The 72,089-nt window shown below is 42.1% G+C and overlaps 1 protein-coding gene across 2 annotated transcripts; it reads left to right on the forward strand.

The window, feature by feature from the left end:
- The first annotated feature begins 7,938 nt into the window (after window positions 1-7,938).
- On the forward strand, window positions 7,939-51,613 carry HECTD2 (HECT domain E3 ubiquitin protein ligase 2). 2 transcript variants are annotated; one of them, XM_048506049.1, is made up of 21 exons: window positions 7,947-8,871; window positions 19,701-19,824; window positions 21,221-21,359; window positions 24,260-24,362; window positions 25,327-25,416; window positions 29,575-29,639; window positions 31,282-31,327; window positions 33,560-33,669; window positions 34,931-35,079; window positions 38,117-38,240; window positions 41,824-41,920; window positions 43,175-43,282; window positions 44,120-44,252; window positions 44,733-44,821; window positions 45,228-45,386; window positions 45,540-45,614; window positions 47,335-47,422; window positions 47,599-47,705; window positions 48,669-48,784; window positions 48,889-49,032; window positions 50,411-51,613. In XM_048506049.1, the coding sequence occupies exons 1-21, from the start codon at window positions 8,641-8,643 to the stop codon at window positions 50,529-50,531; spliced, it is 2,418 nt and encodes an 805-aa protein (XP_048362006.1). In that variant the 5' UTR covers window positions 7,947-8,640; the 3' UTR covers window positions 50,532-51,613. The 2 variants fall into 2 exon arrangements, 1 of the variants encoding a protein (XP_048362006.1); XR_007245282.1 differs by lacking the exons at window positions 47,599-47,705; window positions 50,411-51,613 and having other exon boundaries at window positions 7,939-8,871; window positions 48,889-49,027.
- Window positions 51,614-72,089: the final 20,476 nt, after the last annotated feature.

Genomic DNA, 72,089 nt, shown 5'->3' on the forward strand with positions numbered 1-72,089 from the left:
CCCACTGGGACAGGAAAAACAGAGACTTTGAACAAAAGACGTATTTTGCTACTTTTTAAATTTTTTAATCAATATTTCAGTAGCCCTCTACTTCTGTGGTAAATGACACTCTGTCTTTCCACACAGCATGCTGTTTATTTCTCCTCACCCAACATGGGATATTTTTAGGTACATGCTAAAGGTCCTTAGATGGGAATCAAAACCACATATCTCATTCTCAGGTATCATTCTAACCACTGCTATTCAGATGACACTGAAGTCATGTACCCTTACTTGTATTTGTCAAAATAGTAAACTAGGAGACTTTGCCCTTGAAGGCCAGCTTGATATGCCATGCATCAATTCCACAGTCACAAGTTCCAAATGTACTTGCTTTTTTTTTGGCTGAGTTTCTTGTGGGTGCTAATAAGTAGGTAAAATGAAACCATTTGTTGGACTAACTGAGGTGACATTCAAAATTTTGCCAGTTCTAATACCAATTTGAGTTAGTCTTACACGAAAAACCATCTTGCTTTTTCTTTGTAAATTTCTTGCCCTAGAATCATAATGAAACAATTGTTTTTTGTAAATCATACAGTCTTCTGTTGCCAAGAGCTACCTTTCCAAATGTGTATGGATCACAGATTAAACACTGAAGTTAACCACGTGGCAATGGTATTCAAAGATTGCTTCCACCCGGAATCATTCATTCCAAGGGTTCTGATGTTCTAAAAATCTAAGGTATGCTCAGGTTGCATTCATAAAGACATTTTCCAAGAAGATAAGCCCCGCTGAATTCAGTGGCACTTATCTCAGAGTAACATGACTAGGGCGATTCTACGCATGGATTACGGGCTTTAAAAAACATCTGAGCTATCTCATTTCCTTCAGAGCATCTAATTATAAATGGTATATGTCAGGGCAGAGGTGGGATCCAACCAGTTCTCACCACTTCTCTAGAAGTGGTTACTAATTTTTTCTGAGTGCTGAGAAGGGGTTACTAAAGCAACCGCCCTGCCCAATAGCGACTGGAGGTGCGTGTGTGCAGCGGCGCCACTGTTTGAATCCCACCACCATCGGAACCTGTTATTAAAAATTTTTGATCCCTCCACTGTGTCAGGGTCATATCCACATGCCTTAAACATGTAAAAGTTGATGGGCAGAAATGGGAAGTCGGTGGTGCCTGTGAGGGGGTAACCTACAACATCTGAGAAAATGACTGGGTACCAAATGGGGCCCACAAGAAGAACATGAGTCGGTCTGTTCCTCAGATACAGGATAGTCAGTATCCCTTGCTTGGCTGGTTTCTTAAAAGGAATAAAACCAGTCACATCACACAATGTATTCTTAAGTACTAGTTAAAGCCCATCAAGTTTGACAGAGAGAGGAAATGATCCTTTTCACAATCCTATTCATTATTACGCGGCAAGTAATTCACTGTTCTCATTGCTAAGTGCCCTAATCCCAGCCAGTTCTAACCTGCTCTAATTGTACCCAATTTTCCAATCACTGTAATATCAGTGGCCTCATTGACAAACATGGCCACTCTCTTGACAACCGGGAAGCTGCCTGCAGAAGGGAGTGGGGGCGGGGGATACTGTTCTCCCCTAATGATTGGGCTCAATTCAGATTGGTACAATAGAGGAAGGGGGGGGAGTCTTAGACCTGCCCTTCTGCACCATTTGCCCATCCTGAAATGTCCCCACAAAGCTAACAGTTGTTCTGCTGGAAAAACTGACATTTCACAATCACAGTCACAATCACAATAACCTTTATTGGCATTAGGCATGAGACAGTGGTTATACACTATTCTTAAATTATTAAATTTAAAATCATATGTTACATCTATCGATTTTGCTTTCCAACTTGACAGTTCATTAGTAGAAATATAAAATGGATTAAAAGGGTTTAGCCATTCAATTCAAAAACAAATTTATAAAACAGGTACCATTTGACTACATTTAAGATCCAACACCAGGAAATATCTGGCACTTCCCGATTTAGTTCCACTTGCTAAAAGGACACATCCACTCCTCAGGCTCTAGAGAATTACCAATTAAAACAACAGGACAACCAACCTAATATTAAAATAAGTAAATAAATAACAATGAACCTACACATATGCATCTTAAAATCACCCAAGGTGCCATGGACGAGAAGCATTACCCATCTATATATGGTTTATGTTAGCATGATACTGATTTCATCCAACTTTGCGTTCAGCATCCTTGGCTGGAAATTATCATTTTAAATTTCAATGCAAAACGTTACACTCATACAGTTACACATCTCTTAGGTACATGACCTTCAACAAGTAGCTGGCTAATCTCCCAAGCATATCAGGATCACTACTACCTAGTAATTTTACCGTTGATATTTTCGACGGCTTTCCACCCCTCATCGATGGCAATAGGGCTTCTCTCTGTGCGCTGTATTTTGGACAATAGTGTAAAATGTGATCCAATGTTTCGACTATGGTGAGACAGAATGGACATACTCTATGTGTTAGGGGCCGCTTCTCAAACCGACCTTGCAAGAGAGCAGGTGAAAAAACATTACATCTGGCTCTGGTCAGTATCCGTCGTTGGTTGGGATCAGGGATTAGTAATAAGTAGCTGGCCATCTTACCAGGTTGAAACTGACATTTGGTCAGTATATGGTACCTTTTGATGGGGGCCAATAGGGACAGAGGAAAATGACTAAACCCCTCACCCCGTGTGCTTTCTTAATTTTGATTGGCATCCCATGTGCCTGGGAAGCATGGAGCACACGGGCATATCTTTGACTTGATGGGAAAAAATGTAATGTGTAATTAGGTCTTTGGAGGAATCACCTGCCTAAGCTGATCACATTAAGAAGAGTTTGAAATTATACTCAACCATAAGGAGTCAAAGTCCCTTACAAACTCCTTCCCTTCTCCTTTGCAAACAGACTCCTTGTGAGGTAGGTGGAGCTGAGAGAGTTCTGAGAGAGCCCAAGGCCACCCAGCAGGATTCATGTGGAGGAATGGGTCCAGAAAATAGTCTAGGACAGATTGATTTTTTTCCCAATGGAATCTAATAATAGTCTCCTGGTGTCTGTGAATCACTTCTGAGCGTTAGGTTATGTGATATTGGAAGAAGCAATAGACATTTATTGGGCTCGTGAGGACACCAAGAGGCATTCAGTACTTTGTATCAGATCCCTGGGTTGGGGAGGTGGGGGACAGCAGTGTGTGAGAGAGTTTGCGCATCTCCCCACTTCTTCCCCAGACAATTTATGATTTTATCTGTCTGTTTTCCTCTGTTTCAGTTCTGAATGCTAAACCTACTGCTTTTCTGCAGGTACTCACATACCTAATTCTGCAAGTTTTCATTCAAGGTTAGAGCTATTAGGAGATCATGTCCTAATAGTTTTAAACATTAGTCTCTGCAACACCTTAAAAGACTAAATTTTTACAATTGTAGAATAAGCTTCAGTAGACTGAAGCCCACTTCCTTAAATGCATTTATTGGGTTTTCACTAGGCAGACATTTATACATGAGGTTATGGCAAAAAAGATAAACAGGAGTAAAAGGCCATGAAATGCAGGAGGTTAAGAAGTTATTCTCCCTGACCAGGATAGACCAGAATAGCCTGATCTCGTCAGATCTCAGAAGCTAAGCAAGGTCGACCCTGGCTACTATTTGGATGAGAGACCTCCAAGGAATGCAAGGATCGTGATGCAGAGGCAAGCAATGGCAAACTACCTCCGAATGTCTCTTGCCTTGAAAACCCCATCAGTCAGATGCCACTTGACAGCAACAATAGCAAAGAATTATGTAAAATTCAAATATAATGAATAAAAGTGCAGGAGTCACTCAAAATAGCATTAACTGCAATAAGATAACTGCAATAAGATAACTTTCCTAAGCTAGCTTGCCCTCCTAAAAGGAGAGAGCAGTAGTGGTAAAATGGCTAAGAGCAGGGGCACTCTAATCTGGAGGAACTGGGTTTGATTCCCCACTATGCCGCTTGAACTGTGGAGGCTTATCTGGGGAATTCAGATTAGACTCTGTACTCCAATACATGCCAGCTGGGTGACCTTGGCCTAGTCACAATTCTTTGAAGCTCTCTCAGCCCCACCCACCTCACAGGGTGTTTGTTGTGGGGGGGGGGAGGGAAAGGAGATTGTCAGCCCCTTTGAGTCTCTTTACAGCAGAGAAAGGGGGGGATATAAATCCAACTCTTCCTCCTCCTCCTCCTCCTCCCTCCTCCTCCTGAGGAATCCTAAATCCCAGGTCCTCAGGATATGCTGTCAAACAAGTAGCTCCCACCAAGGAAACATCTACAACAGGTCAAAACATTCCTATTCTCTTTCAAGCATACAGGGAAACAGTAGAAGCAAAAGCTGAGCTCCCTTTCTCTGCCCCCTCCCCACCCTTGCAAATGTTTTGGATCCCCACTTAACTACTTAGTATAATTATATTCTGATGGAGTGCTATCTGGAATAGAGATGCGGAACTGTACTCTTCACCGCTATGATATCACTGGTGGGGTTTTTTTGCCATTGTTCTTGATTGATTGATTAAGGACAATACCTGCTAGGAGATGAAATAAGATGTTTTGATCTTAACTTGTGGTGCCTTTAAAAAACTGCACACATAAAAGATCTGCATAAGCAAATCTTTTGATGCTTGAGAAAAAAAAGATGACTTGTTCTGTTTTTAGAACAAACCCCAGTGACAGATTAAATTGAATGCTATGTCATTCAGTGTATGAATTTTGAATGACCAGGATTTTTTTTAAAAAAACCCTCCAACTTAGAACAACGTGATTGTAAATTGAATGTACAATATTCTAGAGCAATTGAGCTATAGTTTTATATGACACACACATGCACGTAGGTAAAATAATAAAGCTCTATAACAAAAATAAGCTTTGCCCTCCTAAAAGGTTATTTATAAGTAGATCTTTTGGAGTTTTTTGAATAGAAATGCGTAAGCGCTTGGCAACTGTGGTGACTTAGAAAGGATCTGAAAGAACTCTAATTGCCTATCACACATGGAGTTCATGTTATAATTTTAAAATATAACTTACTATCCAATCTAATGCATGTTTGCTCAGAAGTAAACCCCATTGTGTTCCATGGAAAACTATGCATAACTATGCATTTTCTATCATCAGGCATCAGAAACAGAGTCAGCTAGACTGTGACTGTCCCCTGATGGTAAGAGAAGGGAGAGGCACAGCATCAAGCAGCTAATTAATATAACTTTTGCCAAAACATACACATATTGTGTGCACATAATTCAGGAAGGTTTTGTGGAAATTTGCTGGTTCATTTACATTGTGCAGTTTTCATGGGGTTAAGACGTGTTTAATGCTGCTGTTTGCACCAGCTATGATGACTCTCGTATCTTTTCTGGATCAAATTGGTGACCCTTTCAATAGTAGGCCTTCTCAGGTAAGAGTAGCAATAACCCCTCTCTGTAATTCTTGATCTTAAAAGAACCAACTGTCACCCTCTGGGGCACACCTCAAACTGCTGTGGATCATACTACAACAATATTTCCTTTCCAGCACCCTCCAACTGCACCCGACATTTCCTTTCCAGATGATTTCATTTAGAGGATCCTCTACATGAAGTATGGGAAAGAAAAAGTCTGAAATCATAATTCTCACTATGCCGGTGTGCAGAGATCCTAATAGCAATATTGATGAGGTATAGTTCCCCCCCCCCCGCCCCAGAAAAAGCATTTAAATTGTGAAGTTTTCATGGGGTTAAGGTGTGTTTATTGCTGCTGTTTGCACCAGCTATGATGATTCTTATATCTTTTCTGGATCAAATTGGTGACCCTAGCCAGCCAGTGATCACACTATGAATGCGATCATGTCACAATGCTGTTTATAATCCATCACATTAAACACTGCACTTAGGACAAATGTGAAGGCAGCTTCTTCCTGCAGTACTTGGGTGGGTGACCTCTGTCAATCAAGTATCAAACTGTGATTGGGGTGATGTCATTAAGCCAGTAAATCTTGCCAGTAAATCTTAATTGCATTATGATATTACTGATGGTAAGTAAAGGCAAGCAGGAATAAGGATAATATTTTAAAAGATGTGACTTCCTCCCCAGAGTGATTAAAAATAATTGACAAAAGAGCAGTTTTTTGTCTTAAATGTTCATGAAAAACAGCAAATAGTTTTATCTGAGCTCTAATGCTTAGAAGCTCTACCTTACTTGAACTCGGAATCCTTTCAATAGTAGGCCTTCTCAGGTAAGAGTAGCAATAACCCCGCTCTGTAATTCTTGATCTTAAAAAGAACCAACTGTCACCCTCTGGGGCACACCTCAAACTGCTATGGATCATACTACTACAACATTTCCTTTCCAGCACCCTCCAACTGCACCCAATATTTCCTTTCCAGCACCCTCCAACTGTAGTTCCTTCTAATTACATTAAAGGGAGATGCAGGGGTGCCATGGCCAGAAATCTCCTGGGAAACACGCAACTGAAAAAGTGCATTGTATGATCTTGTCGCATTAATGTTTCTATACACCCTTCATGATTCATTGTTTGAAAACTGTAGCAACCATCATGTTATGTCACAGCTTCTCTTTGATATAATGAAAAAGGGAAAGGTATTGGAAACAATTTATACTGAAATTTGAGTCCCTCATGTTATGTTCTGTCAGTATGACATGTTGTTTGGATTGCAGGATTAAAAAAAAAAAAGAAATACCAAGGGGAAAATAATTGACATTGAAATTTTTTTCCAAACCATTTATTCTGCCATAGAAAGTTGCTTGAAGACCCTCTCTCAACATAATCTATTTCACAGGGTTATTGTGAAGATAAAATGGAAGAGGAAAAACGTTGTAAGCCACTTTGGATCCCCACTTGGGAGATGTGGCGTATAAATAGCTAATCTTTTATCCTAAGGTAATTTAGTTCCAATTATTTATAAAGGAATTACTTCAATCTCTTGTGTGTACACTCAGATTTAGTGCAGGAACAATGGGGCAGCAACTGCATTCTCATAATGTCCTCCAATCTCTTGTGGCAGCAGAAGGCAGATTATTGAAAACTTGCTAACAGACATACCTGTGCCACTAAGTGCCTTTACAGAAGGGAGCTAAGAAGACTAAAGTAGGGTTTAGAGAAAAGGTGGCCAGTAAATCTGAATTTAGGGTAGGGGGAGAGGAGCAGGGAGAACTATTGGTTTTTATAAACTCATCAACCTCTGAGCAAGGGGCTCTCCTTGTTCTACTTAAAAAGCTTTAAATACCCCAATGCATTTTCATTGCATCAAGATACCATTTGAAGATAGTCTGTTTAAATGGCCAATCACCCTTGGTTATGAAATGGTCTTATGACCATTTTGAAGCTTGTGTTCCTATAGCTCTTTGAGGTCATTCTTTTCCATTATGCCCACGTAGTGACTTATTGGCAGAGAACCTCCTTTGAATGAAGATAGTCCCAGGTTCAATCATTGGGCTCTCTAGTTAAAAGGCTCACGTAGTAAGCTCAAAATACTGGAAGCTGCTGCTAGTAAGAATAGAACCTATATCATAGCACCTTTATAAAATAGCATAATGATTAACTGTTTGGATATCACTGGTTTTATCTGATAAATAATTTGTATAAGCCGCCTCAGTAATTATCCTGGAGAGGTAGTGTGAAAATGGCTAGTACTAAATTACAAAAAAAAAAAAAAAAGCTTCCTCCTGAGGAGTTTATGATATAAACTTCTCCAATGGGGCCACCATGAAGGAAAGGCTGAAAACACAGCAAGAGGATAATCGTATCCCAAGAGCAACAAGAGACATCATCCAGCCGCCGCTGCGGACTTGAGGACAACCAGACGGCATCTTCAGGATAACGGCTACGTACACGGCGTAAAAGAAGCCGGCTGGCTGTCAACTCTCTTTGTGGAGACTCTCCGTGAATTGCAGCTGATGCGTAAAGAACGGCCGAGAAGCTCTCCTTCTCCGAACACCGCGTTGGCGGGAGACTGTGTTCAGCCGCTCTCTTCACCCTTACGGAGTTTCCGTAGCCGCGTGGCCTTTTTGCCTAATAACGAGCCACCGCTCCGCTCCGCAACGGGACGGCCTCGCCTCCTGGCCCCGGCGGCGTCGTGGCGGTGCGGAGAAGCCAGGTCCGCTGAGGCGGGCTGCGGCGACGGGGGCGGCGATGCAGGGAGGGGGAAGAGTCCGTCAGCTTGACAGCCCCGTCTGAGTTTCCTTCCTCGCCAGCCGGTGGGGAAATGAGCGGGGGCGGCAGCGAGGCGACCGCCACGACTCGCGTCTCGTCTTTTCCCCGCGGGGGCGTCTCGGGGAGCGGCTCCTTCAGCCGCCTCTGCTCGGTGCCAGAGGCGGCCTAGAGAGGTCGCGCCTGTGCTGAGGGGGAGGAAGCGCTGCAGGAAGGGCGAGGAGAGGGGGCTGCCTGCCTTTCGGCGGTCGGCTGTGAGGGGTGGTGGGGAGCAACCCCGTTGGGGCGGGGGGTCCGGTGCTGGTTCCTTTTCTGGTCTAGGGGAAGGGTGGCGAGCCGGCCATGGCTGCGCGTGTCTCTTGAGGGGTTGCCTGAGGTAACGGGGAGTGGAAACCGGTGCCGGCGGCGCGTGTGCGGAGGGTGGGAAGGGCTGCAGCCGGCGATGCCTCGTTGACTGACACAGAGAGCGGCGCCGCTCCAGCAGCCATGGCGCTGCAAACTCCGCAGCCTTCTGCGGCCGCTCCGGATCTCCTGCTGCCCGCAGTCGGCGACAAACGTCTCTTGCTGTCGTGCGGGATGAATGGGGAGAGTTTGGACCCCCCGTCGGCGGAGGCGGTGGGAGAGGAACAAGAACAGGAGGCGGCAGAGGCGGGAAAGACCGGAAAGGAAGGCGAGAAATTGCCTCCCCGAGTGGCCGAATCCAGCACCGCTTCTGGGGTAAGTGCAACGCCGGTTGTTTTGGAAAGCTTTCCTCCTGCAGATGCTTTGCTGAGCCCGCGAGATGCATCGGATCAACGTCTTGCATTTGGTTTAAAAAGCCGCTGAAGGACACGTAGTGATGAATGAAAGCAGAGGTGTCAACTTATGTGGATTTTTTTTTCTTATTGGCTATCTGGCGTATTAGCACATAATGCACATGTTGGTTGATTTCACTGAATAACTTTAAGAGTGCTAGTGGATTACTGGCTTGAAATAATGTGTGCATTTTTAGCCATAAGTTGTCAAGGGAGAAACTGTAGCTGCCTGTATAAAGTAACTGGGGAATTGGGACATGCTGAATACATGGCGTCTGGTACTGCTGTTTTTTGGAGCACTGAAAAAGAATGAGAACCCAAAAGATACACATTAAAAAAAAACTTTTGAATGACCACTGTGATAATTTATTCATATTTTTCACATGAATCTTCTTTCCATTACTTTATTTATGGACAAAATAAGCAGAGCATTGTGTTTAAACTAACAGACAGTATTAAGGTGTATACTAGTTGGTTCTAATTAGAAGTATTTATTCCTATTTGCATTAAAGTGCATTAATGTATACTAACTCACATTTAACATTTTCTGCTACTGTTTATTCCATCATTTAATATCTATGTTTTTAAGTCAACAAGTGAGCTAGGGATGAGTTATTAGAACTGTCTATTTGCAAGGTGCCCTAACCTGGATGGCTGAGGCTAGCCCAGTTTCATCAGATCTTGGAAGCTAAGTAGGGTCAACCCTAGTTAGTATTTGAAAACTACCCAGGAATACCAGAGTCACAATGCAGAGGAAGGCAATGGCAAACCACCTTGCCTTGAAAAGTCATAAGGGGTTGCCATAAGTTGACTGTGACTTGGCCGAACTTTACACAATCACACACTTGCACACAATCACACACTCAATGATCAACTGCTTAGTGACCCCGAAATGAAGTTTGCTAAAATGCGTCTGGAAGGCCTTCAGCATCTTCTAGTCAATTCTGTTGTTCTAAGTCAAAATCTTCTATTACTCACCATATATTAATGCAATTTTTCCTGATTATAAACCGAAAACAGAGACATCCTATACTTGAAGGGTAAATAGAATAATCTATTGAATTTTGAGTGCACAGCCTTCGAAACAAAATGAAGGAAACAATCTGTGAAACAGCAGGGACATTGTGATTCTGCTGTTGGGCACCCTGTTTTTGTGTTTAAAAGTTTATATAAATGCTCATGCATTTGAATAATATAGTGAAGAGATATTTCATTCTTTAAAAAACCTAAAATGAATTTTCTAAAAAGCACAAAATGGAATGTATGGGCTTGAGAGTGGGAAGTTTTATAATTCCTCACTAACAGTGTTGATAGATACTGAAGTTCATGCAACCCCATTGCATTCAACACTTATTATAGCTTTTCATATCACTGGTTTTATTACTAATAATACCAAACTTTCCTACAACAGATGCATTAGAAGGCGAGAAGATATTTGGATCTCTGCAACAGTGTGCACTAGCCAAACATAACGGAATGCAGTGGATAGTATCCAAGGAAAAAGTTTTTTCCCCGCAAAGGCTTTAATTAGACAGTTTAAAAGTTGTCTTCCACATGTTATATGATAATCTTTATGCTAGACAACTACTATAGGGAGCTCCATTCTACTTCTTTTCAGCTTTTCTCCTGCTACAGGAAAATGCAGGTTGCCATCTGGAGGAAGCAACAGCAGGAGATTAGCTCCATTAATCATCCCAACTAATACTGGTATCATTTATTTTCTTGGCAAATAATTGTACATCTTTTTAACATTTACAAATAGGCAAGGGGGAGAAATTATAATCACTCACTTTTGTCCTGATGACTCAGGTTATACATTAGTGAAAACCATTTTTTATAAATTCAGATGGAAGTTATTTATTTGATACATTTATATACTCTTTTTCTGCCACTGCAGTCACTGTGGTTTACAATTCAACATAACACCTACAGTATGAAACCTACAGAAGGAAAAGGGAATAGGAAAACAGAAAGACTCAAACACCAAATCTTTGATAAACCACAAAGCTTTTTCAGAATGATAAGATGGAGTTGTCCCTTTGGGGGACAGTTCAGGGGTGTTGTGGAGCCCAATGTCATTTGGTTCCTGATAGTTCAATGGAGTAAGGATTATTGACTCAACTTTCCCTCTTATATAGCCACATGGAATGGCTGCTGCTGATAGAAGCAGTCTGGGGGAAAGGGTCCAAGAGGCAGCCTGATGGCCTCTTTCCCCAGGGTTTCTGGCCTCTACATAGTGGCTGGAGATTTCCCAATATTGCATCAGATCTCAAGGTGACAGAGATCAGTTCACCCGAAGAAAATAGCCACTTTGGAAGGTGACATTATGCCCCACTGAAGTCCCTCCCCAAATCCCACCCTCTCAAGCTCCACCCTGCCAAATTTCTAGATATTTCCCAACCTGGATCAAGCAACTCTATCTTCTCCTAATGCAGCAGAGTGGAATAGCTACTAGTGGAAGCAGCTTGGGAGAGGCAGAGCCAAATGGCAGTTGGTTTCAGGAATGCTGCTGCAGGATATCTTGCTGTCTCGTCTCCCCTTCTGATGCAGTTAAGTGCCTGTCTGTTACCTAAATACTCAAATACACTGGTCCAAGGAGTTAGTCTCCTGGACAAAGTTTGGCGATTATTTCCATTTGTATACAGTAATAATGGTAAGCTGCTATATGAAAAAGGGGGAGGTGTGAATATGGTTGCTATCAAGTTGAGATGTATTGTAGTTTTTGAGGGAAGAAGTTAATCTTTTATATCGGGGAGGAATGTGCAGAGCAAGGGTTGTAAAGCTAAGCTACAAGTTTAAAATTAAATAATTGTTTAGCTTATATTGTTCAGATGGTGAGAAAATATATTTATGGACTAAAGGAAACCTGTAAATCTATTTTAGCAGGTGCACAACAAATATATGCATATGATAAATTGAATTATCTGAATGGCTTGGGTGGAGCTAACAGAGAGGAAGTCAGAACAATTAAAATGATTGCTCTGTTACAGAAATGCTTCAATATATCAATGGAAGAGGAACAGATGGAAGCACAGGAACACAGTGATATTTTTGTAACTAAATAAACGTCAAGGCTTATAAAACATTTTTAAGAAAAAAAGGGGGACGTTCTTACTGGACTGGACCTCAGATAACCCAAGTGAATTTCCAGCTTAGTTTTTTAAAAGATATGATATGAATATTCCAACAGCTCAAACAGCCAATTTCTGAAACTGTAGAAAGGGTTGTGTGGGTTCTGTGGACATATTGGGGGTTGGGGGGGGGGGATCAGAGTGTAAACATTAATTTTATTTATTTATTTATTGGATTTGTATCCCGCCCAATCCCAAAAGGGCTCTGAAATTTACTGAAATCTTAATGCACTTTTTTAAAAAATGCAGGCTCTAAAGCCTTATGGCTGTGAAGCTTGAAAGGTCATGATTGAGGGCTGCTGGAATTTCAGAAGCTAGAAAAGCATGAATAAGTTTTTTAGTGGTTGGGGGTGAACTTTCATGTCCTTGGCCCTTCCACTAAAATATATAATGTAAAATAGCAAAAAGTACATTTTAATCAATTTATATTCTTAATAGCTTATATAGGGTGGACAAGTCATCTTTTCTTGGCATAGAATTTGGATTAAGATTCAAAGTTTTAATTTTGTGTTCTACCTGTAAATGCAAAGTTTTAATTTTAGTTCTACCTGTAAATGTGTTTTAGGAGTACATGTAACTTGCCCTGTGCAAATTTTTGTCATGAAAGGAGAATATGAAAGACTTCTTATATCATCCTTATAACTTCTTCCTATGACAGAAGTCACATTTTGTCACATTTTTAAGCTTTTAAAATCAACCCCCCAAACACACAAAATGAAAACAATAAATAAGAGTGCAATAGATTAAAAATAATTAAAACATTGTTGAGGAAGGAGCAGTCACTGAGGGAATGCCAAGATGATGGTGGAAGATGGCAACAGAAGGGGACAGACAAATCTTCCTAAGGGGAGAGTTCAAAGTTTTGGGGCCATGACCAAGAAGACTGTCTCCTGGGTTGCAACCTGCCTAATATCAGAAGACGGGGGCACCCAAAGGAGACCTTCTGAAGATGACCATAATGGTTGGGTCAGTCCATGCATATTGTTAGCTCAGAAGTACTGAACTAAGAATACAGGGAACTGCCATTTGTGAACTCCCTCAACCCCTGAAGCAATGGTATTCCTTCTGTGTCTTCTGAACAGCCACATTCACAATTACCATTAATCAGAAAAGCCACATGTCTGCTCTATGCCCTATATGCTACTCTACTAAGCATAAGCATGCAATAATTTAAGATGTGTGAAATATATAACTATAACTTTTTCCGCTGTAAGATTATCCTGTTGCTGAACTTTGGCCAGCCCTTGTATATCTCAAGTAAAGACAAATGTTCCCTCATTGCCTTCGAGGTCTCTCCTCAGAAAAAGGCACAGCAGCTCAGGTGAGAGGGTGACGTTGTCAAAATGCCCAGAGGAGAGCCAGCTGTACTCTATTCCACCAAAAGATGTAAGTAGAAATGTGAATTCATCTGCCACCCCCTTCAACCCTCTCCCCACCCCAAACTCCAAGCCAGCCCCTGTGGCAAGCCATCCACTGTCCTGCCAGACCAGGCAGTAGCCCTCCCAAGCCCCCTCTAACCCTTCCCCCACCCCAAACAACAAATTGGCCCTCCCAGTCCCCCTCCAACTCTCCTCTGTTCCAAACACCAAGCCAGACCTGGACGGACAACAACAACTAAGCCGGACCTGGTATCAGCCCTCCCAAGCCCCCTCCAACCCTTCTCCCTCCCCAAAAACCAAGGGACTATTTTCTATTGTGGAAACACAGTATTCTTTCTCTCTTCTGCCTAAGCAGTATAGACCACTCTTTGATCTTTTGGTGGGGAAGGTTATAGTACTGGAGAAGGAGGAATAAAACCCCCAGCCCAACCATGGCCTGCTTTTCTTTTTCCAAGTGGGTGCCATGGTAGTGGTGGTTTTACACTCTTCTCTTTTGGGTCACTCCCATCCCAACAGCTGCCTGGGGGGGGGCGTAATATGAGAGTGAAGAGGCTGCAGAGAAGGGCAGGGATTGTTGGAGACTATGGGCCCTTCTGTCCCTAGCGTGAGACCTGCAACTCTCCATTTACTTGTCATCCAACCCCTGTGATGATACTTGTTTCATGGATGAAGCCACCTGCCAACCATAGGCTTTATGCAGTATTGGCATCACCCACAGGTGCCATACTGGGGAACAGAGCCCAGTAGAGCAATAGCCACCTGTGGCTCCTAAGCCATTGGGTATCATTGCTGTAAAGTCTGAGATTTTAACCTGAGGGTAATTGAGAGGGTGAAGGTAATATGAGCCCAACAGGTTAAGTTATTGGTAAGCTATTCGTTGTTTGTCTGTTAATCATAGGAGTAATATCAGTAACATGCTATCACTTCAGATTTTGTTTCCCACTGTGACTGCTGGGTAATCAGGCATTTTCTCACCAGGCTTCTTTGTGGCAGTGTTGCTAGGACTGTGCTGTTCTCTCTTATAGAGCTATTCATGGTTAGATCCAGTGGGATGCATTTAGTGGACAGCAAATTCCTCATTGCTGAGAGAAGTAACAGTGCCACGTGCATTTTTAATTGGTTGATTTTCTTTTCCTCGTTTCCTTGTTTGAGCTCTGTACAAATGTGGATCTATCCTGAATCTATCCCCTGGGAGTGGGAATGTAACTTACACTATGGGGAGGGATAGAATGGTAGAAGGGGATGAAGCTGTAATAACCACGAGCTCACGGATATAACCATCACAGTTTCAGAAAAGAAAATATACAAAGAAGCATTTTTACAATAGGGCTTCATAAGCATCGTCAATAAGATCATTGAAAAACATCAATACTTTATTTGAATTGAAGTCCTTAAGGCAGAAAGCATCAAACCAGGACCTGAAAACTACATTGAATGGTCACATTGTACTATGCCTAATAAAGGCGTGTGTATGTGTATATTTATAACTAAAAATATTGAATTGTTTAAAAGAGAATACATTCCGAAATGTTCCTGCTTGGATTCAAATAGACACTTTGCTCAGACAAATAAAATTGCTTGGAACCTATCACATTTTGTTCTGCATTGCTGAATGTAGAAAGTCCCATACAATTGTGAAGAACATTGTCAAGCTATGTCTGCTAGAAGCCACAAGGCTTGTCCTTGAGGAGCAACAAGTAGGAAAATCAGAATCCTAATCTTTGAAATAATCAAAGGAATTCTGTATCAAGCTTAAGTGAAAGCAAGCCTTTACTTTGTCCTTATTTATTTAGAGAAATTTTGTTCAAATCACTTGCTTGAGGCAGCTTGCAAAATAAAGTGTAATAGACACACAGCACATTAAAAGCTTCAACTAGGCAAATCAACAGATATTTCCTCTTATGCACAATTGATTGCATATGTTCAGTTTCTGCAAAGCATCTCAGTGAAAGAAGGTATTTGTTATCTGAATTGTTGAATACAACTCTCCATGGAGAAAATTCGTTCAGGACACTGGGAAGTTTTGCTGACAATGAGGAGTTGGAATTGTTGCAGTTAGTACCATATATACACATTTGGGCACTGCTGATTATAAGCATTTATTCTGAGTTTGGAGTGTTATGACAGTTGTCACCCCACAAATTACATTCATCCATTTATGGATATGTTTTGTTTGTAAATTTCTCTCTAGTAGAAGTGTGCATCAATTTTTTTTTTTGAATCCGGTATATTGCAGCCAAAAACTATTGGGATCCAGTATCCTCAAATTCCGGTGCCAATATGCTATTTGGATTTTATTCAAGAATCTAGATTTTTTTGGCTCCATTATTTCCTGTGGGGAAATTCACATATTACACAACATTTACTTGCATACAAAGTAAGTATAGAAACACAGGGTCCAGTGATAATGCAAGATCAGTCTTTAGATTCTCAAAGTCTTATGGCTGTCTGTAAGAACTTTACCAATGTGTACATTATAACAGAATTTTGGCTAGAGAGGAAAAACTACCTTATTCTCTTTAGAGAATCCCTTCCATTTAATTAAAATGTATTACAAAATTTGTACTGAATATCAGTATAGATGGGACAATATAAAAAAGTGTGATATAGCTTACTGAGATAGGATATGTACAGTGTATCAGTTCTGATATTGAAATATTCTGGTTTTTAAGTCAATGGTTGTTTTAAGTCAGTGATTGTTTTATACTGATGATCTTGTTTTGCATACTATGCTGGTTATCGACCTTTAAAATAAATTCATTCATTCATTCTTAACACAGCACACAGTACACAGGGGCTCCAAGTATCCTATGCAGGAAGAAGGATTGAACCCTTCCGATTGTATGGTTAAATGCTCAGATCCATATAGAACACCATATAAGAGTTGAGAATAGGACTTAGCATTAAAAACTCTGAGCGCTGCAGGGACATATTGCTTGCCCTTGAGATAAAAGAAATGGATAATAGTCAAAGCACTATTTTCCACTGCATTAACTATATATTTGCAGTGAGTGATTCAACCTGCTGTATAATGAAAATATAAATCCAGATACTTAAAATACTTGATCTTTTCTATGGTGTTCCCATTGATAGACCATTTAAAAGGCTTCCATGTTTTTGAGAAATCTGTCACTTAGATTTCCCATAGTTCAACAAAAGTCTAATGGTCTCACAATATTTTGAACATTGAATGCAGCAAACGTTTCATGCCAGCTTGAGAACAAGACACAGCATCTGCATACAAAAGTGGTGAGTCTAGCCATGGGCCAAGTTTAGGACTATGGTCATCTATGCCAGTCAATGATGGAGCAAGGTTGTTCAAAAAGAGGTTAAATAAGGGTACTAAAACTCAGCCTTGTTTCAAACCCTTGTTGGTCACAATTTTGGGTGTCAAATTCCTATGGGGAAATTGAGTTTTTAAAATTCCGTGTCTAAAATTCTGTGTTTTATGTGGTTGCAAACAGCATGCTGTGTTTTATGTGGTTGCAAACAGCATGCGCTTATTGTGCTTGGAAAGCTCCTCTCTCAGCAAATGAGTGGGTCACCCCACTGGCCCACTCAGTGATCCTGCTCTTGATGTGTGGATCACACATGGTTGCCAACATGTAGACCTTCTGCAGGGAAGAGGCTGAAGGGAGGATTCCATGCCCTCCTGCAGCCTTTGCACTAATGCATCCGCTGCTGGAAGCAAGTTTGCATGTTCTGCAACTGACTCCAAAAAGGTGACTTCTCTACCTGCCCAGCACACAAACTGTTTCTTGAAGGCAGCAGAGATATTGTTGACTTTTTGCACCTTGTTAAGGACCATGGTATGGAACAGAGCCTGGCATTAGCCAGCCTGGTAGCCCTCAGTCTGCCTAATACTATTATTTCCACCCCCACCCAGAATATCATTAGGTTGCCAGCAGTGCACTGTCAGCAAGAGGTATGCATGATGCACCTGAAGGCAGGTCCAGATGTTGAATGTTATGAGCATAGGACAACTGTCCCTCACATAGTACATGGGAGCCATATACAATGAGGGCAATACATTCCTGCTCAATGTGGTATGAGCAGGTACTGTGTTCCAGAGATAGGCAGCCTGTGGAAGCTGATGTCTCCAACTATAGAAAAGACGTTGCTGTCTGGAGCAATCATGTTACCAATGAGGCAAATGACCCTCTTCCCTGCCTATTGATTCCACCTCTTGGAACTCTAGGGCCAACCTCACCAAGCATCTTCGTCATCTCTGTTCGTTCTCTATAAGAGACCATTCAGACAGATCACTGGAGATGGTCAAAGAATTACTGACAACTTGGATGATCAGCAGTCTTATGGCCATGTAACTAGACTTGTCTCTCCCCTTTGAAGAAGTACCATCTGGTGGTGCTTGTCAGAAGGTTCTTGGGGCTAGTAGTTGAGAGATGACCCAGATCTCTCCCTCAACTGAGCCATGTTATACACAGCTTCCACTGTGTAAACCAGAGATCCTCCATCCTCTGGAAGTGCGTCCAGACTACAAAGGTGTCACAGCAGCCATGCTGATTAGCAGCTGCAGGCAACTCTGGAGCTGCCTCCTGTGAGGAGCTCATGGGAGACATGCTGTGTCTTGGAGGGATAGAAAGAGATGCCCAAGGGATATGAGGTTGCAGCAGCAGCATCTTGGGGTGAACCTCCGTCTCTTCCTATTGGGCCTGGCCTCCCCTCCTGTTTCTCCTCAAAAGGCTTTCCAGCGGCATAGCAAGGTCAGAAAGCCTCCCCATCACCAAGAAGCCCCAATGGGCCACACCACACTTACGCCAGCCAGAAGGCTGACTTACATGTGGACTGCAGCTTGCCAGAAGGGAGCCAACTAATGTCAGCTCCTCCCCTGTGCCTATCTTCTATCCTGGTGTCTGTGGGGTGCTGGTGCAGCAATCAGCACAGTGCTCCAACCTGGGGGTGGGGTGGGGTTTGGTAGCCACAAACTGCAGGATCACCTCTCCGCTAGGGTAAGTGCCCCAGGGAGGGCAAATCTGCCAGCGCAACCAGCACGCCACTCCCTGAAGAGGATTCACACACACACACCACTTTGGATGGGGCTTTAAGTCTTGTACAAGATACATGTGTAAACCAGAGAAAGTCGTATGCATGCTTGTCTTCTAGAGGTTGCATTTTTATGAATATGCATTGAAAACATATTCATAAAAATAAATTTAAACTTCAGAATCATTGTTCACTAGCCCAGACAAGTATTTAAAATATATGGCTTACCTTCCAGCTAGAATGCTGCTCCAAGTCTATGCTGCTCCAAGTCTATGTTTTTCTCCCATAATTTGTGAAGTAGATTTCTACCAATCAGAAATGTGTGTGTATTTTCTTCTTAAGGGAAAATCAGCCACTCAGATGAGCTCATGGGAGTGCTGCTCCAGCATCCAATCACCCTTGTGGGAGGAGTGAGATGTCGGAGGGTACACAGGAGAAGTGGAAGTTGAGTTCTGCCTCAGAGAGAGAGCAGTGACAGTTCAGATCTGGCTCAGGAAAAAGAAGGGCAGTTCTGCCTGATAGTGTAGCAGAGTGGTTTAGCTGTCTTCTAAGAGAGAAGAGAGTGCTCAAATGTTAGGCCTTTCTCTGGTGATGAGTAGACATACAGTTTAGTTTGACTTGTGGAAAAGGGCAGGGTGCTATAGTGGAATCCTGTGTTTTATAGCGAATCCAACCTAGGGGCAAGTCAGTAAAAGTCTGTTTGCACCTGTAAGCTTTGTAGAACAATCTAACTATTCTCTGAAGCAGTGGCATAGCGCAAAGGGGGCGTTGAGGGGGCGTTTTGGGGTGGGGAAGGCAGGGAGTAGCAGGGGCACAGGGCGCACATGTGCCTCGGGTGCAGCTCCCCCTCGCTCCGACCCTGCTCTGAAGTCTAAGCAGTTTAAATTTTTGTGTCTCAGCTAGGTTTCTACTTTGTCTACCTGGAGACCTGTGCTGATCCTTTAAAGCCAACCTGTAAATAAATAAATCTTCTTAGTTATTTATGTATTAATTCAGCCACAGTAATCTCAATGATCTTGTGCAGTGCAAAACTTTCATCATAGCCATTGACCCAAAGCGTTATATACTTGCTACCTGTAGAACACCTGGAAACTGACGGCCAGTTCATAGTTCAAAAGGAACCTAGATCCCTAAAATTTTAGAAGGCTATATGCATCCCCTCAGTAGGGAAAAAAGGCCTCTTCCTTGTCCGAGTAGCTTTCTAAATCATAACATTGCATTGCTTTTTCTCACTACAGGAGTTGGAAAGGGGACCCAAAAGTGACATTTCCCCTTTCAACAGCTTCATTTCCACTATCAGCCAGAAGCAAGAAGATGCTGGAAGTTCACCCACGCAGTTTGTTATTGCAGATTTAAAAAATGGTAACTGAATAAAAAACTTCATTATTTAGTCACTGGTTACCCCAGGAGGTACTCAGTACTTTATTGTTAGCGGGTGTCATTGATTTTATTTATGTTGTGACAGTGCCTTGGATGCTTGCTAGCAAAACTGTCTTTGTGTTAGGTATTGTATAGTCATGGCAAATGACATTCCACAGCAAGAACTTGCATTCTAAAAAAATGCAAGACATAACAGATGACAGATAAATAAATCAGCAGTGGATTGTAGGGTAAAGTAACTAATGAGCTTTAGTGTGTACGATTTGCACATGTAGTAAGTTAATCAGTGGTGGTAATCACAGCTTGCCACCTGCTTAGCTATTTTCAAATGTCAGGTTTCTTTCTGTAAGCAGTGTAGAAGAAATGGGATTGCGGAAAGGACTTTAAATAACATAGTTTGCATGTTTAAAAAGTGTTTGTGAACAGTTGGGGCTGACATTAGAGGCAAGGAAGAACATTGTTTTAAAGCTCAGAAACACCACATAAGGAATAAGCAGAATTTTGGAACTCTAGGGTAAAATACTACTAAATACTTTTTTAGTAGTAATTTAATTGTATGTTCAGTATAAAAAGAATGTGGCTCATTTATCCTCAAAAAGCGTATAAAAGGTCCGCCTCCTAATTTAAATGGCAGAATCTTCTCTCAGGTCCACTCAGATAATTCAGTGTAGCTTATGTTTGTATTTGGGGGTCTCTGTCCCATTCTGCCATCCAAATATAAAACTTTGTCCAGTAGGTAGAATTTTCTTGTTGGATGGTGGAAGGGCAGGGTGTGGGGAGGACATAAACTCAGTCATTTATTATTATTGTTTCACATCACAGCTGCCAGTTCTTTAACTAGTTGTTGAGCTTTCATTACAATTTGAGTCTCACCCAGAGGCCTAGAATTCTGTGATGTGTAAGCGTAGTATTCGTGTGGATCCAAGCAGGGCTGCCTTTTGAATCTGTCAGACAGATGTTGATTTTGTTGATTTGAAGATGTTTCAAGTGCTGCCCTACTGTTTTTGGAATGGTTCTCAGGGTGCCGATAACTACTGAGATGACTTCAGCTGGTTTGTGCCATAGTGGCTGTATCCGATTTTCAAATTGTGGTATTTAGTGACCTTCTCATGTTCTTTTCCATCAAATAACCCACAAAGAAGCTCTAGGTTAATCCCACAACCTTGCACACTCTTCCATCTGAAACTATACACATTGTAATTTTCTCTTCCTGTGTGCAGAAGAAAAAGGCCACCCCTTCTTTTCCTTTTTTTTACCTGATTGTCATCTTTCACAAAAAAGCCTTTATTTACCATTTAGATGAGAAGAGTCAGAGTAACATCAGAAGAAACTATTGGACTTTAAATCACTAACTGTTTTTTATTTACTTCTTATTCAGTAAAAGAGCTTCCTCCCCTTGGCCATGATGTTAGGCAAAAACAGCGCAACTCTATAGATACACTTCCTGTAGAAATGAAAGTTTCTGTTCCTCCAGAAGCTCCTCTTCCCATCCAAACCAAAACTGTGAAAGACTTCCAGTAAGTTCCTTGTTTCTTTGAGTGAATGCACTATTAATTTTGATATCTTGATGTGTTCTTTGTATTGTAATATAATTTCTACAAGTACTGTTAATTAGGACTTTGGAATTAGTACCCTGGTTATTTACCCTTGGACTCTCTTCACTTCAAAAACAAAGACCATTTACGCACTTGTGAACTCCTTTGCATTGAGTGTACAGTCCCTTCACGTTGGAGTCTCACATAACGTTTTCTTCTCTTTGGAACTCATTGCGCTCACAGATCAGAAAATCCCCACAGTTTCTGAAAGCTCTCAAAGTGCGATTTCCCCCTTTCCCTTTGCTGTGAAAGTGAAGGAGATTCATATGCATTAGGATTTTCTCAGGTTTTTATGCTCCTCCTCGCCTCCCCCTGCCCACACCACAGCAGTTCCTCCTACTTTTTGGACAACCATTTTAGAACAATCAGAAGAACTTCCTTTTTGACATGAAACTGACCTTGTCTGGCAAAGTAACACTAGACCAAAGACAGCAAAAAAAAAAAGACAGCAGACAACTTTCCCAAGCAAACTGCAGTTGGGTAGTAGTGCATGCATTAATGGCCAAAATAATACTTGAAGCTGGGCGAGGGGGGTGGGTGGGCATATCCCCTTCTCTTCAATTAGAGAAACTGTAGATCTATGCTCATGTATGTTTGTGTGATAAGAAAATATAGCAATAAAAGTTACATTGATGAAGTAGAATATAGTGTCTAGATCTAGGTTGCCCACTTAATTTTGCTTATTTCTCTCTCTTTGATTAGCACAAACAGTCGTGTGTCATGATGTGATTTACTGTAGGGGTATCAGATTGCCCTGCTAAGCACTTAAATTATGGCCAGTTGTGTGTATTACCTGGCACATTGCTTGTGTTAGGCTAAAAACTAGTGATTAGGCATTAATGCATCTATTATGCCACATTGGAATCCCCTTTTCCACAGATTTGTGTGTAAACAAGAAATGATGGACAATGCAACCATTACTTCATGCTCTTTAGAGTTACCAACCTTCTAGAGATACCTGGAGTTCTCCCAGAATTACAGTAGGCCTCCAGTCTACAGAGATCAGTTCTTTGGAGGGTAGACTTTATGGTGTACTATAGCATTTCAACAGCAGCGAAGCTCCCAGCGGGCGGGGAGGTGCACGACGCACCGGGCGCACAGATTTGGGTCACGTGGCGGGCGGAAAATCCCCTCGGCCCCTCCCCCTTTCCCCCACGCCCCCTCGCGGCGCCCCCCCCCCCCCCACACACACACTTACTTTAGAAAACCGAGCAGGCTGGAGAACAGGCCTTTCTGTTCTGGTGGGAACCCTAGGAAATGTAGTTCCCACCAGAACAGGAAGGCCTGTCTGCAGCCTGGTTGGTTTTCTAAAGTAAGTGTGGGAAGAGGCGCCGGGGGGGGGCTGCAGGGGGGGGGGCGTGATTCCCCCTCATAGTACCCTCCCTGCAGCGCCCCCCCACACTTACTTTAGGAAACTGAGCAGGCTGCAGAACAGGCCTTCTTGTTCTGGTGGGAACTACATTTCCCAGGAGACCCTGGGAAATGTAGTTCCCACCAGAACAGGAAGGCCAGTTCTCCAGCCTGCTCGGTTTTCTAAAGTAAGTGGGAGTGGGAGTGGGAGTGGGGACAGCTTGCTGGCGATGGGGGGGGGGGGCAGCATGAGGGGAAGCCATAAAAAAAGCCAGAATGTAGCGCTAATCTCATGTGGACTCTGGCCCAGCTACGCCTCTGCATTTCAGAAAAATGGAGGTCCTAGAGTAACATCACCCCACAACACTCTCTCTCTCTCTCTCTCTCTCTCTCTCTCTCTCTCTCTCTCTCTCTCTCTCTCTCTCTCTCTCTCTGTCTCTCTCTGAAATACCTGCCCAAATGTATCTTCCCCAAGTTCTGCCCCTAAATCTCCAGGCATTCCTCAGGCCAGCCCAGCAAACCTACCCTTATTTCATAGATCTGTATAACTTTTATTTTAAGAATATCCAGGCCAGGATCCAAAGAGCAAGTTCAAATATATGGTAGCGCTTACACATGCCAGGACAATGTGTTTTTATTCTGTTGAGTAGTGGACATGCCAAATCACAACCTAAATTTGAAAAATCTCTCATCCACAAAAAAAATGCTGTGTGAAGCCATGTTGAGCATCTGAACAAGAAATACATATCCTCCTTACAGTGCAATCTACAGGGCAAGGGGAGAGTCAAGGAAGTGGTGTGAGGTCACGCTGAGCACAAAGGACAAATATGCCAATTGAAGGGACACTAACACCAGAGGTGTGCACCATTCAACTTCACAGCGCCTGAATGAGGAAACTGTATGTTCTCCTTTGGTGCAAGAGCCTGGGTCGGCATTGGTGGGTACATTCGGAGGGCAGTTCCAGGATGGAGTTGATTTTTGTCGGCTTCCTATGGCCTTTTGACCTGAGAACGCCCCCTTTCGCTGGCATAGACTTACGCCACATAAAAGTTTGGTGCAGCCCATTGGGCTGCTTGGGTGATTTGTAGGGCAGCTGTTATTCATGCTTTCTGTGCTGGCTGAAACCACTTTTGGAGCTCTCCCCACCCAAGGGTTGCACTGTAGTTAAGATGTTAAAATGTTGTTTGGATCCCAGCATTAATGTGTTCTAATATATTATGCAAAAAGGCTGTAAAGGTCTTAGATTTTTAAGTCTGCATACGTATACATGCTATTTTGATAAAAATGTAATTATATCATTATGTATAATAAAGGATTTAAAACATATAGGAAAGATATTTATAACCCAACATAAATATGTTCAGGTTAATATTTACTACAGTTATATTTCTAAAATGTGTTGAAGGTTGTTTTTGCAAAATGTTCTAAAAGCTGCATTTGAAATAAATTCCATTTTTGTTCTCTCTGTTTAGAGAAGACATAGAAAAAGCCAAGTTGTCGGGAGACTGGAAAACAGTGTATGAGTTTTATTCAACAATATTTGATTCTTTTTCAGAAGCCAACACTGCATTTAAGGTAAGGAAAAAAAGCAGCCTAATTTATTTGAATTTTGACTAGCAATATCCATTATTTGTAGGAATGAAAAATAGTAGCTAGATTAGTAAGATTGTTCTGTTTGGTAGGTGAGGGATTAAATCTACTCACCCCTTCAGCTTTTATAGTGATCAGTGCTACAAGTAGTTTTAGTCATAGCAGAGACAGTTCATCAAGAGCTGCTACCACCCAGACATTAATGCTAACATCCCACTTTTATTGGTGTGATACATCCATATCTAGTACCAGACTGAGTTCTTGGTTCTCTTTTGCTTATGTAAGCAATATCCTTACATGAAATGTGAGATTGAGCATATGTAATCTGGTAAAATTCTTTTAATAATAACAGAAAGCATTTTAAAAGATTACTGGGCCGTAGCTTATTACATTGTTGAATAATGCAAAAATTCAGCAAGGAAGTTAGACTAGGGTTGCTAAACCTCAGGTGGTGGTTAAAGATCTCCTGGGATTATTGCTGCTCTCCAGGCAACCTGCATCAGTTCACTTTAAGAAAATGGCTGCTTTGGAATGTGGACTTTAAGTCCCTCCCCTCCCCAAACCCTGCCCTCCTCAGGCTCCACCCCCAAATCTCCAGGTATTTTTTCAATCTGGACCTGGCAGCACTAAGTTAGACTCTATAATTAGATTCCCAGGCCTTACTCAAAAGACATTAAGAAGGCCAAGATGTCATTTGCCCTATAGTTAGTAAGCATCTGGCACAGCTGTAGGAGGTCAGTATGACTTATGAAAAGGGAAGATTGCAGCAGCAGTGTTTGTGGATGTATTAGAATGTTTCATTTGTTAGCTCTGTGATATATTGAAATGTAAGAATTAAAAGAAACTAATAATGTTTAAATGAACAAGGTTAATGAATGAATGGAAGAGTTGTAGAATTTTCGTTTTTAATACAAGCTTGGAAAAACTGGTTCCATATATTATTTCACAGAAATACGAAGATGCTCCTTTTGATTCCACTGAAGACTGTGGAGTTGATATTGATTTTGTGAATGCTGTTTTTGATGCCCTTCTAATTTCAGTAAGTAAAAATTCCATTTTTAGAACTCTTATTTCCCATTTAGTATTTTGAACATTGAAATATCTTGTACAAATCAAAGTTGTTACATAATTTGAACAATGTTATCTACTTATGCTACTGATCTGTAGGTCAGATATCTTCAATGCAAGAATTATATTCTACAGATACTATATATATATTGTTACTAAGATAACCTTTTAAATTAAAAGCATTTATTAAACACTGCTAACAGTTACATTTTATTAAGACGCACTGAGATTATCAACAAAACTTCACTTATTCACAGTACGTTAGCAATAGAGCTGAATGTTGGAATGAAAATTTCAGAAGTTTGGAAAGAAAACTCCCCATTTGGACACACCAAGCCAACCCTTCTTGTAAAGTTTGATCTTAGTCATAATAGACCTGGTGCCAGCCCTTCACAGTCAGTATGCCAAAATGTACTGTTATGGGGGGCAGAGTGACCAGCAGTAGGAGGGGCTGCGAGCTGGCAATAACAGTGCAAGTGGTACTTTTAAGCAAGAAGCATAAGAAATGTCCTATCTAGTGCTTCAGTGTCAGTGCATATTTCATCTGACTCACAAAGCCTTCAGGATGTTGTTACACCTTTCTGGTGTACCTCCTAACTGCCATTTTTGCTCCACTTTCTTAAAAAATGATTATGTTTTAAGGAGGAGTGGGTCCAGTGGAAAGCATTAGTTGGAGACTCCCCAACCCAGAATGCACCAACATTATGAGCTGGAACGGAACTTCAGGAAAACCCCAGAAGTTTTGATATTTCTTGGAAAACCTCAGCCAATTACAATTACTTCATTTATATCCTACTTTCCCCACATTGCAGCATTTTTCTTTTCTCCATTGTTTCTTAAAAACCTCACTGTGCGGCAGGTTTGGCTGAGATTGTGTGACTGACACATGGTCAACCAGCAGAGTGGGGATTTGACCCTAGTTTTTCAAGTTTCTAGCCTAAAACTGTAACCACTGCACTACATTGTTTTTGTGGAATGGCTTCTGTAAACAGTAGCAAGCAGCCAAGCAAGATCATGCAAATCAAGTGGCAAGTTACCCAGTGGTCGTGGGGAATGTGTGTTTGTGCCTACCCTAAGGAGTTCTTCCTCAAAGGCCAAAACAGCCTGTTCCCAAGTCTGCCTTTTACTTACAGAAACCAAGCCTTGAAGGCTAGCAATACTGTTGTGGTCACTGATGGCATTCATCTCTTAAAACTACAGTCTGCTTTTATTATTTGGGGGGCTTAATCCTCCAGTGCATTTTTTCAGATTTTTCTGCAAACCTGAGTTTTTGTCCCCAGTTTTTAGAACGATCTGGCTTATCTGTTCATGGTCCCAATCTCCAGGTTTCAATATCCACAAATAGGGCCATATTGAGCATTAGCTATATTGATAGTTAACACATTTTATGCATATATTTTCAGAAATAACCTACTTAATTTGTGAGCTTCTGTTTTGAACAGTGGCGTAGGATGGTTGATCTCAGACTTGCTCTGACATCCAAACTTTCAGTTTATGGTTCTAAAGAGAGTCGCATGCCTCTCTGAAGCAAGGAGGGAGCAGGAGAAAGCTGGATATGCTCCTGAGACAATCTTCCCTGGCTGGAATCATGCAGAAACTCAAACTGCAGAGACCAACAGGGGTGGAGGAGTCAGAGCTCATGGCATTGTCATCATTCCCATCTAAGTGGTACATACCTCTCAATGGAATGAAGAAGAAAAAAATAAATAAAAGAGATGCCTAAAACCTGTTACAGATAATCCCAGAAAGAATCAGAAGAACTCCCTATGGAAGATGGGGGAAATGTGAAAGGTTAAAAAAAATTGAACAAACATATAAGATTAACTTAAGGGAAATTCTTTGAATTGAAGAATTTGGAGAGGGAGCGCTAACTTTTGAAGGAGTTTAGAGAAATTCAGTCTGATTTAGAATTTGTACAACTGGAAGAAGACTTAAAAACAACAAAGGGGTCAAAGATTTGGGGGGAAAGGACTAACTCTGTACAGATAGAACTTAAAGCTCATGATGTGGTCATACTTCATCTCAAATATCAGACCAGAGAGAAGGCCTTAAAACTGAGACAGATACCAGAAGAACAGGATTCTTCAAAAGAAACCCTTAAAAAGAAAATTGCCTCAGTGCTTGCCAATCTTTTCAAGATAGAAGAGGAAGAGATGGCTGGAAAGATTGAAAAAGTCTACAAAGTGAACTCAAAAAATCCAAAATCACAGGGATTTTGCAGAGAAACTACTGATCAAATCTTAGTGACTCATCAGAAATCATCACTCAAGATGGAGGAGCAAGATGTCATTGTGATACCCTTGAAAGTCCTACAAAAGATAACATACTATGCTTTTCTAGCTGATGCTCCAAGGAAGCAACAAATAAGATTTACTTGGCCTAAATGGAAGGGCCTTCTTTTGACATACAAAGGACAACAACAGAGAATCACCTCTACAACAAATGCTAAATAATTTTTCAGGAAGAACAATAAGGATTTTACTTTAAAAATATCTAGTTGTTGAATTATTTAAATGTTTGCTGAAAGCTGATAAAACAGATTCAAATGTTAATAGAGAATGTTTGATGTCAGTTTTATTTATAAAATTTGTGGGAGAGATATTTAAAGAAAGATGGAAGATTTTTATTTACAAGTCTTCAATTTTTGAAGTAAGTTGGGGGGATAAGGTCATAGTATACTTATATCTGCATGTACTTTGCTAAGTTTTAGAAACTGAATTTGGTTGAAGTACTTACTAAGATCTTAAAGCTTTCTGGTTTTGATATCAAGGAAAAATTATTATATTATGGATAACTTCAACAATGGGTAATGGGCAGGAAGTCCAAATAGTTATTTGTAGTTTTTCACCTATAATGTAGACTAGATCATTATTGCATAATTGTTCCTATTAGTTTTGTTGTAGTTGTTATAAAATCAATACAAAATATTTTAAAATAACCTGCCTAGCTTGTTTGCACGGCTTTCTCGTTCATCTTCCTTTGGAAATCTGAACTGAACTTCAGTCCAGGGCGATTTCCCTGGCAATGCTTCTGTAACCAGATTGGTACACGAGTTTCTCTGTCTGATTTATCTAATCTCCCTATTATAAAGTTGTGACTGTTATGTTTACTCATATCCTGTCTGGCATCTTTTGGAATGATTCCTAGCAGCTATCAATCTTTTCTTGCCAGAGCAATTTTGCTCATTTCCCTACAAGCTGTCAAGGTGAAAATAGAACATAGATAACTAATAAGATTTTGCAAATATATTCATTTAATATTAAGAAATAGTTTCAAAACATTGGTTAATGAGTGAATTCACATTTTTTTTCTGATGTGTAGGGCCACATTATTCTTTCAGTAGCCTTTTTACTCAGGCAGGATGGAGATGGAAAGTTGGGGTTCACTTAACCCTTTCTCTGCTGATCATTATGCCTCTCCAGATGACTCATTTTAACAACAACACTGCCATCTACAGTATGGGAATAATGATTCTGGTCTATGTTACAGGGCTGTTTTACAAGATAATATATGTGAGGTTTTTTGAACATTGACAGCCTTGTATAAATGATAAACTGTTATTCAGTAATACTATTATATTTGGATATCATTATACTATTATATCATATCACTGATTGTAGCTGATCAGAATATGAGCATACAGTCAATCAGTGCTGTTCCTTCACTGCAACAGTTACTTTTCTGTCTGTGGTATAGTGTGTATGTTCCTTTAAGAGATAAGTACTTAAGGATATGTAACGATGGCAAATATATGAAGGACTGCAAATAAGCAAGATGGTATGCTTGCATTCCCCACTAAACATTAGGCCAACATCTCTGATACCCGTTTCTAGGGTTGGGGGAGAGGAATGAAATGCAGAGCAGTAAGAGGTTTTTTTGATGAATGTGTATAAAGTGAATGCCAATAATAGAATTAAAAGTTCCATCTGAATTTAAATTATATTCTCCTCGTTTTATTTTGTTGTATCCTGTGAGGATAATAGTGTGATTTGTGCTTTATTCCCAGTCCTTTTGATAAGAATACTCTATGAGTCATAATTTGGCCACATGGAGGTCATGATAACTGGAGAAATATCTCCTTTGATAAAATGCTAGTTACGGTTTTTTTCTCTCTCTTTATTTGTTCTAGCCTCAAGATATTCAGAAGTGTGTCTTAAAAGGAACAATTAATGGTTTATTACAGGAATGGAAAGGGTAAGTAAATCAGAACCATACGTGTTTATAGCACGCAAGTCATTTATATTTTCTATTGAAATGGAAATTTGAAAACCAAATACTTTCTTGTACCAGAAACAAGATAATCCTATTGCATCAAAAAGTCTAGCAATTTTATTGTAGTGTAAACTTTTATGATCTAGAGTTGAAGCATTATCCTCAGGCCACTGCTTATTTATATGGGTTCAGGAAAAATGTAAATAGTGGAGGCCAAAGGAAGAGCAGTAAATCTGTCCTGTTTTTCTAAATGTGTACAAAATGACAAGAGTGACCCATTCACATCAGCAGTCTCTGGTTATATTATTTTTACTGCTGTGATGCATCAAATGATGTCACACTGCTTCTCTCAAGATCATCAGACTTCAACAGAAATACTTCATAGCGAAGGTTCAGTGTAAAATTAATGAATTAAAATTCATAAGCAAACATAATCAGTGGTGTACCTGCAGGAAATGGCACCGAGGGAGCCACTGAAATGGTGGGGGGGGGGGGGGCAATTGTGTTGGGAAAAGTGGCAAGGGGAGCAAAGTAGAGGGGGCAGCCAGGAGAGCAGCAGCAAGTGGCAGGGCGAGTGGGAGAGAAGCCACAGGCAGGTGGGAGAGTAGTGGCAAGCAGTGGGGGACCCAGGTGAGAGGGAGATAAATGGTGGGAGGATGGGTGGGTGGGAGAGCACCTGTGTACTATTCACTGGCATCCAGCCTGCTTTCCCGTCCTGGCCTACAGGGGAACGGGAAGAGTCTCTGCAGGCTACCCGCCTTTCTTTCTGGATCACTGCGCGGCCTGCCTGTGCCCTCTCAGTCATTGATGGCCCCCGAACCGCTTCCTCATCCTGGCTTGCCGGGGGAGCGGGGAAGAAAGAGGAAGAGGGGGCTGGGCAGAAGCAGCCAGTCGGTGACTAAGAGATTCTAACAGTGCACAGGTAGGCCAGTGGTGATCCAGGAAAAAAGGTGGGCAGGCCAGTAGTGGAGGAAGGGAGGGGGAGGGGGCAACCAAATGTGCCTCCCACATGAGCTAGGTGTGTGGTGCCTGGGTCATGAGACACCCCCACCTCCCAAGATATGCCCCTTAACATAATTGAGACTGGCTCTCTTAACATAATTGGCTCTCTTTAGAAGACTTTCCCTCCTGTCCAAACCTGTTGCACACCTGAACAAAGATAGTATAATATGAACTCATTTGCTCGCATGAAGCCCAAGGTTTTTTGGCTGAAAAGCACTGCAAGTTTCCCTCCCCTGCAAGTTCCCTCCCGCAATTTATTGTAGTTTGTTTTTAAGATACAAACCTTTAGTGTACTGAAGTTGAGGATTATCATTAACATAATTTCAGTTTTCTGCATTTGTGTTCTCCATGCCAGCAATTATAAAAATGCTACTTCTTTCTGGATAGGAAATATCATAGTGGAGAACCTACATGAATGGCCAAAGATTTTTTTAAAATAATAAGCTTTTATATCTAGCTGAAAAATTTTAATGTATAAAAGACTAGCCTGGTTTTTGTGCACCTAAATGCAACAATGCCTTGATGTTAAGGAAGTTGGAACTGCACGTTAAGTGTATTTTTAATGTTCATTCACACCCTCAGATTGTACCTTTTACTTACTGGTCTATTTGTTTGCTTTCAGGCCACGAACAAAAGATGATCTTAGAGCATATTTTATACTTCTTCAGGTAGGAAGTATAGAAACCTTTATTTATTTATACATGGTGTAAGTATGAGATGGTATGCATACACCACCTAATGGCCTTATGTTAAGGAACACTTTGTTTTTTTCTGTTTTTTTTTACTTTGTTACAATACTAAAAAGGCATATTGACAAGTCTGCTGGCAGTTCTTTTCTTTGTGAATAATCATGGTAGTTTGTTGTTCCAATCTGAACATTAGTATATCAACTTATGAGTAAATTTTCTTACAGGCACTCTTATGCCTGGCTTTGATACATGCACATAAAATCTTCTTGTGTGGGATAGTCAACTTGGCTTTGCTTTGGGGCAGTAAAAAGACTAAAAGCCCCAACCAAAGAGGGGTCAAGAATCTGCCAGTGGGAGTAGCACAGGGCCAAATCAGCAGATTTACCCTCCTTGTGGCACTTGTCCCAGCAGAAGGGCAAATCCGCTGGTTGGCGGCTGCTGCGGCCCTTCCTGGCAATGAGACGTGTCACTGGACACCTCACCAGAATTCCTGTGCCCCCACCACTGGCATAGCAGGGACGGTCTGGGGTGTTGCCAGGGGAGGAACCAAAGTCAGTTGACTTCCTCCTCGCCATTGCCCCTGTTGTGTTGACAGCCAAGGCTTCAGACTTATGCCACCAAAAAGGTGGTGTAAGTCCATTATGCCCAGTGAGAGCTTCCTGGTGGCAGAAAGGCTTTTTTGCAATTTAAGCCTCCATGGAAGCGGCAGGCCGGTACAGCTGGTGTGCCACAACCAGGCTCCCAATTCATTGGATGTTACTGTAAGAATCCTGAGGAAAGGGAATAAAGAACACCAAGGCTGGTGACTGGGCATCAACTGCTGTCACTCAGCTTCTCAGGTGAGGCAAAGCTGCTCCACCTGTTTCCTCCCTCTCTACTTTGGGACAGTAAAAAGACCAGATGTTCTGAGGACGCGAGTAAGAAGCAACCTGGCAACTTTATATCTAAGTGTTATGAGTGTTACTCAGGTATGTAGGCCCATTGGTCTGTATTTGAACTTGCAGAGTTATACCAGTTTATCTTAACTAGAGTTATCAGGTCCCCCCTAGCCTCTGGAAGGAGGCCGGGGGTGGGGGTAGGGTTGCCAGCTCTACTTCGGGAAATTCCTGGACGTTTGGGGGTAGAGCTCAGAAAGGAAAAGGATCTCAGTGGAGTGCCATGCCATAGAGTCCCCTCTCCAAAGCATCCATTTTATCAGAGGAACTGATCACTGCAAGGTAGAGATGAGCTGTAATTCCAGAAGCTCCCCAGGCCCCACCTGGAGGCTGGCATCCCTTTAACCCCAAAAATGTGTTTTTTAATTCTAAAGAATGAAAAGGAAATACTCACAATGCATTCTATTTGAGATCAAAAATAAAATTTAAAAATAGAGATCAATCTGGCTGAACCATTCTGAAAGATTATTGTCCATAGACTCACAACTCTGATGGACAGCTGAATGAATGATTTCTGACTAGCACTTCTATGTGTGAAAAGTCTGTTTAACAAAAACAGCAGGTTTCATGTCACTTGCACATTTAGGACCAGCCAAATAATAACTGAACTTTGAAGCTGACCTTTTCAAGTCATGCACTAGTTACTTATTATTTATTTATTTTATATCCCGCCCTTTCCCCACAGGGCTCAGAGATGTAAGGCAGTGATTGTCCTTAATTGTGCCAGCAATCTGAGTGGGGTTAAGTGAGTGGATGTGTATCTCCTTGGAAGAGAGAATTGGTGTGAGAAGGTTTTAGGGCACTCTTATTTATACCTGGAAAGTTCCACATCAACCTGCTTTGCTCATTTTGGAGTCATTTTTGGTGTCTATAACTGGGATATCAAAGTGTACGTCCAACAAAGGGTTCTTCTTCCATCACATAGATGGGCATCATAAATAATAATTTCCTGATTCTACCAAGAACCAGTTTTAAGAAGTATTCACTTTAGTACAACAGGACTAATAAAGTGGAGGCCACCAGATCCTACTCTTTGTAAATAATTGCATTATACCAGACTGCCTGTGCAGCTATCTTAACTCTGTGTGCGATATTAGTTCAGTGCAGGAACCATCTTGCAGCAAAGCTAGCAAGGAAAATTCTGTTATTGCTTAATGCCAACTTCTATTCAAACAAGCTTACTGTGTGTTTTTTTGTAATAGTATTTTAATTACTGCTGTGTTTCCTAGTGAAGTCGAATGTTTATACTAACAAAGTATTTTTAATCTTTTTTCAGAATCCTCTGTTTAGTAATGCATCAACATATGTCATTTATGCTCACCTGCTAAGACAGATTGCTGCTTTAACAGAAGGCGATCATCACTTCCTAGTTCACTGGTTTAAAAAGTAAACTCTTCTGTTTTGTTTCTGTACGGTTTCTCTGCTTTCATGAACAATCTGCTCTTTTGTAATCCAGCTAATATTGATTGAATCCGTTCCTTAGTTTTTAAAAATTATTGGGGCACCAGTACCTGTTAAAACTTACACGTTGAAGCAACTATAGAGCTGGATCCCAAGTTTCCTCTGAGGCAGTGAGTTTCCATTGGTGCAGGGAACTGATGCAATAAAAATGTTCCCCTGGTGGAAGGCTTCATTATTAGCATAATGGAAATCTTTTATTCCAGCCAGAAAACTAGTGTGTGTTCTACATAGTGGTTATACTTTGTTCAGGAAAACTAACAGCCCGCTCAATGCCATTATGCTGAAGTATTCTGATTTTTATTTTTTTCATATCTCAGCAATTTGGCTTTAAAATGAATTGTTTATTTATTTGTTCATTTATTTACCACATGCAATGTACCCTATGTAATGTACAGCAATTGTTACATATTTGGCAATTTGAACCCCATATTTAATGCTTTCTTTAGGTCTTCATTTAATAGGACAAAATGCAAGATTTCAGAACTGTGAAAAACTTTTTATGTAAAAAAGAGAATCATTTCTATACTGAATTTAAAGGTTAAATAGACATTGAAACATAATGCTAGTAATCCATTTTTTCAGTGGAGTTCTGTGCAGTTACTCCAGTTTAAGCCCATTGAAATTAATGGATTTAGATTGGAGTAAATTGTAAAAATATAGCTCATACTTTAAATTACTGGATTCTGGCTTTTAAAAAAGCAGAAACCATGTAGCCAGCAAAAGAACCACGGAGAAAAGAATTGAGATGATAGTTTTCAATCAAAACATGTTTATGCTACATGTATAATACTTGATGAATCATCAAGACTTTCCTTTCTTTGAACATGGAAGGGTAATCAGGTCTTTGTTCACAGCAAGCCATAGTTTGTAGTTACATCTGAATCATCACTGTGGCTTATGCTTTCCCTGAACATTCACACTGAAAGCAGAAGCCAGTAATTAGCTTGCCATATGTGGGGGGAGAGAATGTATAAACCCAAGAACTCCTGAGGTCATTCACATAGTATTTTGTGCTACAACAAAACAAATATTTATTTCTTAACCTTTTCAAGATAACTAAACATTCCCATGCATCTGTTAATACAGTTAAGATGGAACTTTCTTCAAATAAGTAATACCTTCATGAAGAATTTTGAAGTGCAGCTGGTATTCTAGACCCAAAATAATTTCAGCATATTTTTTCTAGGCTATCACAGAAGAGATTGAAGATGATAATAGACAGATTGCTGCAGTTTATTTCTTTACGCCTGTTTCCTGCCAAACCTGAAGAGCTGCCTCCTGTGGAGAAGTGTAACTGGTGGATTCCATCAGCAACCAAAGTCTTGTCTTTATTTAGTAGGTTTTCCCAGGTGCAATTGGTTTTTGTTCCTTTTTCTAATGCATCATCATCATTGCTTTTTCATCATACTGCAACTGAAGATTTGCAGTCTTGATCGTAAGTCAGATCCAGGAACCTAGACATTTTTATTTTAGCAAGATATTATATGACTTCATTATTCATTTATTATTATGGCTTTATTGTTCCTTATTCATTAATCCAACAAATATTGCATATGCACCCATATCTACATTGGATAATCTATTATTTTGGATTAATAATTTTTCTAAATATGGGGTGAATTCTAACTCTAAACATGTCATGTAGAATTCATTTGTCAGACCATCTAGTCCTGGTGATTTTCCACAGTTAAAATTTTTAGATTACTATCTGGATGTTGCTTACAATGCTGTTTTAGCTGTTGGAATCATCTTGATTTTATTGCCCTGTTCACCATATATAATGCTTTAAAAATTATTTTAAATGTATCTGCAGTCTCCAGAACCATCACAGGCAGGAGAACAAAAGGGGAAGAAACGGTACTTGCAGTGGTAGCACCAGTTGCCAGCCAGTCCCAGGTTGTAAATGGAGATGGATGATAACTATTGTTGCCCTCAACTTCAAACGTGGTGGAACAACTCCATCTTACAGGCCCTGTAGAATTGGGAGAAATCTGGCAGGGGCCTGATCTCCACAGGCAGAGTGTCCCATTAGTCAGGGCCATGACCAAGAAGGCCCTGGGCTTGATTGAGGAGAGCCAGTCTGACCTTGGGCCAGGGACCAACAGGAGGTCCTTGTGGGGACATAATAGGAGGGGCAGTCACAAAATTATGAGGGCCTTTGACTATTTAGGGTTTTCAAGGTTAGCTCCAACACCTTGAATTTGATTTGGAAGACAATCTGGAGCCAATGCATCTGGCAGAGTACTGGTGTAACAAGTACTCTCTAAGGTGTCCTCGTAAGGACATAGGTAACTGCATTTTGAACCAGCTGAAACTTCCAAAGCAGCCTCAAGGACAGCCCCACATAAAACAAGTTCAGCAATCAGACCTGGAGGTGGCTGTTGCCTGGATCATGATGGTGAGGTCAGAATGAGATAGGTAAGGGTTTAGTTGTTAGACTCACCATAGATGGTAGGACACTGCTGCACAGTGATGAAAACCTGGTTTTTCATAGAAAAGGTGGCATCTAGCATAACACCAAAACTCTTGATGGAAGTAATGGTGTTATAACCTTTTCCACTGAAAGATTACAGTGTAGTCAGTTGTGGTGCTGCAGAAAAGGAAATAGTATGCTTCTGCATTAGAAAACTGTCCCGAATGAAAATGAGAATTAGCATTCATTTTTAAGCACTACTTTTGTCAAAACCATAGTTTTGTGCATATTTAAATATGGCTCAGCAGGCAGGGGGAGCAGGAACCTGCCAATGAGGTGGAAGGAGGCAGCACGGCTTGGCAGGCAGGGGGGGTAGGAACCCGCCAAGGGGAGAAATCTTCAAGCCACTATGGCCTCCAGACACCCAACCAGGTCTGGACTCATGTCCTGTTTGGTTGTCTATCAACAGATGGAGCTGGGTATAATCTGCATATTGGGAACAACCCAGTCCAAAGCTCCTTGGAAAATGGGGCACATACAGACTCTAAACAACACTGGGAAAAGGATCAGCCCCTGCAGTACCAGACATTCAAGAGGGTACCTGATTAATGCCTTCTCCCCTGGTGCCACCTTGTGTCCCTGTCCCTGGAGAAAGGAGGGGAGCCATTGTAAAGCAACCCCCTGGATTTCAAGGGCAGTAAGGCAGGAGGTCAACAGATTGTGACTGACCATGTTGTATGCCACTGACAAGTTGAGTAATATCAGCAAGTTGATATGCTATCAGTAATATCCATCTCAATCCAACTGGTAGCAAAGATCATCTGTAAGGGCAACTAACAAAGTCTTGATCCCATAGCTGGAAGCCTGGCTGAAAAGTATCAAGAGGCATCTTCCAGGAATTTCTGGAGCTGCTCAGCCATGTTATTTATTATTTATTTTAGTCATTATACTGAACTATGAGATCTATTAGACATTTTCCAAGTTTATTTCCATATTCAAAGAGAGATTGTGCAGCATAAAGATTCAACTGCTAGAAAAAGCATCATGAAGTATTACTTTGGTTCTGGCATATTCCAAAGAAAGTCCATCGTTCTCCAGGCCTATTGGCTTATGTTTCCTTTCCCATTTATTGAGGTCTTGTAGAATCCTCAGTCTGGATGTTGTAACTGGCCTTGGCAAATAGGTCAAAAATTTATGATGACTTTGAAACTGTCCTCCAAAGGACAGTGGGAAACCTCCTTTCACGGAGCTGCTTTTCAAACTAAAAGTAGTGAAGTGTTCAAGGAAAGGACTGTGTCCAGATCTAGAGGTCTTTTTTCTATAGTATATAGTAGTGTATGTTTTTCTACAGTCACAGAAGCTAAGAGGGCAGACGTATGGAGGAACTGGTATGATTTGGTACATTAGCTTTTTGACCGAAGATGAGTATCAAGGAAGAAGAGTTGGATTTATATCCCCCTTTTCTCTCCTGTAAGGAGACTCAAAGGGGCTTGCAAACTCCTTTCCCTTTCCCCCTCACAGCAAACACTCTGTGAGGTAGGTGGGGCTGAGAGAGCTCAGAAGAACTGTGACTAGCCCAAGATCACCCAGCTGGTGTGTGTGAGAGTGCACAGGCTACTATGAATTCAAACCCGGTTCCTCCAGATTACAGTACACTTCCTCTTAACCACTGCGCCACTGCTGCAATATATGTGCAGGTATCTGCCTGTAGTGAGCTATAGTAAATGTCTGTTTCATCTGAAGTGAGTCCCTTGCATTGTCTAAAAACAACTGGTCTTGATTTTATCTTTGAAATTAATATAGGTATAATGTTGTCTTTTAGTCTTACTAATATGTATCTCATAAAGAAAAGTACAATTATTTCTTTTTTGCCACCAAGTCACAGTTTAGATTGTCTCTAAACCAAGTTTGTTTCAAGATCCTTTCCTGAAACTTTACTATTTAAATGTATTTTTGCAGATGCTGCGAATAGCCTAGCAAATCCTCCTGTTATTCCATATACAGATTTCTATAATTCTACGCTGGATCATATTGATCTCATGGAAGAATATCACAATTGGCAATGTTATGGAAACTCTCAGAGGTAAGAAGAAAAAGTAACAGTTGGAGAAATGTTATCACTCCAAATGAAGACACAAGGCACCAAGTGTGGGTTCAACTAGTTTAACTGTATTCAGCTTACTTAAATGACTGATCTGCATCACTGCTTATTTCAATAAGCGGATTGTTTTGAGGGTCAGCTCTACTATGCATCTACGTGGCCTGCCTTCTGGATAGCTCCACCCAAGCTCCACACTCGGCCAGCATTTCTGTCAGCATTGTTTGTCACCATCTGCACAGCTATATGTGCAGAGAGATGCCCAGCTTCATCTCTCTCCCATAATGTGCCACAAGGCCGCTACCAGGTTTAAAAGATGCTATTTAGCACCAAGGGTGCTCCTTCACATCGTACCCAGCCACAAGATGGTCTGTTCCGGGCATGCACTCCATCATGCAGATGTCTCAGGATGTTTGCCAATTAACCCTACCTGTCCAAAGAAACCACCCTATTCCTGCCAGCTACTTGTGGACTAACCAATTGTAAAAACTAGGGCTATTTAATGGGAGAACCTGTGCACAGAGAAGGTAAAAAGATGCTACTTAGCACCAAGGGTTCGTGGCAGGAACAAACCAGAAGGCCACTTGTTCATTGTCATGAACAATCATATACAGAACTGCACAAGCGCAGGCCTGCAACAAAGAAAGACTTTCCAAAACTTTCTAGAAAACGTGTGAAACGTGCAGTGCTATCTCCTTCCCTCCATCTTGCACTGGCATTCCACACACACACACGCACACCGCAAACAGGTAAGTGCAGGGAGCAGGGAGAGTGCTCATTCCTCAGTTTTCTCTTCTGCCATGAGGAAAGGAACCTCTGAAACTTTCCTGTTAATCTTTACCTGAGGCATCTGGATTTCACCGTCGTCACTGTTAAAGATGGCTTTGTTTAAAAAATTTACCAAATGCAGTACAAAAGATGACACAGAATGACGGTCACAATTCCTGTATATTCTGTTTGGGAAAGGCACATAACACAGGAGCACGTAGTGCCTGTAAATCCCTGACGCAAAAAGCCTGAAAGGAGAGGGCTGGGTGTTTAAAGGCAGCTCTGGGAATGTGCTTTGAAATACAGATCTTCAGCCAGTGTAACATACAAATCCTTCTAAAGAAAGGGATTCAGAGCGCCATTAGTTGTCTCTGCCCCACCACCACTTCAGCCGAAAAGACTTCACTGGCTCATAGATCATCATCTGAACTGCCTCCTAAGAATGCAGAGAAGTCAAAACATACTCCCTTTGGCTCCCTCTCAGAAATGCCATTTTCCCCCTCCTCGATGCTGGAAGAGTCAGCCGCCTGACAACAACAGACTCTTTCCCCTCACAATCAGCACTCTCCATCACCTTGATACTGACAGTCTGCATCACCACTGAAATTTTTATTTGTTCAGGTCCGCGCATCTCCTCGATACTGAAGAGGTTTTTCACCTACTTTATTGCCTTCATTGAGATGAATCTCTTCTTCAGTGCTGGCAAATGCCTTCTTATATTCCACAACAGTCTCAAGCCTTGAGCTGTGACCCTTTCATGCTGACCAGGTAGACTTTCATCCCAGTCTGACGTTTCTTCCAAAGGTCGTCTCCTGCTTCCACCTGGCCCAAGATGTCCCTCTACCAGTGTTTTTTTAATCCCCGACCTCCTCAGCAGAACAAACATTGCATTCACGAAACGTTTGAAAGGCATAGCTTTTTTATTCGAATCACACATCATACATAATTTTAGAAAGTAACACAATTTGTTTATTTGCTTCTGTGATCCCAAAAAGAAGAAAGCAGCATCTTACCATTATCCAGATTGGTGGTCTCAGCAATAAAGCTGGCATACTCTGACGCACAAGTAGAATGCCCAGTTCCTAAGAAAGGTCACTTCAGCAGGGCCCAGGCATTATCTGCAGCATTCTTTGCAAAGGTATCTCTCATAAACAGCTACACCCTCAACCTTAGTCAAGTACTACTCCATTGACATAGATTCCAGGAGCAAAGCTATGGAGAAAGCAGTACTGTACTCACTGTTTTGCTAACCTTTAGTAAATGAGCTTGCTAATCTCCCATGTGGGACTAGACAGAGACCACAACAATGAAAACATCATTAGACTTACCTGTAATTGTTGCTCATTGAACGGTCTTCTGAACAGGCACACGTTCCTCTCCTCCACTGTGGGCTGTGTTGCTTCAGACCTCATGGTCTCTGTGCAGTAGCGAAGGAGAACTTAGGGATCATCACTCTTACAACCTCCAGCAAACACCATTTGGGTGTGAAAATGCCACCAACAAGACAGAGGGAAGGGGGAGCGTTGCATGTTTCACAAATCTAGAAATCCCTGGATACCCTGTTTTTCCCTTCATCCATGTGGTCACCCAGCATACTGATAACATGCACTTGCACTCTGCCTTCATGTTTCCATGGCAATATGCTTTAGGTAGCTTGGTACATTCACATTTCTCAATCTTTCTTTATGATATTTATCTGCATTCTTGCAGTGTTTCCCGGAGCTGCAGAGGTCACTTTCTCTTTATTTGGATAGGTCCATTACACTGTGATACTGTTCATTACTGGGCCATTTATACAACTATTTGGGGGAATGTTATAGCATTAAGTATGCATTGCTAGCTTCCGTTCCTGTTTGATAATCACTTCATTCAGCCATTGTAAACAGAATATTCTAACCCTCTTAAAAGTGGGTTCACAGCTAATTATATAAGAGGCCATGACGTTAAATTGGCATGTAGCTATAGATAATTGAAAGGAAGACATGTGCATTGTTTGTGACTGAGGGCATTATGTTAGTTAACATGGCTTAGCAATCATTTGCTGAGGGTACAGCAGGAACAAGATAACCACATAGGCAATGGGAAAGGAGTTTTCCACACAAGAGCAGTGTGTGATTCAGGGGGAAACAATGGTCTTGCTCATGTTCCAGCTTAAGACCTAATTATTTCACTGCAAGAGGATAAACTTTAGGTCTCTGACTGAGTTATATATTCAGTATCTGTCAGTGCAAAATTCACACAATGCAATGCTCTCTATGATTACATGTTTCTTTTCTATCCCTCTGGTTACTCACCACTTGAGTCTCAGCCTAGTTCTCAGTGCATGCTCTAGGTTCCTATTGGAGCATGGATGTGAGATTTCATTCAAATAGCTATTGTTGTGGAAGATAGCCACCTGCTACTTTCCCCATATTTCCTCCCCATGCTTTCAACCAGCAGGTTTTTGGATATCAACCAGTAGATTTCCTGTCTGTGACCCCAACTGGAGAGTGGGCAAAACAGGAGAAAAGAGGAGTTGTGGGGAAGGGGGTACAGTTACAGGTTTATACTATTTACCACTTCTGCCTTGAAAATCCCCACCCTCCAGCATTCATCTTTTTCATCAGTCGGGACCTAGCACCAGTAGTCACTGGTATAATGTGCATAATAGGAAAGTGACTGTAAGAAATCACAGTTTTTACAAATTTGGTTAGCCTCACTCACTGCAGCTAGTTTTAGCTATTGCACAACTAATTCACTGTGAAGAATTTTAATGAATGAGTTTGGAAGTAATTATATTTTTATTTGCTTTGTCATTTAGGTTTTCCTTCTGTCAGTATCCATTCATTATTTCTATAGCAGCAAAAAAAGTTATTATTCAAAGGGACTCAGAACAGCAAATGATAAATATTGCCCGGGTACGTACTCTTATTTATGAACCTATAGAGACTACTAAAATTGCAGCACAATAAATATTCTGTATTGTGTTGTGCATTTGGTTGAGTACTTTATTTGAGCATCAGAAAGTTGATCCTAAAAGAAAAAGCAGACATTTAAGGACTGCCTCATCTACAAATGACATTGACAGAAACCTATCTTAGAGGCTTTGTGTATTTTGGACTGCACTTAGGGGCTGCTTATTTGTTTGCTGGACCTTCCCTTGTATCCTGTAATTCGATGGACTTGCCAGAGTTTTAGAATTTTACTAATATAGGTAATCTGTAAGGAGTCTAATTGGTGGAGAGTGTTTCCAGGACAGGAAGGGCCTTGCAATTAAAATATTTTCACTTCTGCAGTATGTAATGACCTTATCTCCACCAGAGTTAAGTCATCACAACACAATTGAGATAGATATTAATGAAGATGGAAAGCATTTACCTGAAACATCTAATCAGTTGCTTTCTCGTTTATGCCAGGGGTGGACTGGCTCAATGGCAAGTCATGATTGCCAGGATTGCAATTTTACCTGTACAGGCAGGTGTACTCTTTTTTCACCCACCCTCTCTCCTTCTTCCATTAGTGGTTATCCTAAGTATTGTGACTCCAGGTTTATTTATTTATTTTATTTATTAGATTTTGTAGACCGCCTCATCCCCAAAGGGCTCTAAGCGGTTCACATATAATAAAAACCAATAAGCTACTTAAAACATCTAAAAACATTTAAATTCAATATGCAGTATCAATTCCAATAATAACAGACAACCCATGTTGGTGGCACCCGGTCTTAAGGCCGGCCTTAAGGCTGGGAGGGGCTGGCAGCGCCCAAAGATGAAACCAGTGGGGGCACTGCCAGAGATGACCAAACCATGGCAGTGCCTCACAAGGGGGCAGGTGTGAGGGAATGATATTCATAAGGGGTTCAGATATTTATAATTTGCTGAAAGATACCAAATACTATGAGTATAGTATTAGTTTGTTTTCTGCCAGTGTAGCTCTAGTTGTTCTATGTTATTTGCATCATTCTTGTCATCAAAACTACAATATGCCTATAGCTTACAGAAGATGCTGGTCTCTTAAACTGGCATTTATTTATGTTTGTGTGGTATGGATTTAAGATGCTGTTCTTGTGGACTCTTGTCTGGTGGGAGCTCAAAGGTTTTTAATAATGATATACTTTAGTTTCTGGCAGAGGTTTTGTATGTTAATTTTTCTTTCTCCTGAATTCTGAACAGCAAAGCCTGGTGGACAAAGTCTCTCGGAGGCAGAGGCCTGATATGAACATGTTGTTCTTAAATGTGAAAGTGAGAAGAATGCATCTAGTTAGTGATTCTTTGGATGAGGTATGTAAAATGTTTTGTGAAGACTTTGGAAAATATTGCTGAAATCCTAAAAAAAATTCAGGTTGGTTCCCTGAAAATACTTTGCACATGAAGCCGTTTTTTTCCAAAATGTGCCCTCTTCAATGTACTCTATAACAATAGTTGTTTGTAGCATCCAGGTGGATCTACACAGGCATACAAGCCTACAGCTGAGTTAACACACCACACCATTTGCTTGCTGGTAAAAAAAACTTGAAATCAAACCTGTGACATACTATAGGTATTCTGTACATCAGTATGTAGTATAGTAGTTGGAGTATCAGACTGGGAAGTCCAGGTTTTTATCCTCCTGTGCCATGAAAGCTTGCTGGATGTCCTTAGTGTAAGGGTACAATAGAGGGGGAAAGAATGAAGTAAGCTGCTTTAGGTCCCCACTGGGGAGTAAGGCAAGGTACACCCTACAGAGCTTTTCATGTTATGTATTTTATCTATGTTGTAAGCCATCTTGAGCTCTGTAAGGAAGAAAGGTGGCTGATGTTTTATGTACATAAATAAGAGAAGCAGTATGGGAATGCGGCACTTTAAGGCATTGCTCCTGTAAGTGACATTCGGGTCTTTCCCTCTGGTTCAAGGTGTGAAGAAAATGCAGTCCCACATCCTAGAAAAAGATTTCCCTAAAACCACCCATCTCTGTTTAGTCATGTTGATTAAATTAATTAATATTTGTGTTAAGAACTGTAAATTAATATCTCGTATTAAGTAAAAACTTTAGAAATATTATTTTGCTCAGAAGAAAGCTCAAGAAAATGGATTTGTTTGTAATCTTATTCGTATATTTATATATTCTATTTTAAACAGCTGACAAGGAAGAGAGCAGATTTGAAAAAAAAATTAAAGGTTACTTTTGTAGGAGAAGCTGGTCTTGACATGGGTGGCCTCACAAAAGAATGGTTTCTGCTTCTAATTCGACAGATTTTTCATCCAGACTATGGCAAGTATCTCAACTGAAAGCATTCTAAAAATAAATGTGGCATTTTTAAAAAGTAAAAGGAATACCTGTTGCACCAACTCCATGAGGCAAAATCATTCATTATAACTTTACTGATATCATTGGATTTATAGCACTTTATTTTTCTACTCAGTCTCCAATTTTACTTCAATCATGATAGGAGTGAAAGATTCTGAAAATGAAATGAAAGGGAAGGACACAATCTAAAATTAAAGCAACTTCTAAATCGGCTTATGAGATAGATGAATTATTCAATGGAATTTATTTTCTAATGCTCAGATAACATAGAAATTAGTCCATGAAGACTCTCATTTGGGAAAAAAATATTTAGAAGTCCTTATTCTTTGCCTCATTTGTGCCCTATTTAAGTCAGCTTGGAATGAGCATGCTTAAATGTTATTAACTTTTGGCAAGCTGAATTTGAGACAGTAGTTAATATAAAATGTTTTCTGTCTCCTACAGGCATGTTTACTTATCATAAGGATTCCCACTGCCATTGGTTTAGTAGCTTAAACTGTGACAATTATTCTGAATTCCGATTGGTTGGAGCTGTATCCTTTACTGCCCACTAGAAGGTGCTGTATGCACAGCTGACACACCTTTTCAAGAATAATTTATACTTTATGTATTCTTTTGTGGGTTTTTCTCTTTCACGGAAACATTGTATTGTTATGAAGTCAATATCAGTGTACAAGTAGTTATATAAAAAGTAAGGTCCATATTTCATTTGATGTATAATTCAAGAATGGATTATTTGCTGGCTCTCAAGTGCTGCCTTACCTTCTCTTACATGAAACCTCCTGATTCACTGAGAACAGGTAGTTCTTACATTCAAATACACCTTCCAAAACTGAGGTTATATTTTTTCCCCATTAGACTCGTCAGCTATTGCTAAATCTATATTAGCATATCACAATAGATGACTGTGTGGTTTTAAACTTAACATGGACTATTCAGCTAATGGGACTGGCAGTCTACAACAGCATCACACTGGATATTCGATTTCCACCATGTTGCTACAAAAAACTGCTTAGTCCTCCCATTGTACCCTGTGATCAGAATGCACCTGTAGGAATTGGAAGTGTTACAATAGATGACCTGTGCCAGGTTATGCCGGTAAGTATGAGCACGAAAAACCCTTTTAAGTAATAATTTATGTCATGCAGACTCATGCCTTATAGTTGATCTCCTGCACCTTGTTCTTCAAGAACTGTGTGAAAAGAAGTATGTTCTATGAGTTATGTATTGTGTGTCTTTTTCTACTTACAGGAGCTGGCTCATGGACTAAAGGAGCTACTGTCATATGAAGGGAATGTTGAAGAAGATTTTTATTCAACCTTCCAGGTATAATGGAAATATATCTATTGTAAAACATAATGTATTGCTCTTATTCGATATATTTCATATATCCTGTCTGAACAAAGCTAAAATTAAGTATATAGTCAATTACGTTAAACTAACGCTGAATGTAAGAATTTGGGGGGTGGGGGAATACATCTCTGACACAGTCTAAAACACCAGTCAGTTGTATATCATTCAGCATTTTCCCCCCTACTCCTTAGACCAGAGGCATAGCAAAAGGGGAAAGCGCCTGGTGCACTGGTGCGTCCTCCACACCCATCCTGCCCCAGAACGCCCCCACCCCAGAACATCCTTGCCACACCCCATAGGGGTGCACGCCCAGTGCGTTGCGCAACCCCCACCCCGTCCCCTTGGAGCTACGCCTCTGCCTTAGACTGTATTCAGTAGGCTACATCCCTGCCATGGGAAAGGGAAAATTGTAGTCTTCAGTTTGTGGAGAAGACATCATATCTGCCTATGGGATATTAGAAAATTTATGTTTCTGTGAATATTGTTCTAGAATCTTTGTTGGCTTCTATCTTTCTCTTTTCCTCTTCATGGTAGGGGATACATCTTTCCATAGTTCCATTGTGAATGAGTACAACAGAAGCTAGACATCTCTGCGGAATTCTTGCTATGCTGTCGCTGAAACTAGAGCTGTGGCTATCAGTCTGCTATTATCTTTGAATAGATTCTTCATTACTGTTCCCTAAGAGTTGTAACACTGTGCTCAATATAGACTATAGCTACTCATCTCAGCTTCTCTGCTTCTCATCTTTGTTCTAATCTTCAGAACAGATTTCTCAGGTTCTAATCCTGACCATCCAGGCTTATCACAGCCTGCTTCTAGCACAGCCTTAGTTTCAATCTTTTTTTTTCTTCTGGAATTCCAGATGGAACACTCCATTGCCTGCTGTATATTAATGTCCTCATCTCAGAACAGAAATGATCTGTGTGCAGATCTTTTGACACTTAAGTTGCAATCCTAAGAACACTTTCCTGAGAGTAATTCCACTACATAAAATAGGACTTACTTCTGTGTATATTTGTTTAGGACTATTCCCTTGCTTTCATGCAATGTATAAAGACATACATAATTTTAAAGTGAACTCATGTAAATACACTTTGTTCAGACATGCTATCTCCTTTTCGAAATCAAGCTCAGGGGGATCTGCTTCTTCTTCACTGAAGAAGTAGTCAGTTACAAATGATAACAGTTAGCTGTAACTAGTAATTTCATTAACCTACCTAACCTGTCCTTCCTTGATTAGTTGACTGACATTTTTAAAAATAGTCATTTTTTAAAGGAGGAAGGATACAAATATCATAAGAATAAATGTATGTGCAGTGCTGCAGAATTTAAAGTGGAGTGGAAAGAACACTCCCAACCTGAAACCACAAATGAATTGGTGGCCTGTGTCTATCTTTTTCACAATGAATGGGGATGAACCTTGTGGGAGGACAAACCTGAGGACCAAGTCAGATCTGACAGAAATATTTGAACATGTTAGTGGAAATTAGACATAAATATTTGAACATGTTAGTGGAAATTATATGGCCATCCACACATAACAATGGAATTTTCACTCCCTGAAAAATGCTTCTATGGCTGCTGGAGGAAAGGTGGGGGGCGGGGGGAGGATCTGCTTCTGCAAGCAATCAATAACTTATTGCCATTTTTTAAATATTTCAAATAGCCAGTGTTGTTCTTGTCTTTCCTCAGGTTTTTCAAGAAGAATTTGGAGTCATCAAGTGTTACAATCTAAAACCTGGTGGGGATAAGATCCCAGTTACAAATCAAAATAGAAAAGGTAAACTGAATGCACAATTAGAACTGCAGGTTTTCAGATTTTTTTTTCCAATTGAAATGTTAAGTTTTATTTAGCTGTATTATAAAAGTATCATTGGGAGCTTGTCTAGTTCAGGAAACAGTGCAATAAACAGCAACACATAGCAAAATAGAAAACAAATTGTTTTCTTTTTTTAGAGTATGTGCAGCTTTACGTAGACTTCCTTCTCAACAAATCAATCTACAAACAGTTTGCTGCATTTTATTGTGGATTTCACAGTGTCTGTGCTTCATATGCATTGATGGTAAGGATAAAAATTGTAAAGACATTCTTGATGTTTGTTCAACAATAACATTTGAAGTAAATAGAACATATGCTGGGGATTGTGCATATATAAAATGTTGAGCTGGTTTAACACACATCTACATTAGGGGCCAAGTATGGTTGCTAACCTCCAGCTGGGGCCTGGAGATCTCCCAGTATTACAGTTAATCTCTAGACTACAGAGATCAGTTTCCCTGTGAAGGACAAAATGGATGTTTTGAAGGGTGGACTGTATGGTCCATTCCTCACAGCTTAAATAAGGTATCCTCAGAATGTTAAAAAAGGCATCCTGGGAAGGCACTCCACACAGCTTTCTTCCCAAGACGTCCTCAAGAAGCCTCAAGGTGTCTTTTTTGGAGAACACTTCAAAGCACATCTTTTTCTCCTAAGCCACCTGCAAGACATCTCTTGCCTGGCTGTGTGGAATGCAGAGCTCAGGAGTCATCTTATTTTTCCCACCGGACTGTTTGCTCTCTGGTCAGTTTCACCCTCAGCTTGCACCCAACATTTTGTGTGCAGCTGAAGAGATTCTCCCTGACACCATTTGCTGAAGGTTGCTCCAGGATGTTTGCTCTGTAGACTCCAATCCTGGGTGCCTTTTCAGCCCAAAAAGTACATAGTTGGTTCTGCTGATTCTGGCAATATGTAGTTTGCCTCTTTGCTTCTGTTGCCTGTGGAGGGAATGGTTGGACAAACTAGAGTGATTTAGATGTAGATTGCATTCAGAACACTTTTTTTTGTTTGTTTATTATATATTTGCAATCTGGGTGTATTTTCCCCCTCCCCTTTTACAGATTTTCTCTGTTATATATTCGCAGCTTGACCAGCAGTACAGCCAATCTGGACATGTATACAAATCAGAAATATATTAGCTTAATTTCTTGCTTAATTTCTTGCTTAACTGGTTTGTGTGATCTAATTATCAAATTTAATGATTTGGCAGCTGCTTCGCCCTGAAGAGGTTGAAATTCTAGTTTGTGGAAGTCCAGAACTGGATATGCATGCCCTCCAGAAACACACCCAGTACGATGGCTATCAGAAGACTGATGTTACTATCCGGTACATTTTTTTTCCTCCTCTTGACTCTTAATGGTAATAGGTATAGAATTGCAGTAGGAGATGATTGTAAAAAAGAACTAAAATTTATTTTGTACATTTTATAGAAACTTCTGGGAGGTGGTCCTTGAATTCCCACTTGAGCTTCAAAAAAAGCTCCTTCATTTTGCTACAGGAAGTGATAGGGTGCCAGTGGGAGGAATGGCTGACTTGAATTTCAAGATTTCGAAGAGTGAAGCATCCACAAACTGGTAAATGATTTGGTTTCCTTTCACCTTATTATTTGACTTCTCTAAAACTGCAAAAACATTTCACTTACAATTTTTTAAAAGCTACAGACATTTCACAATTGATTTAATTAGTTACTAACTGAAACATATTTCATGTTATTAAATGTACTTACTGTGCATATCATCATCTATATATCTAATAGCAATGTGTGAAGTCCCCCCCCCCCCATCTATGGATACCTAAATCCTCAAACTGAGATCAAACCACAATTTTCACAGGCCACCCATTTTTCAATATACGTATTAATTGTGGTCTGCCAAATCTCAGGATACTTAAATCCAGTGACTGGAGTAGTGAACAAGCAAGATCTTTCAACAAACCTGAAGAATGCCCCAGGTTTGCAGAAAAATGTGAAATCTGGTGGGAAGTACAGGGATTCAGCTAGGCTTCCTGGAAACCTCCTCTACAGCTGCTGTTTTGGGTGGTGGGGGAGTGGGGATGGGATTATTTTAATGCTGTTTTAATTGTTATATAATGCTGTTTTAATTGTTTATGCTTAATTCTGTCTGTTATTGTTTTTAATCTGTGTAAGCAGCCTAGAGATGCTAGTGTAAGGCAGAGTATAAATATTTATGAATAAATAAATTGGAAGAAGAGGTATATCTATGGTGGAGCAAGGCAGGGCATGTGACCTGGGGTCCACCCTTAGAAGGAGGTGCCAGCTCACATCTCACAGCCTCCTAGCAGCGAACTGGCCCCAAATTCCACTTGGAGTTCGAGGGTGGAGCGCACAGTTGAACATTGAACGCTGCCAGACTGAGCTCAGCTTTCACTTGGGCTCACTCTGTTCCCAAACTCCACTTTTCCTTCTTTGGTCAAGTGACAGGCTTTCCAGGTGTATCTTGGGGTGGCAGGGGGTCTCGTGACCCAGGCACCACTCACCCAAGTCACGTGGGGGCACATTTGACCAGCTGCCCCTCCCTGCCTCACTTTCCCGCCAGTTAGCTCGTCTGCTGGCTTGTTCACCTGCCCACCGTTGCCTTGCTCTCTAACCCACTGCCTTGCTTTCCTGTTGCTTCACTCTCTTGCCCCCCACTGCCACCTCACTCTGTCACTCACCTCCCCCTCTCTCTCCCACTTGCTGCCTCGCTCTCCCACCCGCCACTTTGCTCTCTCACCCACTGCCACTGTCTCGCTCTCCCACCTGCCACCTCCCATTGTTCCTTCCATTGGAATGGTGTCCTAAGGCCCATGAAAATGTAAGTATCACAGCACATATAAAACTGGGGATTGGAGCAGTAGTTTAATTTTGAAATAATTGTGAACTATTGATGGATTATTTCTTACACTGGATTATTTCTTAGTAACACTATATATCCTCTCTTGCGATGTTTCTAGGTTACCTGTTGCTCACACTTGCTTCAATCAGCTCTGCCTGCCTCCTTACAAGACCAAAAAGGAACTGAAGGAAAAATTAACCATTGGAATTTCAAATGCAGAGGGCTTTGGTTTAGAATAAGAATTGACAAGTACAGCAGATGTAGCACTCATTCTCCTCTTATTGTGCCTTTAAAGTTCTTAAAATTCCTGTCTCTTGATAATGTGGCAGTCTTATTCAGAACTGTGCAGTAACGCCATTTGTTTTTTTAAAGAAAATTTGAATTTTCTGTATTTAAATGGTTTTACTGCTTTCTTACAGTAAAAACAACTTTGTATAGTATTCCAAGTAATATTCAGATTTTGTTTGTATAATACTGATTTCGTTTGTTTGTATATATGGTGACAAGAACAGCCCGCTAACTTCTGAGGAAGGCTGGTTAACAGATCCAGTCCATCATCTTGGTTGCCCAAATTATAGAGGCAAGAGGTGCAGCGTACTTTACCGTTAATCCTACTTGTTGTAAATCATGCTCCATCTGGGAATTATGACATTTAAATAATATAGCTCTTGATTAGTTAAGCCCAGTAGTGGATTATTCTTCAGTCAGCACTCAGGCTGCAGCAATGCTTATCACTGCTATTAATCTCAGCCATGTGGTTGTTTTTCATGTTGAGGCAAAAAAATATAGATGAAATGTACAGTGTAAATACTCTGGTTTTCATTTTCTAAAATGAATGTAATTGTTTTAAAAGCATGTAAATAACTGCCTGTGGAACAATATGATTTTGATAGTGCCATTTACAGCTAAAGATTTATTTTTACAGAGTATTGAGTTTCAGATGTTATATATTCAGCTTTTGAAAATAGGAACAGAGTATAGTTGTACAGGAACACGAAAGCTGCTATTTTAAACTTATCTATATTCATGGACAAAATTTTAAGTATTAAACAGTTTGCATGCATATGATGTTAAGGTGATTTAACTGTTGTACTTTTGTAACTGCAGTTTAAAAGAAAAAATTAATGTGTATAGGTAGACTGAATTTGTATAATTGAGGAAAAAATAGTCACCTCGGTGCACAATGAGATGTGTAATTTTTGATATTTTTAAATTATGCATCTTTTAATTAGAAACTTGATACTATAAATCTTTTACACAAGGTTTAAAATAAATTGAGTTTTTCTACAAAAGTGAATGTAATAAAAACCCATATAATGTATTCTAGCTTTCATTTAACTTATTGCCATAACCTGTAGTGAGGTTCACTTGCTCAGATGCGATTTTAAAGCAGTTAAACAAATTCTTGGAGAGCTCACCTGTCAGTACCTAATAGCAATTTCAGATAAATGGGAATTCCATTTTAACAAGCAGTGTTCCTCTGTTTATCATCTGCTTGGGACAAATTACTGGAGAGGGGTGTTGCCCTGAAAGTGCATGTTTTTTGGAGGAGCTCAATAAAAGAAAGATGGAATAAAAATTCCATTTTTTGAAGAAATCTTCTTTCCCTCTTGATTAAGAAAGGAAACATTTCCAGAAATTTTGAAACTTTAGGGGAAAAAAACCAAAGTTTGGGGAAAATTGGAATTTATGCAATACTTACTATCCTATCAAACCTAAACCAATTTTACTGCTTTAACAATATGTGTGGGAATATAATGCCATCTCTATGCCTAATAAAGGTTTATCTATCTATATAATGCCATCAAGTCACATCTGACGTCTGGCAAACCTAGCAGGGGGTTTCAAGGCAAGTAAGAAGCAGAGGCGGCCTGCCATTGCTTTCCTCCGCAGAGCCTTCCTCCCTTCTAAATACTGACCCTGCTGAAACTTCAGCAGGGCTGTGCAATGCCGCCTTTCCTCATTTAACAAGGAAAAAATGCATCATTAATTCCGTAGCATATAAAATTGCAATGCTTGACATGTTTAAGGAATTTAAAAATTATGTATGCCTTAGTTTTCTACAAGCAAATTTGCAACTTTTCCCAATCCTTGAGAGAAAACTGCAAAAAGATACACCATATGCTATTTTAGTACATGTTGGACCTTAATTTTTGCTGTCTAGTTAGAGAGACCTCAGTTCTCATTGAAACTTTCAGAGTATTGCTCTGAGGTCTGCCCCACCTCCTGATTTTTTTTCTCCAGCAAGATTGAGCAAGAAGCTACTTTTTGCCCAGTCTGTGGGGATATATGTCACAGTGGTTTGAAGGATAGCTGAAAAAGTCAACAACAACATCAAAAGGACCGCAGAAGCAGCTGTTGAAAAGCAGTGGCCCTTTATGTATGCAGAACTTACCCCAAGGCTCCATAATGGGGGTTTCCCCACTTTTTTCATTTACACAGCATTCCTGCCGAGCTGAGCTGCGATTTTGCCCGCCCCCTCCCTGCACTTTTGTTGTTTCTGCAACCTCCAGTGGGGGAGGTTGCTTGCTGTCATTGGGAGGGGGCTTAAATAAAAAAATAAAGAAGCCCCACTATTCCTCCTGAAATGCCTGCCAGAGGAGTGGACAAAACTGTTGCTTGGCAGGTGGGAGAAGGCAGGGAGGAGTGGCAAAACCTGAAGATAGTTGTATGCACACGGATTCCCTTCACTCTCCCTGAGGAGTGAGATAAAAAGTTGCACTTTAACTTATTTCAGAAACTGCATGGAGAGTCTGATCTGAAATGTGATGAGTTCTGAAGAGGGGGAAATGTGTGCATAACTGGAAATCCAACCCAAAGGGAATGTATCCTGAACGTGAAGGAGATCACAAGTGCAGAAATGACCAATGAGAGCCATGCATCCTCCCCCGTTCCCTCATTGAAGATTAGTTATCTTTTCAGGTGCAGCAACACATCTTGGTTTAGGAGCTGTATATGTCTACAGCATAACCACCTTATTTTAAAAAGCATTTCGCTCATTATAAAATAAAAATATTTCATAGGGTGTTTTTTTTTTCACTACTCTCCAAAATGTCCCATTTTTCCATTGGGAAAATTGAAAAAGTCTCAGGAAAAAAATTGGTCCCCCTAAATTTTCTGGATTTTTCAACTGGGTGTTCACATCTCTAAACTTGACGAAGGACATCTGTTACAGTGTGTCCATGAAAATATGGAGTTCTTACATGTTCAGGTTGCCTCAATCATTTTAGACAAGAGCCCTTCTGTATTAGCTAATAAAATGTTTTTGTTCTTTATAGTTTGATGCCTGGGAAGCTGACATTCAATGTTGTTTGACTCAACAGGTGCATACCTTCTCTCGCAAACTCCTTCCCACAAAAGAATTAGCATCAAATTCACTTCCAGTAAATAGCAAACCATGATTCTCCTGCCTTCCCATTGTCACTGCATATGTCAGACATTACAGGCTGCAAAAGTGCTAGCCAGCTTTTACTTGATTAACAAATATATTGATTAAATATATACTAAGGGCCAAACGAGATGATATGTATACATGAATTAGGTTGGGGATCTCCCAACTTAACTTGACATACATAAAATGGTGGAACTAATGTTTCTAAGAGTTCTGAGTCCTGATTCAGATCAGCTGTACAACAAAGGATGATAACGGAACTTCAGTGCTGTTTTCCCAAGTTGAAATGCCCATGTTTGCCCTGCTTTGGGGATCCATATATTCTGACAACGTGGGGTTAGCCCCACAGTGGGGTAAGCAGAGCCCCCACCATGACCATGGCTTCACCCAGCTATGCACATTGAGTATTTTAAACTTAGCTATAATTCCTTCTTAATCAACAGCTACAAATCTGTGGAACTTCAATAGTATCAACTGCCTAAGCTAATCCTTAAGGCATCCTGAGAATTCCTCCAATCATAGGCCAAGGTTATCTTTCTGTGCCCTTAATTCATGCCTCATAGTATTTACACTAGACATGAACTGAAATGTTTAAATGAACTTTTAGAACAACAAAAAAAGCTAATGAAACTTCTAATATCTTTGACTGATTAACTGTAAAAACAATATGAAAAGTCTGTTGGACTGAAATAAACAATTCTCTCCAGAGTAGCCTTATAAACCAGCTTGATGATAGTGAAATAATTAGGTTGTGAATTGTCATGTTATCATTGCCAGAGTCTAAAGTACAGATTGAGCACCAATCTGCCGCTCCCCAGTTCTTCAGTCTGATATTTCTTCTTGTCATTGATCTCCATCTTAACGCTGAGATTCATCGGTTCTGAGTTGTCAATCTCTTCAAATCTCCTCATCACAGTTCCTGTCATAGTCATGGTCAGAGTCCAGGAGTCTCTAATTGAGTCTTGCACTCCCCTCTCTACCATAGACTCTTCCTTCTCTGCCAGTCCCCAGTTCCTCTGTTGTCCAAATACACTTTCCCCTCTGTTCAGCAGACATTCATCTCCTTCGTTGGGAGACGATGTTTTCAAAGTAACACTACCTCTCTTGTGTCAATGTTGATAACTCATTCATCTTGTCAATCACAAGAGTTCCATCATTCTTGCCAGTCTTCCCATCCTTGTTGTTCTGGGAGGTACCCACATACCTCCTCTGTGTCATATCACTTCTTGCCATGTGAGATCAACCATCCAGCAACCTTCAATGTCAAAGCATGATGACTCCATCGCTTCACCATATCTCTGCCATGATCCTGTTGACAGTCATCCTTCTGAGTCTGATGCTGACTCTGAAGATTATGTCAGAGACCCATCTCCAGTTTTTCCTCAATCTATACTCAGAGCAATTAATTTGAATGGTTAAAGCCTTGAATATTGACTATGTTCAGTTAGATCCAAAATCCTTGGATCCTATCATGAGTGTCCTCTACGATGCCAATAAGGGGCCGATAGCCTTTCCTTTATTAAAGACTTCTGAGAAATTGCTGAGGGTAGGTGGATTAGACCTTCCTCTAGTCAAGCCCCCATAAAAAGTGGAGAGTTTGTCTAAAATAAAACAGCAAGAACCTAAATTCCTGCTTCACCACCCCACACCTAATTCCAAAGTCATGGAAGTTCACTTTCCCATTAGAGATCTGGTTCCTATTCATCCCCCATAGATAAAAAGGAGAAGAAATTAGACATTTTTTGGTCTCAAAGTGGGTGCATTAGGTCTCAGATTTTCCAATTTCACAGTGGTGATGGGTAGCAATCAAACGTTCCCTTGGAAATGCACATCATACCTAATTGAGGATAAAAGGAGTCAGGGTAAGGTTTTATTTGCTGAGGGCTCCAAACTAGGAAAGCAGCAGTTAAATGCTGCAAAACACACGGCTGACAGTGCCCCTAAGGCTTAAGCCGTGGCCTCTTGAGTTGTTTTAAGGAAGTACACTTGGCTCAGGGCCTCCTCATTACCCCAACACTAGGGCCAGAGTCGAAGACTTTCCTTTTGAGGATAAGTCCCTCTTTAGTGAGGAGACAGACATAATCCTAGATAGGATCAGGAAAAGTCAGCTAACAGCAAAGTTGTTGAATATTATCTCTCACAGCATTACACTTTTCAAACAAAAGTATTTTCCAAGACGCTCCACCCAATACTCCCATGATAAACCATTTTTTTTAAAAAAGCTGGTCATCAATTCCTGGAGATGCCTGCGAAAAGTGCTGGGGGAGAGACCAGAAGGAGTGGAAACCCAGAAGCCAGGGAAAACATCAGGGTTTGCCCGCTCACAGGAACTGCGAGTCTTCCGAGATCTATGGCGCTGAAAGTGCGAGTATGTCTGTGATCAAAACTCTGCCCCAAAGGAAATGTACCCTTACTGTGGGGCAGAGCACCAATGCATAATCAGCCTAAGTATGTGGACTAGTTGACAGCCTTGAGATTCCAATTTGCTGCCCCAAGATGAGTCCCAAAACCTGATTTTTAGGCCAAGTCTTGAGGCTTGGCAATCCGGTACCTATACTCATCCTTGCCTGTAACAAACAGATGCACACTGCTCTCTCTGATGATTACTAAGAAATAGTTTGTTTCTCTCTTGAATATAGCAAGCAGAAAGAGAGGGAGAGGAAATTGAAGGGAAGAAGATATTCAAACTGATTTCTTCTGGAACCAGCCATAGCTCAAGCTATGTGTTACTCTAGTCTTTTTCTGTCTCTGTATTTTAAAACTGTGGCATAAAGTTTAAAATGTTCTCCAAGGCATAAGGTCTAGTTCCTACTGAGGTAGTACATTTGTCTCAGAGTATATACTACTACAGATGGCAAATGCTGACTCACAAGACTGAATGCTTTCCGATGCTCACCAAAATTTCCCCACGTAATGAGTGGGGGAACATTCAAGAAGCGCTCAAGGAGAAGGATTTTAGTCTAGCTTCTTGAATTGCTGCTTTTAGAGATGTGCATTGAAAGAAGTACTTGGCTACAGCTGCGCTTAATTGGTCTACCTTTTTAAAATAAATACTTGACAAATCAAGTTTTTAAAAATTGCACCATTTTTCAATCAAAATGCTTATGTTTTGAAAATAATGCCTCCAGTCTTGTCTAGGAGTCAGTCAGAACAGCGAGTCCCTCACATCCACTGAGAAAATCACAACTTCAGTCTCTTCCTGCAGCACCAGTTGCTTCATTTTGACATAATTTCATCATCTTTGCTCAGCAATTATGATTTTTAAATGGATGAAATGCCAGCGTCTTCAGCATCTACTCTGTGAGGTACAGCCTGGGTCACTATGACCCAGGCCAAAGCCATCTGTCTGTCAGTGAAAGCTCTTAGATTACAAAAACCTGACAGAAACTCCACGGGTGTCCATGATGCCTGGAACAACTGGTGGGTGCTTGAAATCTTCAGACCCTCTCCTTTCCCCCACCCCACATTTTCCACAACAATTTAATGTCATCAGACAGACTGTACTTTAAAACTCCTGTGATGGCAGAGTCCTGAAGCATAAGATGTCCCCTGAGGCATTTTGATCTGTGCTGTATTATTACAGCCTATTAATGAACTGGGATTGAGTTTAGCAGTAGCTGCTTGGCTGATTTTAGACAAATAAGTCTGTTAATATCTGCCCTTCCAAATGCTGGATAATTAGAAGGAAAAATGTTAAAGACAAATAATTCTGCTATTGTCCGGTACAAAGGACACAAAGGATCCTCCCCTCCCACCGTTCCCCTCCATACAAAGCTCAAAATGCAGGGGGAATTATTCCCCTCCCCAGCCCTGTGGCCACCACATGTTGAGAACCAAGGATCCTCCCCTCTCCCATTCCCCTCCATCTGAGGTGCAAAACATGGGGGAAATTGGCTCTGCAGCTGCCACATGTTAAGAGCTGAGGATCTCCCCCCACCCTCATCATTCCCTTCCATCCAAGGTGCAAAACACGGGGGGAATAGGCTTCGCTCCCCCTCAGTCCCCCGCACACTGAAGACTATGGCAGGGACAGATTTATGGAGGAGAAGTCGATCTATGGCTACCAATCTTGATCCTCCTTGATCTGAGATTGCAAATGTCTTAGCAGACCAGGTGCACAGGAGCAGCAGCAGCAGCAGCAGCAGGCCATTGCTTTCACATCCTGCATGTGAGCTCCCAAAGGCACCTGGTGGGCCACTGCGAGTAGCAGAGTGCTGGACTAAATGGACTCTGGTCTGATCCAGCAGGCTTGTTCTTATGAGAACCGGCCCCTCTCCCATACCCTGCAGCTGTGACATGTTGAGGCCTGGAATGGGGAGGCTGTTGCCAATGCTGGCAGGAGAGCAGCAGCTTGCTGCCACTGTCTGTTGGGCTGGCTTGGTGTTTGGGCCAGTGACATAGCGCCAAGGGGGCAGTGGGGCGCGATGCACCAGGCGCGTGCTGGAGTGGGGGTGTGGCGGGGGCATTCTGGGGTGTGGCGTGGCGGGCAGGCATGGGCATGGTAGGGGCACAGGGTGCATGCTTGCCCCAGGCACGTTTCCCCCTTGCTCCAGCCCTGGTTTGGGCCCGAGAACACTAGGCACTGCGACCCAATGGGAGCATTCTATAAGGAAGAAGGTCCAGGAAGTAGTGGAGGATGAATTTAAAAATGTCCGGAGATCTTTTGGTGAGACAGAGTATAGCACAGTTTTTACTCTGAGGCCACAAAAGGAAGGTGCAATGCTATTCATTAAACACACACAGAAAGAGAGAGCACTTTAAAGCTAAATGCTTTTAGAGGAACAGACAGATTTTTCTCTAGGCAATACCTCAGACCCACCCACAAGAAATTGCCATGTTTTACCTCTGAACTAGATATCCAGTTGGCAGCGCTTCCTCAGCATAAAGTCTCTGCACGCCACCAGATTTTTTTCATTTCAAAAGTTATCAAGCCTGGGGGAGAAACTCCCTTTGGTGCACTCCTTAAAGATACAGAAGCTTTCTCAAAGTTTGAACTTGGTCACAAAGATTTCAAGACTACCTAGTGCAAAGAGTTTAAGTTACTACCGTTAAAAAATACCCCAACAGTTAGCTGTCAAATAGCCCCTTTATTTTTTTATTTTTTTAAAAAAAAAACCTTGGATCCCTTGCCATGAAAAGAATTGATAGCGCAGTGAAGAATTTCCACCACAAAGTACATATTTTCATTGTCTGTAGGGTTAGAGGAGAGATGTTAGCACAAAATGACTTTTGGTTCTATGATCTCACCACCTGGGTCTGGCTCTGGCATACATTAATGCTGATATAATAGCATAAACCCCTGACATAAATTGGTTTAGACACTGTAGGGTCTGCCATAGAAGAAGTCAAGTTTACTGTCCCATTATTCCAAGCTTCTGTTCATGGTTACAGAAGGTTGGAGAGAGAGGGAAGCTGTAACACATGGATGAATGGAGACATGAGCAAGGCAGAGCCTTGGCAGCTTCTTCCGTAACTTTATCACTTTGAACAAGAGCAGCAGCTCTGTAAGCAACAGTGGCTTGGGATACCATGCTCGTGACAGAGGCCACCCTGCACAGCAAGCCAATATGAAGAAATGAGTCCCGGCATGGCACAGCAACTAATACTCAGAGGCAGCTTTCGGCAGCTTTTTTTTCCTACTGAAAATTTGGGAAAACACATCTTTATCTGCAATCTCTCTATATTAGTGTAAATTGATTTTGTCTTGAAACACAATTATGAAACATAATCAGAGTAATAGAGAGGTTTTTGGATCATTACTTGGAGTTCCCATGGGGAAGGTGTATGTCTCTATAATCAGCTACCTGATTCCATTAGCGTGTCAGAATTGCAAATCATTCTGAAGCAGCTCTTTTTTGGGGGAGGGGGAGTGTTATCGCTGTACATGCATTTAAGTACACTGCAAACTCCCACAGATATTTTGCAACTCCTCTGCTCCTTTATTACAAGATTCCTCCTCTTCCTACGTTTAGAACTCATGTATTTCTAGTTCTCCTCTGAGGAGGAGGAGGAGAAACACAAAGTCTGCTTGCCTATACATCCAGAATAAGAGGAGCTGACACCTCAGTTGGGAAATAAAATGGGCCAAATAGATTCAATTATGTATTTACTTTGATCAAACCCATTATAAATGGTCAGGTGGAGCTTTGGGGGCAGCAGTGTAGTTTGGGTTGAAGCCTGTAGTTTAAAGCTGGACCTTGGCAAGCTAAGCCCAACACTGAACGGGCCAACCCCTCCCCAAATTCCATGAGGAGTTTGAGGCAGGGTGAACCCACACTGGTCAGCTCAGCATTCAACTGCTCCTGAACTCCATGTGGAATTCAGCCAGGGGCGTTGTTGGGGGGGGCAGCTTGACAATGCCCCCCCCACATGACATGTCCAAATGGCAGGTGGGGCAAGCCATTGTGCTTGCCCCGGGAGCCATTTTAGTCCATTTTGCCCCTGAAAATGGGTGACGTCTTAAAACCTGGGTCAGACTTTCCGCCCACCGGTAGCAGTTCTTTGTCAGGATTACCATCCACCTATCAGAGTAGCCATTTTCTCTTAGGTGGCTGATCTTTGTCATCTAAACAGAGTTGTTATTTTGCGATATCTCCAGGCCCCACCTGGAGGTTGGCAAACCTTGTCTAACTGTAGTGTTTAGACTCTTCAATTGTTTATGCTCTTCTTATGTTCTTACGTCATGGTGACGAAAGGGAACTTAGACATTTAGAGACACTTGCCCTCTGAATACCAGTGCCAGAAGCAACACTGAGGAAGGCCTTGGCCTCTTCTGCCCTGTTGATGGACCTAGAGCATAGGTGTCAAACTCATGGCCCTCCAGAAGTTATCAACTACAGTTCCCATCATCCCCCGCCAGCAATGTGCTGGCAGGGGATGATGGGAACTGTAGTCCATAACATATGGAAGGCCGTGAGTTTGACACCTATGACCTAGAGAGAAAGTGGTTGGTCACAGCATGCTGGACCAGAAGGAACAATGGAACAATTTGGTCGGTCTTTTCTTATGTTCTTATGAACAGAGATCCCTGGGAGGAGAGCCTACAAGTTTGCCATGTGCTCTGAATAGAAGTTGTCTGGCACATGGCTGATAACAGCTGAGCGAGGAGTGGAGGGCTTAGGGTGTCCATAATTTTTTTAATCAAATTGTTCAAAGTCTAAGAATAGCTGGTAATATACATCCCAATAACTGGGGTCCACAATTCCATCTTTTCAACTTCCGCCATACAATTGAACAAATACCTCTCTGGTAACTTGTATGGAGAGAAGTAGGGTCTGTATTCAGGCATATCAATGATGAACCATCCACTTCTCCAAGAACACTGGTTTTCCTGTTGCTCAGCTGCCATAGCTAAAAGCTTGTTTGAGACTGAGAGCAACTGTTTAAAGCAACATTATCCTGTGCTGGAAAGTTCAGGTAGTTTCAAGAGCACTTTGTGTGTGCAGGAAAATAGCGATGGAGCTCTGATAAGCAATGACTAAATATGGTAATTCTGGGTCTGTGGTTTGAGGCTTAAACAATTATGGATTAGACTGCAGTAAAAGTTCCTTGAAGCTAAACTAAATCTCTTTTCTGCTCCTTTCCTTTAAGAAAGGGGGGGCACAGAGAGAGCTGCCAACAATTTTTGGCTCACTATATTTGATCTCTCCCTCTCTTTTTTCCTTTAAACTTAACTTCAGCTGTAACTTAAAAATCCAGGGTACTTATGTTAGCATTCTACGGTTGATCTAGTTCAAGAAAGGGAGCTACACCCAGTGCTAATGTTGACATACATGTAACTCATATTGCTGAAATCTTCATCTTGAGAACTGTTTCTTCCCTGTTCTATGCTTATAGTAATTGAATGAAGCCATTATTATTAACATGAAGACCTTCCATATACACATGAAGTATGTGAATATTTCTAAGAAGGAAGGAGTCTAAAACTACAGTCTTCCTGGACACTGGAGGAAATTACTTCTGAATAAATCAGGGGTCCTTACCTTTTTTGAGCCTGTGAACACCAGTGAAAATTTGACAGGGCATTAAGAGTGCCACCCCAAAATTGCTGCCCCTGGAAGCCAAAGCCAAATACTAAAATAGTTGCCACAGAAGAGTCAAATGCAATACCACCCCTCCAATGGCATAGCTAGCATGAGATGTGGTGGGGACAAATACCCCGGGCAGATCCCCTTTTTGGTCATGTGGGGGCAGAAAATTGGGCTCCCATTTGGTCATGTGTAGGGGCAATTTTCCACCCCCATCCCCTCCCCCTTTACCCCCCCCCCCCTTGGACTGCAAAGGAACTCTGTGATATGTGAGTCATCCATCTGTATCATAGGAATGCTAGTGTCATGAGCCAGCCCCTGGGTACTTATCAGGATACAGCGGACTATGAGGCAGAACCTGGCAACACAGTGCAGCCAGAGTTGGCTGCTCCTGAGGAAGACCAGGCAGCAGAATCAACTCCCAGCCCTTCCCTGCCTGATGACGTGCATGTGGGGGAGCCTGCAGATCCTCCTAGGGAGCCCAGTGATGAGCCAACTGTGCCCAGAAGGCTGAAGCAGAGGCAGTTGCTGCAGAAGCAAAGGAGAAGTGCTAGTCTGGCAGCAAGATATGGGAAAATAGAAGTATCTGCATCTGAAGAGGATTAACTCCTTGCAGAATCCCAACCCCTGGGGCAAGTCTCTCCATATAAATCTTGTTGTGAGGATGCTTCTGCCTGGGTACAACAAGTTTCCTTTTACTTCCGTGTGCCTGGTCTACTGCTGATCTCCAGCATGTTACCTGATCTCCTGTGCCATGACCTGTGGAATTGACTTGTGACTACGCCTTCGCCTGCCACCTCCCTTGATCCATTGGACTGTCTCATGTCTGTACTTTTGCCTGCCGGGCTGCCTGGACTCATTGGACTGGCTTCTGACTACACTATTGTCTGCCACCTGTTCTGTCCTGGGAGACTGGACCTGACCACGCCCTGCCTGCCTGCAGCACAGTTAGTTTCCAGTGAGATGTTTGATGGACACCAGTTTGTGCTTTGGGAGAGACTATTTCCATAGAGGGCAAGGATGCTACCACCTTTTCTGCTCCTGTGCTTCAACCTTGAAAGCATGAGGAACAGGAAGATTTTGTAACATGTAAATTGGCCCCTTCTGGTTGTGGGAGGAAAAGAGATTTTAGTTGTGCAGGTGCAAGATTCAAAGACCACTCTTGGATATGTTCAAGATTAAATTGCCAAAGAATGCAGCAAGCAGTCATTGTTAACATCTTCACTTCAATATGTCATTGAAGGGGCTTCTGAGGAATAACTATACATGATTGCTACTTTGAAGGGAAAGATAAATGTCCCACCCCCAAACAGTGCCCCACTATCAGGCTTTTTAAAGTCAATCATTAATCTCTAACTATGCTTTTAAGACAAACATAGTCATTGAAAGAAACCTATGTTTCTGAAAAAAGACATTTCGGTGCCCTTTGTTGGAAAAACAAGTACTTTGCTTTCATACAGAATTCCACCTTTGTTAGCATAAGTAATCGGTAAACCAAGTAGAATAGGTGTTTAAAATTTTTCTTTTTCATGGGCAGTTCCTGTTGGGTCCTTCATGTAAATATGCACCTTGGACTTGGAGGACTCCCCAGCATACAGAAACAAACACTGGATTTGTATTTTTTTTAATGCAGACAGACAGACAGACAGTCTGTGTGAAGTGAGCATATGCAAAGGAAAACAGAACTCTTGCACCCTGGCTGTTGCATGACAAACTGCATCAGCTGAAATCCCCTTTTCTGCTTGGGTATGAAAGGGGTAGCAGCATTTTTGCCTTCCTTTACACCCTAATATTCTTCACTTTATCATGGCTCCTTCCATGATCCATATTGCTTTTGGTCATCGTTTTCTAGAGAGAGGCTACTGGAGGGAAGAGGGAAAGCATGAGACAAAGGGACAGATAAATGTTGGTTGACTGTTAGGTGGGAGGGGAAGACAGAAGCAGAAGAAGGGGAGCAGCTATGAGGGCTTTCAGGGAAGTCAAAGAGGAAATAGTGGTGGAGGGGGAAATGAGATGCCTCCCACAAGTCCTTTCAGATTCCCACTTGTAAATGATAAATTTAGCTGAAAATGGAAAGCAGATAAAATGTAGGTTGGTGAATGGCTGAGGAGTAGAGAATGAGGCAGGACAAGGGGAGAGAATATAGAAGTTGCCAGGCAAGAGGCAATAGTGCATGGAGGGAGATACAGAGGGAAATCAGGTGTGTTCCCCATCCCATGTTCCCCTACCATGAAAGCTGGCCTGGCCCAGTGGCCAGCACCAAACAACCAGTCCATAGGTGTCCTTGGTAGAGGCTGCTGGTGGAGGGGAGAGAAAGCTGATGACTGAGAGACAGATAAGATATACCGGTAGGTTGGCAGTTGGGAGGAAAGCAGGAAAATAAGGCTTTCGGGATGCCTCCCACAAGTCCTTGCAGGTTCCTATTTGTTTATTTATTAGTTTCTCAAATAACCTTAAATCCAACTCATTAACATGTAACTTTGATGTAAGTTTCATTCCTCTTGGGAGGTGGAAAGTGCAGTCAAGTTGCAGTTGATTTATAGGATTGTCAAGGCAGGAGATGTTCAGAGGTGGTTTGCCATTGCTTACCTCTAAGTCATCACCTGGGACTTCCTTGGTGGTCTCCCACTCAAATGCCAACAAAGACCAACCTTTCTTAGCGGCCTAGATTTTATAAGATCAGGCTATATATAGGCCATCCAAATCAGGGCTCCTTCCTCTTTGGATAGAGGAAATCCCACTCCCAGCATTTTGGCATTGTATTCCCTTGTTTTATTCATTTCATAAGGCCAGTTCAGATATAACACTGCTTGTTCTAAATACGCTAAACTATGTACCTGTAATACACAGGTGCAATATCTAAGTTACTGAAATATGCCAATTTCCACATTCTAAGAGGCAGAACTGGTGTAGCCACATTATGAAACAATATTGTACTTGGCCCATTTTCAAGTTTTGGTTGTATCTGAATATAAAATATCACATTACATAGCCTTTTCCCCTGTTTACACTTATTTCACCAATATTTTCTATAATCTGATTCAATCTGACACCCAGTTGTAGGTAACAAAGGGGCAAATAACTTCAGTTAATGTTACTGAACATACTGTGTTGTAAGCAGCTACAGAAACATAACAAGCAGACATCTTTGTGGCCACACAGTTCTATCATTTGGCATTCCACCTTAGACATCAGACTTTTGGGGTACCTTAAAGAGCAGAAAATTGTCAGTTTAGTTAATTATCATATTTGCCACCACAGAGATATACAATTGTATGATGTTTGAGGCTGAGATCAAGCTTGGGAGAGCCACGCTATCTCACCCCAATCCTGGGTCCTTTTCCCTCCAATGACTCCAGATTAGCTGAGTTATCAAAGATTTATTGAAAAATGGAAATCAAAGGAATAAAACATAAATGCAGTTACAGAGATTGCTCAGCTGAATACATTCTTTCTGTTGGGACCTCTTGCCCAAGATAGTGGTCTTTGTTCTTAGTCTCCAAGAAAACTTCCCTCCTTGCCATGCGGTTACCCAAAGCCTTTGAAGTGCCTTATTTGGGCATCTTCCTGTCCTGGGTACATTTCCATGGCCTTTTGGTTTCCCCATCCGGCTGATCAAAGACCATTTTAACATATGGATGTGATGCTGCTAGTTTTTACAGCACTATTCCATCACATATTGTGTTTTCTAACTTTGGTACCTCTACTCCAAGGTGTATCTTTTCCTCATATTAGTGGGCTCATAGTTACATCTGGGACACCTGTGTGAAATGAGATTTACATATCTGAACTAGGTTTGAGTCCAGTAGCAACTTAGAGGGTAACAAGATTTTCAGGGTTAAAACTTTCTTCTTTAGATTTAACTCTTGAAAGCTCATATCCTGAAAACCTGATTGTTCTTTAAAATGCTACTGGACTCAAATCAAGATGTTCTACTTGTAGACCAACATGGCTATCCTCTGAAAATATCTAAACTAATACCAATTCATTACATTTCAGACTGTTTCCTCTCTTTTTCTTTCACACACACAAAATAGAGGAGAGAGGGCGTAACAAGCTATTCACATTTAATTCTTGACTCTTTTGAATTGGTCGTTTTGTGAAACAGGTATAAGGAGAATATTTTGCTATGATCAAAGATAACTATTATCAGAAAAAGCCATTTATATTGGCAATTTGTGAAGGTTACCCACTAACCATTCACAAAACAGGGCAACTCCTTCTTTACTCTGGACATTGCCTCTGAGATTGTAATCTTGAGCTAAAAGCAGTATGTTAAAATTTAACTGACCTTTAACAGACTTCAGAGGGAAAATTAAGATGCATATAACTCATGTCAAGTTGAAAGAACAAATACTTGTATTTTTAGCTCTTAAAATATGCATTCCTTCGTTTGCAGCTCCTTTTTGCTGTATAGTCAAATCATATGTGACCTACTTTTGTTCCAATGGACTACACTTTCATTTTATAATTTGATTATCCATGAGCCCATTATATGTATGTGTAAAATTCTGTCGATTCATAACCAACTAATGGCAACCCTAGCAAGGGGTTTTCAAGGAAAATGAGAAATAGAAGTGATTTGCCATTGCCGTCCTCTTCAGAGCGTCCCTTGGTCATCTCCCTTCCAAATACTAACCCTGCTTAGCTGTCAAGGTCTGATGAGACCAGGCTATACCATGCCACCTTCTTTCCATGAGCATGTTAGTCAATACAATACAATAACCTTTATTAGGCATAAATTAAGAAGTTGTTTATGATCTGACCGGGTACCATTAATCAGAGGTGGCAACAGATTGACATAAGTAAAACAAATTACAAAAAGGAAATAAAAGTTAAATCTTCTGTAACATATGTATTAAACAACTAGCCGGGCCCGGCCACATGTTGCTGTGGCAATTGTCCTTATCACAGTCTGCAACCCACACAGATGTCCATGCAGGTCCAATGATCCGTAGCATAGCCTTTTGGGGTGGTCAAATTGAATCCTTCTTTCCTTTTTCAATTCACATTGTTATATGGTGCTGTCTTGTTTTTTAGTATAAGGTAACCCTTTCCATTCCACAATGGAACTGTCCAGAGTGCGAATCCTGCTGTCCATGCGGCTGGTTGACACGTACAGTCCTGGCTTGGGTAAGGCAGAACTTGGGCAAGGAGGCTATGACAGGCAGCAGAGGCAGGGTGGTGAGGCGCTCAGATCAAGGCCAGCTCCCTGGGTTCTTAAAGGACCATGTGCAAAAGAAGCGGAGCCAGTAGTGTTGGTTCGCCCCCACCCCACGGATTTTCTTAGAGGAAAAATGCAAACTCCAGCTTGATTTTAGTAAAAGAGAGCTGTGGCAAATATGGGTGAGGAAGTGGGTAAGTGGTGGTTGGATGTGAGGGATGGCAGAGTGAGGTGTGTGAGGATGAGCTGGATGTGTATGAGAGTATGTGTGTTGTGTGGTAGCAGTGGGTGAAGCACAGAGAGTGAAAGTTACCTGCGTGTGAGGCGGGAGAACCCCTCCTGACGTCTCACACGGCAAAGTGTGTATGTGTTTCACTTCCACTCGTATTACCTAACAGTATTACCTATTTACTGTTTTCACTGCTCATCTCTGGCCATCTGCACGAACATTCTAAGGGCATACCAACCCCTCAGGCCACAGACATGCTGCACGAACATCCTAAGGGTGACAGTTAAACACAGCCAGCTTCATGGCCTGGTGCGCCAGGAAAAAGATGTTTTACCTGGCTCAAGTATGGACTTTTGGCAATTTGAAGGTCTAATTACCTGCTCGCAACAGGGAGGGATGTCATGTGAGAATTTGGGGGCGATCCATCCAGCCATTTCCACGTTAGGGCATGAGTAACAAAGTCACTGTTAGCTTTTTATATATAGATAGATGGATAAAAGCATATATTTACATTGTTTAAAAATATAAATATGTGTAAAAAGGCCCATGGTTATGTCCCTTTTGAAGAATGTGCAGATATCTATAAAAGAAACTTCATAGCTGGGGTGCTGTGTGGTTTCCTGGCTGTATGGCGGTGTTCTAGCAGCATTCTTTCCTGACGTTTTGCCTGCATCTGTGGCTGGCATCTTCAGAGATCCGCTGAAGATGCCAGCCACAGATGCAGGCGAAACGTCAGGAGAGAATGCTGCTAGAACACAGCCATACAGCCCGGAAACTACACAGTACCCCAGTGATTCCAGCCGTGCAAGCCTTCTACAATACAACTTCATAGCTTCTTCAAGAATCTGGCCCTGCAGGTGGCGCTGCAGAGGCTGTGTTTGTGACGCAACCGTCTCTTCTTTGGCTACGGCTTTGGAAATCCGCTCTGACGCAGCACAGGCCATATCCATATACCCGCAGGCAGTGGAGGGGAGTATTGGAGGTGGATCAGGAAGTTGGATGCCCGCGACAGCACAGTCGACGAGATTTATCTGTGAAGTCGACTGAATGGTGGGGAGCCACGGGAGGACTAGCACCTAGTAATAGTACTGCCGGCCTCCACGTCACAGACAAATCAATCGTGAGAGGGCTGATTGGTTTATATCAGACATCCGCTTTGAATACGACATCTTTATCGGGGAGCTGTCTAGGGTGACGGCTGGTGGCAGCGGCACCAGCTGGCTGAACTACCCAAAGTTGTATTGTTACAGGTGCTGTTGGTCCCCTGTACAGCGATCTGTCTTCCCAATTCAATGGACATCCCATGCGCATGAGCGAATTGAATTGAATACCGGGTCTGCGGTGTGAGCCCCTTACCTGCTGTCTGTGCAGTAGAAATTATACCATCGTTCCATTGACTTTACCGGTGGACCACGTAACAATATCATCCTTTGAAGTGGCCGTGGAGATCTGGTGGCAGCAGCTCCTGGTGCTATCCAATCCCCTCTCTTGGCTTCTGGCCTTTCTCTTCCTAAACTCCCTGAGTGTGTTAAATTGTGTTTTATAATCTAGATGAGCAAAACGAGAATATAGTAGGAGTATAGTAGTTTGACTTATCATAGATTGTATTGATTGTATTAGTGTTGAGTTAGTGGGTAGGTTATAGTTAGTCGCCCAGCTCGGTTGTTGTTTAGGCTTTGTTAAGCTAGTAATATTTATTAGCAGAGCTGGGCCCACTTTTAGTGGGGGGTTAGTTTAGTCAGGCTCTGGGTGGAGGGAAGTTGGCAGAGTTATGGGGGCACCAACTTTGGGGCTAGGGATCCCAGTGCTGATGGGGACGGGGAAGATATTGCTGCGGTAGGCGGTGGCCATATGATAGAAGGCATCACGAGGATATGGCTATGCTCGTTAAGCCTCTTCTGACCTCCTCGACTTTCCCTCATCCCTCGAAGAAATCGATGGTGGCTGGGATCAGGGGATTCCCCTGCTTAGATCCTTTGGTGCTTTTCGATTAACGCCAGGTCCATTAACAATAAGCATCTCAAGGTGCTCCAGGATTTTCTTGGAGCCCAGCAGAGTGGATTCCTGGCATGTGTCACCGAAACCTGGAGTGCTTGCCAGGGTGAGAGACTGTAAGCCTTTGCAATGCGCAAGTCACGCTTCACCAGGTTTCCCCACGCGTGCCTCCACTGTCAACGCGTAACACAGGGGCCGGGGGGTGGGGGGGTGGCTTTGTTCACCCGTGCAGATCCTATCCCCTTTAAGGGCAGTCCCCGTCCCGGAGATCACCGGCATGGAATGCGTCGACCTTCGAGTGGTTAGCGAGGCTGGCCGTCCTCCTGGTGTACCCGGGTGCGCCTAGTGCACCCCGGAGACGGCCTCGCCGCGGCTGCTGGAAGTGGTAGTGTCAGACGCTGGAAGGCGTTCGCGGTTCCCCAGGCTTATTGTCTTGGGGGACTTCAATGTCCATGTCGACACCGCAGCCTCATGTCACCGGTGGCTCGCGGAGGCTAAGGTGTCATCCATGGCGACGCTAGGTCTCGTCCTTTATAATAAATTCTGGCCCCACCCATGAGGCCGGGCATCACGCTGGATTTGGTCTTTGGGTCGGGGAGTAAACTTCTTGGTCGTATCCTCTGTTAACAGAGTGCCATGAAGTCCAACCATTATGCCCCTGAAAGGTCGGGGTGGACTCGCTACGACACCCTGTCTAGGGCGACGGGCTAATTTATGCCAGCCCGCGGAGGACTGCTATGGATCCACTTGGTTTCCTGAATGCTCCTGCGGGACCCTGGAACTCCGGCCCGGCACACTTTCGATGAGCAGGTGGAGGGACTGGAATTCCCGGCTCTCCGATGCCATCCGGAGGTTGTTGCTCCCCGGCGTCCTCTTACTGCCCCGTTCTCTGGCGTGCTCCTTGGGTATATACTGAGGAGTTGGGCGCCCATATGAAGCAGGTGCTTAGGGCGATCTAGAGCGAAAAGCGGAGAGGAAATCTGCGTGGATTTGTGAGCGCGCGACAAACATCTTATAGGATCGTTTATGAAAGCCTATGAGATGGCGTGAAGGAAGGCGAAGGAGGCTTTCTTTTCCTCCTCTCTCGCGTCCGGCTCACCTCTGCGCCTGGCACAATTATTTCGAATAATTCGGTCCTTGATCTCCCTATCGGAGAGGTCTTCAAACCCACAATTGAGCATCAGCTGTGAGGCTTTTATGAGCTTTTTTGCGGATAAGGTCATGTTGCTCCGCCAGGATCTTCCCCCCACGTTGGCTACAATTAGTGAACTGGAGGCTCCCTTGCCGTCTTCAGGCCCTTGTTTGGCCCAGTTTTCCTTGCTCTCTGAAGCCGCTGTTGACAGGGCCTTGGCTGCTGTTAGACCAACTACCTGTCCTCTGGATCCGTGCCCAACCTGGCCAAAAAAAACTGCAGGGTGGAGCTACGACCCCATCTGTTGAGTATCATCAATGGCTCCCTCGAGCAAGGAGTCTTCCCGGATGGGTTGAAGGAGGCAGTGGTCCGCCCACTCTTAAAAAGACCACTGTTAGATCTGAGGGATCTGGCCAATTACCGCCCCGTCTCAAATCTTTCGTTTCTGGGGAAGGTAATTGAGAGAGTGGTGTTGGAGCAGCTTCAAGGCTTTCTGGATGACGCATCAGCTTTCGACCCCTTTCGACCCCTTCCAGTCTGGCTTCCGTGCTGGCCATGGGACGGAGACTGTTCTCGTCGCCGTCACAGACACACTCCGTATTCAGCTCGACCGGGGCGGATCGGCGCTGTTGGAGTATTGATTAAGATCTTACACGCGAAATGCGTTTGATGTGGTACGACCCACGACCTTTTGACCCAACCGCCTGGTCAGCCTCCGGGTGTGGGGCGCACTGTCCTTCAAGTGGATTGCCTCGTTTCTCGGTCGAAGTCAGCAAAGTGAGGTCGCGGGGATCAGGCCTCCCGGAAGTCGCCAGCTTTGATTGCGGTGTACCCCAGGGGCTCTACTATCCCCGCTGCTATTTAATATCTATATCGCGACACCCTTGCTCGACTGAGTGCGGGAGTTTTAGCGGGCTGATACCTGCCATCGATGCGGCTGATGACACGCCCAGCGTCAATTCTGTTGATGGAGGGGAGCGGTTGCCGCCCCTGCGAGCTCTCCAGCACTGTTTGGAGGCGGTTGCTACAGTTGTAGTTCGCGGCAGAGCAGGTTAAAACTGAATCCATCGAGAGACGGAGATCCTCTTGGGCTTACGGTCACAGCGAGGACAGGATTTTCCAGCCGCCCGGTGTGGGAGGGGGTCTCATTAAGGCGCCGACCACCCCTTCCGTCTTGCGCAGCCTGGGGGGTCCACCTGGATTTGTCTCTCTCAATGGAGCACTCCAGGTGGCCCATGTAACCCGGGCTGCCTTCTTCCATCTTCGTCAGGCCAATGACGTGGCTCCTTTCCTCTCCCAAAGCGGACCTAGCCACTATGATCCATTACAGCGGTCACCTCCAAGATTGGACTATTGTAACTTCGCTCTGGCGGGTCTTCCCTGCGTTTGATCCGGAGACAGCTAAAACTGGTCCAGCATGCAGCGGTAGCGTTTACTTACGAGCAGCGCCACTTACGATCACTGTCCAGCCTGTGCTGCGCCAGCTGCGTAGCTCCGGTGGGAGTTCAGATCATCGCAAAGGTGTTGGTGTTGACCTTCCAAGGCCTTCACAGCGGCCTGGGACCCTCGTATCGCCGAGACAGCATCACCCCATATGTCCCTGCGGCCTCTCGCTCGGTGGAGGCCAATTTGGCCTCTTTCCTCTCCTGCCGACCTAGCCACTATGACCATGCAACGGTCACCTCCAGATTGACTATTGTAACCTCGCCACGCTGGGTCTCGCGCTTTTGATCCGAGACTAAAGTTGGTCCAGCATGCAGCGGCGCTTACTTACAGGCAGCCACTTACTTATCATATTCCAGCCTGTGCTGCTTCAGCTGCATTGGCTCCGGTGGAGTTCCAGATCAATCTTCAAGGTG

This window comes from Sphaerodactylus townsendi, linkage group LG08 (genome assembly GCF_021028975.2).
Source record: "Sphaerodactylus townsendi isolate TG3544 linkage group LG08, MPM_Stown_v2.3, whole genome shotgun sequence".
Taxonomy (NCBI): Eukaryota; Metazoa; Chordata; class Lepidosauria; order Squamata; family Sphaerodactylidae; genus Sphaerodactylus; species Sphaerodactylus townsendi.

Bases quoted from the DNA above. Each gene is read 5' to 3' on its own strand.
- HECTD2 (XM_048506049.1), top strand. From the start codon at position 8,641: ATGGCGCTGCAAACTCCGCAGCCTTCTGCGGCCGCTCCGGATCTCCTG. The intron at 43,283-44,119 runs GTATGTAAAATG...TATTTTAAACAG, and splicing joins TTAGTGATTCTTTGGATGAG to CTGACAAGGAAGAGAGCAGA. The intron at 48,785-48,888 runs GTACATTTTTTT...TACATTTTATAG, and splicing joins AAGACTGATGTTACTATCCG to AAACTTCTGGGAGGTGGTCC.